Source organism: Nelumbo nucifera, chromosome 2 (genome assembly GCF_055504915.1).
Source record: "Nelumbo nucifera cultivar China Antique chromosome 2, China Antique-T2T, whole genome shotgun sequence".
In the NCBI taxonomy this organism is placed as follows: domain Eukaryota; kingdom Viridiplantae; phylum Streptophyta; class Magnoliopsida; order Proteales; family Nelumbonaceae; genus Nelumbo; species Nelumbo nucifera.
The window spans coordinates 38,779,767-38,851,855 of NC_142650.1; the positions used below are offsets into that span (position 1 = coordinate 38,779,767).

The window sequence follows — 72,089 nt, forward strand, 5'->3', positions numbered from 1 at the left end:
ATTACAGTAAATGTTTCATTAAATAATTATTAAGCTTATATTTTGTAGTTATAACCTGATTAGAGAATACCCTTATGTTCCTGTATGTTGATTATGATATATTTTTTCATAAAAATCACTAAATATATAGCTCATTTAGGCCTTATATTTAATGTTAATGATATATTTTTATAATTTATTGAAGTATATATAGTGTTTTCCATGTGTTTCCATGCGTATCTTAATTTTTCGTCTGTATCCATACGTATCTAAGGCATATCACGATATGTCTCTTAAATTTGTTTTTTCTGATAGATTAGCATTTCCAATACTTTGAATTGGTATTTATGAATAATTAATTACTAAAAATCTCAAAATAAATTAATATGTTAGTTATTTTAATTATCCTATACATTTAATGTTTGGGAAGTTTTTAACTTTGTTATGGCGGTGAAATGGGAAGCTAGGTGATGTGCCAGACACTAAGAGTTCAATGATGTGGCAAAATAAGGGGCCTAGGTACGGTAAAGATAAACCCATACTGAACCTGGCTTGTGTTTATTTTCATTATTTTAAAACTGAATTTAAATTGAGTTTAAATTAATAATTTTTACTTTTATTAAATTTTAATTTATTTATAAATTATTATTGATGCATAATTTAAGTTATGATATTATGCTAAGTTTATTACTATTTAAAATTTGGTCATTTATTAGAATACCCCCTATAGTTTCACAGATTTACTTAAACCTACCTAAAACACTACCTATAATTGCAACCTATTAACTTAACCTACCTTTCATTAAGAAGTATTTTTTTAGATATTTTAACTCATCTTATTTCAATGTTTAAGTTTTAATTTGAATAGTTTTTTAAAACATTAATATTTTAATACATTGATAAAAAAATGCATGTATTTAGAAGGTAGAGAGAGATAAAGATATATATATATATATATAGAGAGAGGGAGAGAGAGAGAGAGGGCTACACAACCCGGGGGTAGGGATGGCAATTTTCCCCATCCCCGTCAAGTACCCATTCTCCCCGACCAGGTGGGAATGGGAATGGGGACTACCTTAGTAGGGATAGGGTGGGGATGAGATTAATAGGAATACTCGATTGGGGTCGAGGAGTGAAGTCCACACCTCCGCCTTGACCCCGATTATATATATATATAATATATAATATTATTTATGTTATTTATAATATTATTAATATTATATATCAAAATATATTTAAAATATTATTAATTAAAAAAACCAGGGATTCAAGTCCCCAATGGGGAATTCGTCTCTGTCGGAGACCAGGGATGCAAGCTAATTTTTTTCCCAAAGGGGATTGGGTCAAAGACAGGGATTAATTAAAACTTAGGGTCGAGACCAGGAGTATGATCCCTGCCCATTGTCATTCCTACCCCAAGGATCATCCCCCCAAACCATACCACCCCCTAAACCCATAAATATAGTTCCAATAATTATGGTAATTATAAATGTAGTATCCAATACTTATGAAAACTATTAAAATTTTCTAATTACCATAATTTCCAAAACCACTAATTATTTCTCAAAAATTATAGTAAATATCAAAATTACTGAAAATATAAAAAAATAAATTTATATTTATTGAAAATATTTTTCCACTAAAAAAATTTAATTGTCATCTAATAATATCAGTGGAAAATTATTGATAATATCACTGAAAATAAATTACTGAAAATATAAATGACTATTTATTGCTAAAAAATTACTGATAATATTAAAATTGCTAAAATTAAAAAAAATGTATATTTATTCAAATCCAATGAAAAATTACTGATATTATTAATTATTAAATTTGTATTTATTAATATTTTAATTGATTATTAATTTTTAATAATTATTGATTTCAATAATTAATTTTCGAACACTTCTGAAATAAAATTACCAAAATCAGTAACTTTCAGCAAGTAATTTTTAGTAATTAAATTCTCTAATTTACCAAAATTATGAAAAAGTATAGTTTTAGGTATTGATATTTACTAAATAATATTCAATAATTATTAAAAATATAAAAAATATTTCACAAATTAAGGTGCATATAAGTATATATATATATATAACAACTCCTTTTGGCATCCAAAACACTCCATGGATGCAGAAGATTCCCGGAAGACATTTTCAACTTAAAACCCAACCAACCAAACAAAAACACATGGAAATATCTCAAATGACCAAATTAAAATGGCATATTTGGGAAATTTCTTTTGTTCAAAAACTTGTGTGGATCGTCACACCATTCCAGAACTTCTGTCTTCTGCAACTAAACTTCTATTAGTTGCAGCTTCTCGCTAGAACGTGATTGGTGATTTTAGGTAAGTGGAATGGGTTTTTGGAAGCAGGGAAGAAGGAGATAAGAAAGGAAACAATTTTGCAAAGTTTCTTACACATCTATGTAGCTGTTTTTGCGAAGTTTCTCGATATAATTACGTCACTCACGTGGCTTAATGGGTGGATTAGGTTAGGTAAGAAAAGGGGAGGAGAGAGAGAATGAGAGAGTTGTGAAGGGATAAAAGAGAAAAGAGAAAACATTAAAAAAATGAAAGAAGGAATGGAAGGAGATAACTGCTGACATAACCTTATGTCACTATGGTATGGATCCTTATTTATATTTTTCTCATCTCATTTATCTTTTTGTCTCTTCTTTGTATTTACTACATAAAATATAAAAATACAAAAGTGTATTAAAAGCCACTCTACTTATAAATTTATAATACAAATTAAACCATTGGATCTACTTTAGTCAATTCAGCCAATATTTATGGAATACGTCGTTAATTTATAACCAAAGAAGATGCGTCTCTCTCTCTCTCTCTCTCACTTTTAAGTCGAATGCACTAACTTGCCTATTTTAATTTTAATTTTTAACGGCTTGCCTCAGTTTGACCTCTCTAATCATGTGAATGTGATTAATTTATAATTTTATGTTAATAACCTTTTCAAGTCAAATGGATTTCTTACTTTGAATCTTTGATTTCAATAATACTGTGATTTAATTTGTGATGTATATATAGTTGTATTAAAAAGAAAAAAAAAAGTAAATATTTATTTATGATTTATTTCATCAGAAAAATAATTCTTTGTTTTTGACCGGATCCCTGTAAGGTTAGAGATAGATTGTGCATTGAAAATTGAAATTAAAACCAGTCAATATCACTTAAAGACAATTCACCGGTTTGTTCCTCTAAAACAATTCAGAAAAAACCGGTCCAACCGGCCTTCCCAGTCAAACATATAGATATAATCCCATTTTCTAATTAAATAAATCAAGGAATCAAATCTACTTGGGAGTTTGGAGGAGTGTAAAGACTAAAGATGGTAAGATCCTGCCTGAAGCGACCTCGTGCAATAAAAACCAAAAGATTGAGATTTGAGAGGGGGTCTTATATTATTTATACGAGGTTACAGCCGCACAAGTTGGCTAATAGCTAATTCTACCCTGCACGGCCCACCTAGGATTGTAAAACATCGCAATGTGGACGCATGGCCCGCCGGGTCAGACTGTCTCATAATCCACATGTTTCTCTTTGAAAATTTCGGGTCTACAACCCCATCATACCTTAGGCTGTCTTTTGTTTGAAGGAAAAAGTAGGAAAAGGAACCTAAGAACCTTTACAAATCTTATATAGATTTTCTTGTCTTTTCCTTCCTTTTCATACCTTTTCCTTCAAACCAAACATAACTTTATCGAAGCCTTTTTACTCAACATGTTTAAAAGAAGCTAATATATTATACAAGGGCCTCGGCTTTTGGCCCGGGAGTCTGGAACTGGCCCCAGCCTGGGGTATGCCCATGTCCCATGGTCGCCCCTCAAACTAAAGCAAGAAAGATCTCTGTAGGTAGTTTAAATTGGATAGACTATCGGGGTGTTTGGTAAGTAAGTCTTTTGATGTGGTCTTCTAAGCTTTTCAAAGTTTGGAAGATCAGAGTTGGTCTTCTTTTTATTTGGCAATGAAAAACAAGATGCAGGAAAGACCTATGCCCTAACAGCTTAATTAGTACACAATGGTAGATTAGGATATTTAACAAATCGTCTAAAATCTTTAAAGACAAGATCCCAAAAGTTTATTATATTTTTTGGCCATTTGGGCTGTTGGAAGATTTTCCTAAAAAGATTTGCCAAATGACACCTTTATAATGAAAAGTCTAACTGAGTAACTGACCATATTAGAAAACTGTGCTTAAGGTTGTTTACATGAAAACATGGCCAAGGCCAACCCAATAGTATGGAGAGTTTGAAGTGGCTATTTCTTTTTGACGTGGCAGTAATAAATGGGTTTATCTTATGATCCTTTTTTATAAAGGCTGGAACCTATATTATATGCTAAGGGTTTATTTGGTTCGTAGTCGGAATCGAAATAAGAATGGTCTATTCCCATAGTTTGTTTGGTTCAGACAGGAATTAGAATGAGATTTCATTCCCAAGGGAAGGGGAGGGAATGACCATTCCCTCAAATGGAGGAATACCATTCCACTAGGAATGGAAATAGGATTCCAATTCCACCCAACCAAACAGTTGGAATTAGAATAACACATTCCAATTCCGATTCCAGACCCCTATTCCTGTGAACCAAATGGAACCTAAAAAAAAATTTGGGCCATATCAACCTCATTCATATGTAAAAAAAACTTAGAAAATAAACATTTTGGTCAAAGCAACTACATGGGCATTTTAGATATTTTTATGTCTCTTTTTAGAGGATTCTAACAAAGCAGATCTACTTGTTATTATATCAAAAAGTTCAGGAGAGGTTTCAGCAACAACCAGAAACTTCAAGGGAGGTTGTTTTATCCCTCAAATTGAACATCAGAAATTCCTTTTGGCTCCTCTATCTCCATCGTCATTGCAGAGAAATCCGATAATGAATTAATAAAAGAGAAACAAAAAGTGATATAAATTACATTTCTCTCTATTTTAGCTCTCCCCATGATTTCAGTATCAAATCGGTCCAAATGGATCAAAATCAACAAAAAGAAATGAAGTATTCTAGATTGGAGATTCAGACACTTTCAACTTATTGAAGGAAAATTCCTCTCAGTTTTCCTAATATTCATAATCCAAGTTCCTAATTCTCTAGCCTGTTCACTTATCAAAAAAAAAAAAAAAAACTTCAACCATTAACTGATATAAGCTCGAACTCTAATGAGATTTTTGTTCCATCCAAATTCCAACTTCCAAGGTCAGTAGTGGCATTTAGCAGCTAAGAGATATGCCCAAACATGAGTTCTGCATTTGCCTTTGCTGCTTAGGCAATTACCATGCCTCAGGCTTGAGGCTATTATTGGTATCAAGTTTGGCACCTAAGATAGAGGAATGCATGGGTTATACGTCATAAAATGTAAGTAGAATAACATGAAAGAATTACTGGGTCGTCGTCTTCTTTTCAAAGATAGCTATTGTTGCTTTTGTTTTATGAATTTTACCCATCAACCTCAATAAGAATTTGATGGTAACTTTCACTCAATAATTTTATGACTATATAATATTAGGTGTGTAGAGAATACAATATATTTATCTAAGAAGAATTTTGACGAACACCTTTTGTGTAAAATAAGTTTTCTAATGCTGTGTTTGGTTGCAGTGCAATTTTATTTGCATTAATACAAATGTATAGAAGTGCAAATGAAAAAAATACAAATTCTTGTTTAATTTTATTTTGTGTTTCACTTTATTCTGTTTTATGCCATAATTTACTTCATTTGTACTGCATAGTTTTGTGCTGTCATAGTTTTGCACCAGTGCAAATTTATTTGCATTGCAACTAAACACAGCCTAAGGAGAAAAAGAGAGAAATCATGGAGAAACTTTGAAGGAAACCCCAGAAAAGAGCAAAGAACAATAGAAACTCACCACAAGCGAAGAAAATCAAGTCCTAACTGTGAAAAATACAAAGTTGAAGTGCAAAGATCCGCGAAGGTAAGTTTTCTTCTCCTTTAAAGGGGATTTTAGCCTTTGGAGGACGTTTTTGCACTCCAAGGGGCGAACCCCTCTTTTTAAAGCCCATTGAAGCTCAACTACACAATTCTATTTAAGGTCAAATTGTGCATTTTGTGACAACTATCTGTTGGGCCAAATTTTTTCTTTGAGCCCTATCTCTAACATTTAGGTCTGGTTTTCTCGTGTAAGCTTTATTTTCCTGTTGTGCCCTTGTTAGTAACCTTTTGAGACATTTAAAACCACCTTCAATTTTCCTGAAGCTAGTAAATCTAACCTCCAATGACAGGTACCCTTTCCCAAAGTTGATAAACCTGACCTTTGGTGATGGGCCTTCAGTATTTTTCCCAAGTTAGTAAATCTAGCCTCCAACAAACAATGGATCCCCTTTCCCTAAGCCAGTAAACCTGACTTCCACAGTAAGCTTTCAGTTTTTGTTAGACAGTATATGCCCTCAACTCCAATTGATGCATTATACATGACTTTATTATGAATAAAAGATTATTTATTTCTTGTGTCATGGGTGTGTTCTGGTAAATAACCCATTAATTCATATTAGCATTATGTATAAGGCCACATAGTTATTCCAAAATGAACTTGAACATTTATAGCCAATAGATAAATTTGAGGTATTTATTCTAACAAGTTTAACATTCTCACATGACCTAAGTAATGGAGCAATAGGTCTCAGTTGCTCGGGTTGTGACCTAAGGTGTGAGAGTGTATGTATGTAAGAACCATTGAAATAGACCAAATCTTTGTGATAGATGAAATAATTAGATGTTGTTATTGATCCCTACACTTGATATTGGTATCATGTTGAGTGTCAAACCTGTTTACCTTTGATATGTCAACTAATGAAATCCTTTTGTGGTCAAACACCTGAGTATATTCTAGTAGTCATGGATATCAAATGAAAATGTCATAGGATTTGCTACTATGTTAAGACATAGAAAATGATTTTTACAACTTTCCTATGATGGATGCCTGAATCTGCCAATAGTAGGGTTATATGAATCCTTTATAAGGGTTCGTCGAAGGTGGAATTTAGACACAATCATAAAGACTAAAGAGGGGAAAAGTCCTTCCCCATATGTAATGTCCAGTGTTACTAGTAAAGAGATAAATTGGAAGTGATGTATTGGATTGTTTTAACTTGACAATCACATAATGGGTTAAACCAATTAAACTTGGGCCTTTAAAATGGTAAGGCTCCTAGTAGTTCAGTGTTTAGAAACTTATTGGGCAGATTCACTAAAGCTAACAGCTATAAGTGAATTAGCGACATGGGTGAATTGTTTTAAGTAGCCAGTCGCACTAGTTTAAGTGTTAAACTTTTCGGGCTTAGGTTGGTTCAGCCTATTAGTAGTGGGTTCATGCCAAATAAGCTGTTGTCTCCCCCCTTTTATGAATTTTTCCAAGATTAAATGGATACTTTAATTTGGTTAAGTCTTTCCTAAGAAAGTCTAGTCAAACTAGTAACAAGAAAGTCCAAGTTAGCTATGTCTGATTAGAACTCTTAACTATAGAGGTGCAACTTGAGTAGGCCCAACCTAAGCCACAGTTTTACATGAGTTATGATTGGGGTTTCGGTCCTCAAGCTGGCCTGGGCCTAAAAGTTTGGGCTTTTTAATTTTTTGGACTAGGCTCCGGCCAAGTTGTTATGTAGCCCAAACTTTGCTCTAGCCCAATTTAACCTTATCCCAACTATAGCCAGCTTGATTATATACATGTATATATGCATATATAGACACTATTTGCATGCATACATGTATATCAATTTTTAGTGTGAATTGATTGATCAACTTGAGCTTAGCCTGGGCCTGGGTGCATCAAATTTTAGTGTGGACTAAGCTCAAGTTGGATAGTTCGGACATGACATGGGCTGGGTTAGGTCTTTAGGCCCAATTTCTAGGGTTGGACCTAGGTTGAGCTAAAATCTAACCCAACCCATCCAACTTGCTCCCCTACTTAACTAAAAAGGTTCTATTATTTGAGTTGAATTAGGAGAGCAAGATTCTCTTTGTATCTTTCCTAATTATGTTAGGAAGGATTATTGGATTAGGAAAGTACTCTTGGTAGTCCTTCCTAAGCAATAAAAGGAACCATACCAGAGGAGATCAAACTTGACAAGTTCACCTCCATCTAGTTGAATTCAGCCCAGCTATTCTTTGAGAGATTTCTAGAGTTTTTGAACCTCATGCAATTAAACCTTGTTTGGTTTATAATTCAGGTGGAGATGGTTAAGTTATTATCCACAATTCTAGAGGATAAATTGTGTTTCTTTGTAGGGTCTATGTGGAGACTCCTGTGGAAGCCACAAGTAATAGGAAATTGAGCAAGTAGCATTGCCTTCTTTTCAATTTCTAAAATATTCGATTCCACATTCTCAATTTTGTTTTTTCTTCTCATTTATATTCTTATTTACTAGACCAAATTGAGTAGGAGCTTAATGAGCTTGAAGAGTGTCTATGTAAAGTTTATATTGGTGATGTATTGTCTATAGATATCATGATTGATGAGCTTGCAAAGTCTCCAAGTAAAGATGTCAATGTTGTGTTGGTTGATTTGTAGAAGAGCAACAAGGTCATGGAGGAGGTTCTCAGCAAGGTTCCTACTCTACCTACTGCTGACATTGTGATGGTTCAAACCCCTTAAAAACTGTTATAGACTCTTTTTTATTAACTTTTCACGTTATAAGGAGGCTTTAAGTGGGGCTTGCAAGGCTTTTTGAATGAGTTAGCCTCGGGGGTTATTGTTGATATGGAAGTTGAGGATAGGAAAATTGTTTTTAGGGCTGGGTTGGTTTTAGCTAATCCTATTTGCCAGATGAGGTTGAGAGGATACATAGCTAGTTGTGAGTTAGGAGTGTATTTGCAAAGTATGGAGCTCGTTACTCATAGGGGAAAGGCATATGGATGTACTATTGGCTTGAGACATCCTTTAACTGATGAATCAAAGGGTGATTGGGGCATAGGGTAGAGTTCAATAAACATTACCATAGTATTTGAAGCGTTTCCCAAGGTTTGAACCATGAGACTAGTGTTTAGAAAATTGAACCGAATTAGCCAATCAGACCGGTTGAATCGTGACTTGGGACCCTGGCCGGTTCGCTCACACCCCAATAACTGTAGTTGCTAAAAAATGATGAAAACAAGCTAACCGATTGATTTAACGAGAAAATCGATGAACCGATCCTGATTTTACAAAACCACCCAAGTCTTTAAATAATTGAAATTTTAAATTGCTCTTAATAAGACTTGAACCCATAATCTCTTATTTTCATATATTGTTTAATTACCACCAATCCACCCTTTTACTTATGTTAATTAATGATTCTTTATTATATAAATCACTTTATTATGCATGAATTTTAAAGAAAATGTAAATTAAGAAACTTGAAACTAGTCATTTTCTTTAAAAATGAAGGAACCTACCAGCCCAGCCATCCACCATATTGAAGTATATTAAAAGTTATAAAATATTATATATATGTGTGTGTGTGTGTGTACGCACGTGCGCCACATCATCATGGTTCAACCCCGATTGAACCTCTAACCCGTGACCCGTGAACCTCTCCCTTCTCCGATTCTATGCCCAGTTTGGTACTCTAAGTATTGGTTGAGACTACGTGAGTATTTTGTATGTGTAGGTGAAGACAGGGTCAATGATACCAAGGGCAAGGTGATTGAAGGATGGAGGGTTTCGGCCATCACATTTTGATAATGTGCCAGAGATAGGCTTTGTTCAGTCTGAAATAAGGGATGAAGCTCCCATTAATATTGTATCGACTACTTAAACTGACTAGTTCACAAGCTTACTAGTCAATTAATAAGGGATAACAAGTCATTTGAAGAAAAAAAGGTTCCTCCCTTTGTGTGCCAACTATTAGAACAATGCAATCATCTACCACGAAGAAAATTGATTATTTGAAGAGTCTAATGGATAATATTAAATCTAGAAAGCCTTCTATACAAATTGGAAGAAATTTGAATCATTTCAAGATTAAAAGCCCTTCAATGGCTAGAAAATGGTCACTTGCTCTCAATCTTCTATAAATAGAGGTTCTCAGCTTGATTCAAAACAAGAAGAATCAAGAGCTAAGTTTGAATGAAGGCTTATGAAAAACAACTTGTGCATATCTTGTACATATTGTAAATAATTGTTTTTAAGAGAAAGCAAGCTTAAAGCTAAAGTCTTTTCAAGAAGATATCTGAGCTTCATCAATGTTAGAGGTGAGATTTGTTTGAGAATCCATTGAGCTTATTCTCCTCCATCCGTTAAGATCTCTCTCCTTAACCTAAACATCTATGAGATTACTCTAACAACTATTTAGTTTGAGTTGTAATTATTATATCTACCTATTGAGAGGCTACTATTGCATGTAAACCTGCTCATATGCTTATTAGTGGAAAATATTTGAGCAGGCTTGTTGAACACTATTAAAGTCTTGTTGGCATCTCTGTTGAGCCCAACAACAAGGTCTTGCAGGCACCTGGAAGCCTTGCTAATTTGGGTCTTTTTAGCACCTGTTTAAGCTAACTTGGAAAGGTATTGTATGCACCCGCGAAGTCCTGTTGGTTGTATAAACTTGGATGGCACCCAGGAAATCTAATTGGTTTGTTGAAATCCTTAGTGGTAGTTTGACAGAGAATGTAGGCAAGGTTAGCCGAACCTCTATGAAAATTTTGTGTGTTTCTTGTTTTTGTTTCTTTTCTTTCAAGTTTGTAGTTTACTTTTATATGTGCTAACTTACTCAACTACAATTCTTGAAATCTTGGATCTTGTAGATTTATATTTTATTTTTGTTTCTTTTCTTTTACATTTGCAAGATGTAAGGTAGGGAAGTGCAGCTTAAGCTCTAACTTACTCAACTACTAATTGCTCTACATTTACTATTATTGCTACTTAAATTTATTGTTCATTTACATTTCTGGAAGTATTTACATTCTTGCAGTTAGTTTCATTAATTTGATAATTGGTCCATATCTTAGCTCTTTTGTGTAGCATTTCCTTTATCTCTACTACTTAATTATCAGTGGCTGGTCCTGGCACACACTAGCAGGTGTAGGTACCATTTACTTTTGAGCTTATTTACATTCATTTGATCCTTTGCTTTGTACAATTATTCATATTTATTATTCTTACCATCAATGTTCATAGGACTGGAAAAAGGGAGAGGTTCATAGGTCATAGGTTCAATTGGGGTCAAGTCGGAGGTCAAACCATGATGGTGTGGCATATATGTATATATTATGGGTTATATAAATACTATATATAATATATTTTACAACTTTTAATATACTTAAATATGGTAGATGAATGTCAAATTCCTATTTTTAAGGCAAATGACCTAGGTTCAAATTTTTTAATTTACATTTTTTTTAAATATGTGTAATAAAGTAATATATACAATAAAGAGTCATTAAATAGCATAAGTAAAGAGGTGAATTAGTGGTAATTAAGTAATATATGAAAATCAAAGGTCATGGGTTCAAGTCTTGTTATACATTTTAGAATTTTAGTTACTTAGTAACCCGGGGGATTTCATAAAACTGGGACTGATTCACCAGTTTTTCAGTTAAACTAGATGATCACCTGGTTTGGTGTGGCCGAACCAGTTAACGCCCTGAGTCACGATTCAAACGGTCCATTCGGTCAATCCAGTCTTGTTTTCTAAACACTTCTTATTGTTTACTAACTGTAGAAATTCAATTATTTAGTGACCTAGGCGGTTTCATAAAACTAGGATTGGTTCACCGGTTTTTCAATTAAATGGGATGATCATCCGGTTTCATTGGTTTTTTAGACATTACAATTCTTAGGGTGTGACCAAACCAGTCAGGGCCCCAAGTCACAATTCAACCAATCTAATCCATCGATTCGGTCTAGTTTTCTAAACACTGCTTATTGTTTACTAACTGTAGAACCACTAACCAAGATAGTAGGTTATAGTTATTAATTGTTTAATTTACATTTCAACTGCTATCTTCTTATTAGCAATCATTATCATTATTATTGTGCTTAATTGTTGACTACTAACCCCTACAACTCCTGCTATATTATCTACTTATCTATTTTGTAGCTATAGGTTCATCAATTCAGTAGTTCAATTATGTCAAGTGTTTTATCTTGATCACCTGCCGAACCTAATTGACCAATCCTAACTTTTGTTGCAACTAATTGTCAAAAGGCTTTGGTTTAGTTTAAGGAGAATGGTGTTGAGCTTGATTGTCTAAGAGTTTATGAATTTGGATTGAATTCCAACATAGTTAGAGTTTTTAGAGCTCTACCTAATTCACCTGCTTTTAAGTAAGGCCATCGGTCCTAACAATTTAATGAAGAAAGAAATAGTGAAGAACTTAGAGCCAACCTAGACCTGTTAGAGGAGGTCAAAGAAGACTTAGGTTAGGATGACTACTTACTAGAAAAGGGTGGCCAAGTATTGCAATACTTGTGTAGATCTAGGATCTGGCAGTGAGGTGGTCAAGCTCTGAAGGTCCAAAGAGAACAATAATCTGAACCAAGGGGATGAGGAGAGGAAGGGAAAGAGTTGGTTGCATCCTCAGAGGGGATGTTTACATACCCTCTAGTGAGGAATTGGGTCAATCAGCCATTATACATGGTGTTTGGAAGTGTGGGCGCTTTTTGGGACCGATTTTCAAGAAAAAACACCCATGCTTCCAAGACCCATTTTTTACAAAAAAATGTTTCTACCATGTAGGCAGTGAGCAACCCTATGTTGTTTGGTAAGGTGATTTTCATCACCGTTTTTCATGTATGTACTGACAGCTAAGCATCACATAGGATACACATCAATCAACCGTTGGAGGAAATGGTTCACCGATGCATGAAACCTCAAATTTGGCATTTCATGCATCGGTGGGGTCCCAATTTTCGAGGCATGCCCAATATTTTAATAATCAGATGAACCAAACAATGAAATACATGGGTGTTTGTTGAAATGCCTATTTGGATTGATGTGACACTGTTTTTTTTAAAAACGGCCACGGTTCCAAACATCCCCATAGTTTGTCGATTCTAAGATTCTAGTGAGAGAGAGATGGAAGGGGGTTTCTACAAGTTAATGAATAAACAAAGATTCACACAAATGAGAAGGGCCAAAAAAGGTCCTAATCTCCTTCAGGAGACCTCTATTTATAGGTTCCTAAGTTGGGTTTTGGTTTCTAGAAAGTTCCCTTTTGAGTTTGTTATACAATTAACTAATTTGTGCCACTTGGATTTATGTGTTGGAAAGGTTGAGTTATGTGATGGAGAGATTGAGTGTAAGGCTATGATACAAGCTTGAGGTCGTAGGGTTTTGACAGTGAGGACAACCATAGGGCAAGGCCACGAACTTAAATCATGGAGTAAGGTTGCAAGGATGCCAAGAGGTTGCGACATGATTGCAGAGAGAGGTTACGAGGTTGTAACATGATCATGGAGTGAGGTTGCAATGTGAACGCAAAGCAAGGTCATGCAGTTGCAACGTGACCACAGGGCGATGCCGTGAAACAAGGCCATGAAGAGACCGTAAAGCGAGGCCACGAAATAAGACCGCAAAGAGATCATGGAGTGAGTTCATAGAGGAAGACTGCAAGGAGACCACAAAGCGATGATTTAGTTGCAATGCAACGGGAAGCTATGATATAGAGTTGTAAAACAAAGTTGGATATGGAGTCAAGTCATGAAGTTGTGATACATAGTTGTGAAATTGCGATATGAGGATGCAAAGTTGCAATACGAAATTTGTGAAGAGACAAGCTTTACTTGTGCTCAGGTGTTGTCTTGCCCATTGTACATCGCAAGAGGTGTGATGGCTTCTATGTACTTATATCTTGAGTTAAAGGGAGATAGTTTAGAGTTGGAGACCTCATCTTAAGAAAAGCCAAAGGCCTCAACTCAAGGAAGGCTCCAAGAAGCTAGCACCGAACTGAAAAGGACTATACAGAGTTACAAAGGTACTAGGACCGAGTACCTATCAATTTAAAACTTTGGAAGTAAAAGTTGTACCTCAAGCTTGGAATTTGGAATTTTGGAAATTTAAAATGTATTACCAATAAGATTACCAAGTTATAATCCTTCTATCATTGTTGATAAAATTTCCTTTTTTCCATCAGCTCTTGTTGTTTGTAAGTAAAATATGACAAACTACAAACTCAAACCTAAAACCCTGATTAGGGTATTGGGAATATCTCCCTTGTCATTCATGGGGAGAAGTTCCCAATACACAGAAGTGGTGTTATGTGGGTAAGGATGTGGGAACAACTTGTGGATGATAGATCCAGAGTGCATGTTGCGGTCTCTAACGTTTTCTTTACTTACAGGTTGCCAAAGCCTTAGTCTTTCTAGTCCACTCCTTTGTTGCAGATCTTAATAGCAACACCTATGTTTACCGTCGCAGAATTGGGGTAAAAGTAAAACCCCTAACTAAACAACTTGCCGTTGTGGTATAACCCTGTTTTCATCGCACAAACCACAATGGTTGTCACCATTTATTTTCCCTCTCCTATGAGATCCGGTGAGCCAATAATTTCACCGCTGTGGTATAACCTTGATCATTCCTTTGTTTCCCTCGCCCAATTACTTGCTTCTCTCTCGTCTTTTTTTTTTTTTTTTTCTTAGTTGTGTAGTCTAGCAAGCTAACGAGAATTGTGATAAGCATCTCATTGAACCTAGCTAGGAGCTGACTTCCCATCTTATCTCTCCACCTTCCATTTCATATTCACCATTGCAAAATTCAAATAAGATGTTCTTTTTTCCTTCGGTTATTATCATAAGGTTGGAGGATTTTCTTTATTCATCAAAGGAACAATGGGGTTTTGCCCGGCATTGTTTACTTGGACAAACGATGAATCAATGGTAACAATTTCAACGTTTAAGTCCGAAGACTCAATTTGCCAAAAACAATAAAAAAAAAGAAGACGACTTCAATTTTATGAATAAGGGAGGCAGATAAGTATTGTTTTAGTCAATAGATATTCTACTTTTGTTAATGCTAAACATGGGTAAATTGGGGATTTTGAAATTATTAAAAGCGAAAGTAGAACCTTTTCTATTAGGTAATTAACGGCATAATAACCGCAGGGGTGTATTTAATATAATATGACATAATATAAGTATAAATTATGTTACTATATATATATATATATATATATATATATATGTGTGTGTGTGTGTGCGCTTCTGATGTGCTTCAGAAGTACAGAAAATCTTTCAATCTCCATTTCTTATTGCCCTTGCAAAATCACAATGAAGAGTAAGAAGAGGATTTCAAATTCGAGGAAGTGGCTTTGGTGCTTTGCTATTGTTCTTCTTCCTAGGTAAACTTAAAAACCCTGAATGGCGAGATCGATCTGGTCTCTCTGTGTTGTCAGATTTTGAAGCAGGGACCTGGAGGTCCTTAACTCCATTAGGAAACTAACTGTGACTGAGGTTTTAGGGATTGGATGATGCAGCCATCAAAAAGCTCACCAATAGTGAGACAGTCCCTCCCTAACTGATCACTGAAATCAAAGGATTTGGGTTCACCGGGCTTCTCTTCCCAATCAAATGGGATGATGGTAGAAGAAGAAGAAGGCCCATGGTCAAGGTTGGAGTGTTGAAGTAGAACTCATAGTCATGGAAATGTTTAGGGCTGGAAGGTGTGCTACTGCAGGGAGAAGAGAAGGCGCTATGGAAGTTGAAATCCATATTCGGTGGTGCCAGTGCCATCACCTCCATGTTGAGTTTCAGTTTCGCTTGACTGTTTTATAAAAAGAAAAGAGTAGAGAGAGAGAGATTATGAGCAAGGTTCAAAGTATCGACACGTATTGGCCTGTATTGGCCAATATGTATCATATCAGGAGCACCCCGATATGCCTCTACAGAGGGTGTATCGGAATTCTAACCTGTTCAGGAGTGGAAGAACCATAAACCGCCCCCCAAACCAGTTTTGAAGAAAAAAAAGCACCGATACACCCCTACCGGCATATCAGGCATATTGATATTTAGAACCTTGATTACGACGAGCAAGAATACTTCTACATCAATTTTTTCGATGTATTTTTTACATCGATTATCGATGTAAAAGTCATTCAAAATAGAATTTTACACCAATTTTCGTTAATCTTTTACACTCCATCCAAACAGCCACAAAACCAGACCGAAATGTAATATTTACACCAGTCCAACATTTACACCACAAACAAACACAACCTTAATTTTACGGTTCATTTTTTCAACAAGGTACTTAGTTTTGGTCTTTTGGAAACCGTATATTTAAATAATTTAATGAAACCTTATGGTATATTTAAGTAATGAATCCTAATCCCTACTCTTACTGAAACCAACAAAAACATGCTTTAATCTCCACAAGGCTGACTCTGGCATGGTCTATTATTTGGTGTGCAGCAAACAGAAAAATATCCCATACACGCTCCTGGGAGTTCTCATCTAAACTTTAGATTACTAACCCACATTCAAATGGATTAAGGTCCGAAGTATGGAAGAATGAAAACGACAAATGAGCTAATATCCATTTGATGAAGAGACTAAATTAGATGACTTATTACTTCGTCATTTGAGGAATATAACAATCAAATAAAATATTGAAGTGTATAGTAATCAACCTAACTTTAGTTTCAGCGTTAAAGAGCTCAAAACCTCTTTAACAACTTAGTCACTAAAAGACAAACCATAAGCTATTCAGTTCATCCAGCTGTTATGAAATAGCCATTAAAAACGAAAAAATGTTTTCTGATTTTATTTTAAGAATCAATGTCAAAGCAGGTGCTCGACCTTTACTTGTTTGCAAACAATAACAAGAAAAAATAATTCACCCAACAAATCATTATCACTTTGTAAAATGAACGCTAGGTGGGCAATTGCCTCTACAAATATTTGCAACCAAGGCAACCAAGTTGCAATAACAAATGAAGTGTTAATAGAAGGGTAAATTGCAGATAGGTACCCGGTAATTTGGGGGTAGTCTTGCATTAGGGCCTAAACTTTGAAATATGCCACTTAGTACCTAAACTTTCAGAAATGTACATTCAAGTCCACTTCCATTAAACTAAGGTTATGATGATAGGTAAAATTCATAATTTTACTTCTCACCCTAACGTTAATTTAATGGAGTTGAACTTAAATGTATATCTTTGAAAATTCAAATACTAAAGTGGCACATTTGAATGTTCAGGCTGTAAAGTGAGACCACCCAACCTACATTTTTTGATGTCTAACAAATGAGGGAAATAAATAAAACAAGAAGAAAGGAATGATCAACACGATTCCCATGTTCAACATAATGAGCCACTTGCATTTTCTGATCTGGCTGCTTGCTTGGCTGTGTATTGCTTGCTATGTAACCAATCAAAAGTGAACATGCCAGTGTTCCATATGTTGGCATGTGGAACCCATGGGTATGGACCACTGATGTGTTCACTCACGATCAGTTACATAGCAAATAATATACAGCCAAGTGAGCAGCATATCCTGATTGATTTTAACATTTGTTTCCATTCAATTAGACTTTCAGCGGGTAAGACAGAATTGAGCTGCTTTGAGGGAGGCTCAACCTTTTGAAATGAGATGAAAACACACACACACGCATCTATTTTTCTATTATTTTTATTTATATATAAACAGTAAACAAGGAAAATAACATAAACAAAAATCAAATTTTCCAATTATTTGATTAGAAGATGTAAAAAACACAAACAGGTCAGGGAGGGTGGTCAGGTTTAGCCTAATACCTACCCTACCCATACCCATACAAGTTGTAAATTCCCAGAACCTGTCCCTTCCCCAAAATTTGTTTTTCAAGCCAAAAAGAACAACCTATCAGGGCGGGTACCCCACCAGGTAAGGTAGAAACTTCCATCCCTAAAAGAGAGAGAGAGAGAGAGAGAGAGAGGACGGAGGGAAATTTCACATCTGTTCAGTGGGCTATTTATACCTAATATATCCAGTACACAAGGTAGTTAGATCTTTTCAATAGACCCTATTGCAGCTACCCGCCTGAGGACGTCTATGGACTGTGCTAATTCCTTCCTGGGTTGCAATACTCTCACTGGACTGGGCCTTATCAGGGTTGTATCAAATAGACAATTTTAACATACATGTCGGGATATGCTTAGGTAACATGGACATGGTGGAATCATTAGGATATGCATGGATACACTAGAGAAACCTATACATCCCACTAATACATCAATAACACCATGTCTAAGGTTTAAATAACTATTAAGGTATAAAAAACATAAGAAACACATTTTAATAATTTATGTGAAATGTGAACCTTTGCTTTTGTTAAAACATCTTGTTGTAGAGTAGTATGGTGGTGAGACTTGTTTGTTAAGCATGCAATCTAAGTACACTCCTGGCAGTAGATGTTATCTTTACGCATTTCTATAAATATAAAGGAGTTCGTGTATTCGGAAATCCATGGCTCAATATGGCAGCCCTTGTGATCACAAATATAGTGTGAATTGTGAAAGATATTACATGAATGACTTGATGTTGCATTGTGCCTTTTCAAGATTCTGTACAAATTCTCCTTTTATCATCTACTAACCAACAATGACACCATAACGGATAGTAGGAATAAGAAACAATTCTATTAGTGCCACATACCTATCCTAAAAAGATAATACTGCTGCTTTATGCCAGAAAGTCATGCAGGCAATTTATTTCACCAAAACCCAAAATAAGCCCTTCAATTCCTCGTTATAAAACAGTTTGGGAGAGAGAGAGAGAGAGAGAGAGAGAGAGAGAGAATTCCATGTGAAAACCAGCTTATACAAACTATGCAAACTATGTAGATCATAGTTGGGAGTCTCAAACACTAAGTTGGTCAAAAATAAGAGAGCATGAGATCACACATGAAATATAATAACTAGCATGTGAAATGCCTGTACCTGCGTTTGAGCTTCATCGACTATTAAGATCAATATTGATTCTTGATGACTTAATCAATGGCAATGATCAGAAAACCAACAGATACATACATGAGGAAGACTGGGTAGAGTGCAAGGGCTTTTCTTCTTGGGTTAACGGCTGAACTCATGAAAGGATAAGCAGCCCAGGAGCTCCATGCCAATGTCACACACACCACAATAACCTTTATAATCACATTGTCTTTCAACATGCATATCAGCGCTCCAATATCAAGAGGGAAGAGGCAGTAACCAAGAAGACTGAGACTCTGAAAGAAGATTATCTGCCCACCCTATAACAATAAACCATGTAAAAGTCTTCAATACCAATTTTGTGTGCCACAGATAACACAAACCAGGAAAGAGGAAGCAGGGAGGGGAGAGAATTTACCAAGAGTAGGACATTCAACGTTAGAATTATAGCACCAGCTGCAAGAAGTGCAAATGCAACTGCAAAAACCTCAGACTGGAAAATGGACAATGAGCAAAACAAAAATGTTCAGTCATGAACTTGCTAAATAATCTTGTACTGCAAAATTTTCTCTGCTATTTATTTCATAAATCAAAAAATAACATGAAGAAAACAAGTCTTACATGGTTTTTTTTGTACAACACATGCACAAGTACAAGATACAATATGAGATGAGTCCAAACTTTCATTTTCATTGAAAGCTGGATTTTATTCATCATTTCTCAAAATAAAAATGCCATAGATGGACCAATCAGAAGATTCACATACCCTACGCCAAATGGGAAGTGGACCAGGAACAACAATCAGGGAGAAAATTAATGAACAGAAAAAAAAAATAGGAAAAAAAAATCTATCACAAGTTCTTAACATAAGAAATCAACATATTAGTTGCACTTACAATTCCAATGGATATGGCATTAAACAGAATAGAATGGCAAAACAGGTTTAATACAGCCAACCCATATAGTTTTGGATAAGGCTGATATGATATGATGATGAATTGCACTTAAAATTAAAAGAATCTAGAAATTTTCTTTTTTTTTTGTAAGATATCCTATTGAGATCAGTATTTTAAAAGCGAGGACAAAGCAAGATGTGCTCACCTGAAACAAAGCAAGGCACAAATTAAAAAAAAAAAAAAAAAAAAAAAGATAAATGAAAAACATTAATACATAAAATTTTTTGAAACTTGTATTTTAAAATAAATTAAAGGTTTTAAAAAAGCTTGTTTGCTCAAATCAAAATGCATAAACATGACATATAAAACAAATTCAAAGTAAAGAGAAAGCAAGCAAATTTAGATCATACCAAAGCACTTCAAGCACTCAACTATTCAAGCATGTGAAACTCTAAACATGACTGTCTATAGCCTTGTTGCATTACTTAAAGTAGCTAGTTGATGTTGCCTTGCATTTCTAGTTCTAGGAGTTAGGGCCTTTACACACGGTGTTTTCAACCAATTCTTGACCTATCTGGCCAAACCGTTCAACCCATCACTCATAATACCGGCTTGGGTTAACCCCTAACATGCCTTTGAGCAAAAACCTGTTACCTTGTGACCTGGGAATAAGGGGGTTGATTTTATGATTTTGGTTGTTCATTCTACTTTAAGGTTAGGGATCATAGGGCCGCAACTTAGGTGGGTTGGGCTGGGCTGAGGGTGCAACTCAGGTCAAAGATTCAAACTTTGGCCTCAGGCCTGGCTCAACCTGAGGACAAGCCCGAAATTACCAACCCAAGCTTAAGCCAACACAATTCATGTTGGGCTTGATTGGGCCTGGGTGGGTTGGTCAGGTTTGAAAGAATGTCATTAATATGAAGACTTTTTGAACATATTCTGTATAACCATCTTTTATTGGATTTTATGGCTCAATTTATGAGTGAACTGAAAATATGTACAAATGTCATTAATAAATGCATAAATACATATTTTATGCATATATGCATGCACAAATATAATTAGGAAAAGATGCTTTTCTATAAATAAAATGAATAATATGCATACATACATATATTCATTCAGGTGGGCTCAAGTTGGGTCAGGCCAGGCTCAGGATCCAAGACCTCAGCCCAAGCCTAACCTGAGTTTAGGTCAGGCCCAAGTTTTCTGGCCAACACCTAGACTAGAGCCTAAAAGCTCAGGCCCAACCTATGAAAAAGCTTGAGTTAGGCCCCACCCAAGTCGTGGCCCTAGGGGATTAGAGATCAATTGTTAATAGACCATTAATTTTTTTTTATCAGCAACACAAAAATGGTTTCATTAATAAGAAAGCACAGTTCCAACAAGAGGTGGTGAAAAAAATAGACAGCTTTAGAGAAGCTGACCCAACCCAAGAATTACAATTGAACCCAATACAGATGAATTCTTTGTACCCCTTGCTTAGTTAGACCATCTGCCAAGCTGTTGGCTGTTCTCCTCACCCATTTGACTCGGATTGTCATGTGCTTTGATAGCCATTTAAATCGCCTCAATTCATTCCTCAAATGCCATGTCACCCTCTCCCCTTCTTTAACCATTTCACAACAGTTTCCAAGCCTCCCTCAATGATCAGTCTATTAATGCCCAACTCTTTTGCCTTTTCGACCCCATATACTGCAGCCAAAAGTTCTGATCTTGCCACATCACCTTGTTCAGAAGGAACCAAGTATAAAGCAATGATGTTTCCTTCTTCATCCCTAATGCCACCCATGCCTGAGGAGCCTGGATTACCCAAACAACTCCCATCAAAATTCAGTTTCTTCCATCCACCTATTGGGGGTAACCACTTCTCAGCAGATTTCTGTCTTCTAGATGAAGGCAATAACATCCCAAGCCCTGAAAAAGCCTTCAACCTGAAAACAGTTTCAAGCTTTTTGCCCAGTGTGCCACTCTCAAAGTTTTGATTTCTACCAAGGCTTCCTTGCTTCTTTCTCTTTCTTCAAGTATTCTTGCATTTCTTTGCTTCTAATGAAATTTAATGAATTTTATTTATCAAAAAATTCAGATTCTTCCATACGCCTATTGGGGGTGACCACTTCTCAGCAGATTCCTGTCTTCTAGAGGAAGGCAATAACATCCCAAGCCCTGAAAAAGTCTTCAACCTTGAAATTTGAAAACAATTTCAGGCTTTTTGCCCAGTGTGCCACTCTCAAAGTTTTGATTCCTACCAAGGCTTCCTTGCTTCTTTCTCTTTCTTCAACTATTATTGTGTTTCTTTGCTTCTAATGAATTTTATTTATCAAAAAAAATTCTTGCATTTTTTTACTCCCAAACAGTCCAAAGCACCATTGCTGTAGTACACCTCCCCAAGATCCCATCCCTCCTTTTAGTGCAACTAAAGCAAATAGAGCTAAACAAACCTTCCAACCTGTTAGGAGAAGACCGTCTGCATGGAAGCGAACCACTTCCAAATAAAGCTAACAAAAGGACAAGAGACTAGAAGATGGAATGCAATATCACCATTTAACTTACACAGGACACACCAGTTGGGGGACAAACACCAAATTGGTCCTTTTCTTTGTAGCAAGTCAAAGGTATTAATACAACCATGAAACACTTCCCAACAGAAAGAACTGATTTTAGGGAAATGGGAAAGCACCAAACTTCCTTGATTGGGAAAGGAGAAGGGGAGGTGGCTACCAAGGAATTAAAGAAAGATATACAAGAAAATAACCCATCAGAATGAATGCCCCAAACCCTAGAATCCGAGCCACCTTCTCCCAAAAACACTAAATTCAGCAAGCCAAACAACTTCGACACACTAGGAATTTCAGATTCTCCAAGGTTCCTGTTAAAGCCAAGTTAATAGACCAGTACTGGTGCATAAACACCAATAAAAGGTAATTTTGAAATCAATAGACCATTACAAAGTTATGAAATACATAAGAATGCATAAAAAGGTGACCAAAAATTTCTATCAAAAAAAGTGACCAAAAAGCAAACTTACAAAAGGCACACACCAAAGTGCATGCCTTTGTGCATGCCTTTTGGGGCTGCACCTTGGGTTAAATGGTAAACCTGACTTGCCTTGACCCATAGTTGTCAAGGCAACACCTAGGCGATAAGGCATTCTTAGAGGCTAATGAATCAGCCAAACCATTAGCAGACCTTGGTGCCCAATGTATTCTTATTGTCATCTCCCATGTTAGCCATTTTCTTTTGTAATTGTAGTAATTGTAATTAAAATAGAATTTATTAAAAGAAAAAGAAGGGTACGAGGAAGGTGACAAGAAATCACCGCGAAGAAAAGAAAAACTAAGCATCTCAACAATCAGTGAAAACCCAACTTCAAGACCCCAATATCGCCACCTAAACAACTATACCAAAAGAACACACCAAACCAAAGAAAAAAGAGGACTAACAAAGACTCGAATCAAACCCCAAAACCAACCTAACACCAAAGACACAAAACCCCAAACAAGCAAACAAAAGGACCACCATGTAGCAACATAACTCCTCACCCATTCAGCATCTTCAGTGGCCTGATCAAGGATCTCTTTGCACCTCTTAAAGCCTTTCTTTACACCTATTCCAAATAACACCCCCCCCCCCTTCCATGCTAGCAAAATCTTTCGACACCTGACCGTAATATGTTAGTTCGATACTGCTTTCTTCTCATCTTTCACCCAACCAACCACCACTTGAGAGTGCCCTTTAATAACCACCCTCTCAAAGTTCACCGCTTTTGCCTTTTGTACTCAACATAGGACACCAAACAATTCAGCTCTTGTACATCCCCTAAACCAACAGAACCCAAGAACAAAACTAATATATTATGATCTTTGTCACTAAACACCCCTTCAACCCTCGAGGGGCCTAGCTTACCAAAACTGCCTCAATCAAAATTTAGTTTTATGAAACTATCTTCAGGTGGTTCCCATTCTTTTTGAATTTTACTCTTCCATTGACAATGCAGCCACTACCCCACATTTCCTTCTCAAATCATCATATGAATATGGCGAGAACAGGTCCATAGATTTTACCAATGAATCACTCTTGTCATGACACACTCCAAGTGTTTCCATGCTTCTTTCTTCTTCCTTGAATTTTCTTGCATTACTTTCTTCCTATACTGTTCATAACACAGCAGCCCTGGTACATCTCCACATTATTCTCTTTTCTCCTTGGTCATTTAAAGGTTCCAACCTCAAATATGTAGAAGCAATGAGGGATAGTTCTGTCTTTTCATATTTCTTGTACACATATTTCTTCTTTGTGCATTACTTGTCTTTTATTCTTTATGATAGGGCAGAATAACCTTTCATTTTATTAATATGAAGTCTCTTTTCTTGGGTGCTGCTCCCACTAGACATGCCCACACAGATTGTCTCCTCTTTCTTTCTCTCTTCCCTCTTCATAATCTAACTCTGACATGGTATCAGAGCAGGTCACGACCTGACTTACTTCCAAACATCAAAACAGACAATATTCTGATCTTCAACAGTTCAAACTGTTTTCCTACTCGTACAGTTGCCTAGGGCTGTTTTGATCAGCCCTAATCTGGCAGTTCCTAGAAACTGCAAACCAGATTCAGTTTTCTTTTTGTCTCCCTCTCAACAGCCGCTGGATCTGCACAATACTTTGTTTTTCTGGGTCGCACAGATCTGCTCTACATACTGTTAGTACTTGCCTGGCTTGAATGAACAAATGTCTTGTTTGATAAGTGGTTTTCTTGTGACTAGTTCATTTCTTTTACCTATTAGGCAAGGTTGGATCTCTCAGTTTATACCTCTGTACCCAGATTTTTTTAATAAATAAATTTCATCATTTTTCATTAAAATCAAAGGATAACATCTGTTACAAGCCATCTCAGTATAAAACAGATTTACATATGTGCCTAGTATATCTGATCCCTAGTTATCCCTTGCTTAGCTAGAGTATCAGCCAATGCATTGGCCTCCCTTCCCACCCATTGTATAGTTAAAATCATTTATTGTGTTAGCCAATTGAGTTTCTTCATTTCATTTCTGTAACACAAAATCACTGAATTTGAGTCTTTTAGCCAACCCACTACCACCTTGGAGTCCCCTTCTGCATTTAAAGTGTCACCATTTCTCATTGGTCCTGAAAAAATGTCTCTTAAATTTCCTTCTTTGTCTCTTACAGCCCCTCCTATGCCAGATGGACCTAGGTTTCCTTGACTGCTCCCATCAAAGTTTAGTTTCAGCCAATCTTCAATGGGAGGTGTCCAAACCATCCTTGTTTTAATTTTCTGTACTGCACTAAAAGCTACGAAGCTCCAATTCCTCCAGATACCATCAAAGGAGAAAGATTTGAAAAGGTCCAATGTTTGTAGCCAATGTATAACCCTAGTCACTACACACTCCATAATTTGTTGTTTATTTCTTTCCTTCTCTTGGAAGATTCTTGTGTTTCTTTCTTCCCATAATGTCCAGATCATTGTTGCTTTGGTGCACCTCCACATCATTCTTCCCCTTCTCTTCGGCAAACCAAAGGTTGATGGATCAAACAGCATTTTAATCTCTGTTGGCATATTCCACCTGCACCCAAACAAGGAGAAAAACCAACCCCAAATTTCTTTAGCAAATGAGCAGGAAATTAGTAAGTGAAAGCAAGATTCACCATCAGATTTACATAAAGAGCACCAACTCAGGGAAATAAACAAAGAAGGTCTTTTCTTTTGCAATGTATCCAGAGTGTTAATTTTCCCAAGAGCCACTTCCCAACAAAAAGCCTTAATTTTAGGGAAATTGGCTGAAACCAAATTTCTTTCCAAGGGCAAAGAGGAGGGGCATTGGCAAAGAGCTTTAAAAAAGGAAGCACAAGAAAAAAGACCTTTAGGACTTGGGCACCAAATTCTTCTATTAGGATTAGAAGCCTCTAAGCAAACTTTATCAAGGAGAATTAGAAGCTCTAACAAACAAATAGCCTCCTCATCCCTTAATCCCCGCCGGAACCCAAGATCCCAATTAAGACTCAAAGGTAAAGAAGGACAAGAAAATTGGAGATCACCTCATTTTTATACAAAGAGATAGAATACAAAGAGGGAAACTCCTTTAAAGGCCGGTTACCAAACCAAATGTCTTCCCATAAACGAATTAAATTCCCTAAGACTATGTTAGGTTTGAAGGAAAAGGTAGGGAAAGGTAGGAAAACCTATACAAATTGACTAGAGCCAAGCATTCTTTTCTTATAGACAAATTGATGCTTGTTCCTCGGCATCAATTTGAGGGAGAGTGTAGAAGTGATGAGGGATTGTCTTTTTACATTTCTTGTACACTTATTTCTTCTTTGTACATTACTTGTATTTTATTCTTTATGAGAGGGTAGAATAGTCCTTTCATTTATTAATATAAAGTCTCTTTTCTTGGATGTTGCTCTCACTAGACACACCCATCTCCTCTTTCTTTCTCTCTTCCCTCTTCACAATCTGACTCTAACAGAAAAATGACCAAGCTCATAGGAAAAGCCCACCTGCAACCAAAAAAGAGGAAAAGAAAACCATTCCCAGATAAAGGTAATAAATGAACAAGTAATGAGAAGGTGGTAACCAATTTCACCATTATCTTTACAAAGTATGCACTAATTTGGAAATAAACAAGCATCCCTACTTTTTGACAATATGTCCAAAGTATTAATCATTCCATGTTAAACCTCCCAACAAAACGCCTCAAGTTTTAGGGAGACAAGCTTACACCAAACTTCATGAATAGGGAAAGGGGGAAAGCTATTTGGAGAAGCAAGAACCCTAAAAAAGAAGCACAAGATAAGACTCCCTTAGGGGTGGGTGTCTAAATCCTCCCATCAGGCTTGGAGAGATCCAACACAACTTTATCAAGAATTTGCAATAACTCAACAACAAGAAAACATTCAGCCTCCCTCAAACCTCTTCTTAAGCTCAAATCCCATCAATCACAGTAGAATTTTGAAATAGGTTCTTTCTTGAAATGTGAAATAGAATAAAGAATCAGAGAAGCACATTTTAGAGGCAACTCACCCACTTAGTGGTCTTCCCAAAATGAGATTTTATTCCCCAAATAAACATCACACCTAGCTAAGGGATTGTGGAAGAATAGCAAGAATAGCTTTCCATGGGGAAGCCGTAGTCCAATGAGATATACCAACATCCCAGCCACTTGGCATCATCCCATGTACATTTGCTACCACCACCTTGTGCCATAATTTTTCCTTAGGCATTCTCCACAGCCATTTACCTAGCAAAGCTAAATTCTTAGACATAGTATTCTCTACCCCCCAAACCACCTTGATTCTTACTCCCACAAACTACTACCCACTTCACTAGATGATCTTTCTTTCCCTTCCCTGGCTCCCACAAGAAATTTCTCATTAATTTTCTAATTGATTAGCAACTTGTTTCCACACCCAAAACATTGAGGTTGGCCAACATGAACTTAATCAAAAGTTATTCTTCCACCTAAGGAGACATAGTGATTTTGTTTATCAGCAACACAGAAAATATTCATTAATTAAAAAATCATGTACAAAGAAGTTGTGGGCGGACAAGAAGTCCAAAGTATCCCACTAATTACATCACAGCCCCAATCATAGCCCAAAGGACAATTCCTTTAATTACAACACAGCCCCAAAGGTAAGCAAAAAGAAAATCCAACTAACCACAACATAGCCCAGAACATAGATTGTCTTTGAACTCCTTGCTTAGCTAGACCATCAGCCATGCTGTTAGCTGACCTTCTAATCCATCCTATTTGAATCACCATGTCTTTAGAAGCCTGCTTGAAGCGCCTGAGCTCATTCCTTAGCTGTCAAATTATTCCCTCCCTGAGTCCCCTTCAATAATCAACCTGTTAATCCCCATTTCATTAGCTTTTTCAACACCATTTACTGCTGCCTTCATTTCTGAGCTCACCACATCACCATGCTGACCTGAGAACATGGCTAACATATTTCCATTCTCTCCCCTTATTACTCCACCAATGCCTAATGGGCCCGGATTTCCCAAACAGCTGCCATCAAAATTTAGTTTCTTCCACCCAGCATCCAGAGGGGACCAGAATTCATTTACAACAGATCTTCTAGATGCAGTACTTGCAATTGTTCCCCATGATCTGAAAAGGTGCTAGTCTTTTCCCTTATCTTTCTAAGACAGGAGTCTAGAAACTACTATCCAAATTGCCTCCCAAAGGAAGACCTAATTAGTTCATAGGCCAAACACTGGTTGAGCACCCAAGGACATCAATAACCGCACCTAATTCGTTTGACAATTGACATCCTTTCAAACAGCTCAGCATCAATTCACTCTCCTCACCTATCTAGATTATTAGCATCACAAAAAAATTATTACACTGTCAACAAACTAAAGGTAACCACAACATTATTCCTCCAACTCCCCAATCCCTAATTTTTTATTATTAACTGAACATTTTGTTAATATATCAAAATATGACAAACCCCCCAACCCCTAATCAAAGCCTCCCTATCACTATCAGCTTTTGACATCAATCTACTAAGCACGTCTGCAATTAGAATGAAAACTCATAGTGAAAACCATTTTTTCCCAAAACCACACATAACCTCTATTAAAAAAGACCAATCCAGTAAATCGTAAGCTTTCTCAACATCCAGTTTAAACACTACCCTTTGCCTCCAGATCTTTTTTTCCTCCACATATTCATTTGCTACCGAAGTTCAATTACAATTTGTCTATCGTGAATAAAAGCCCCTTGGAACTGAATAGTGATGGAAGAAATCACAACCTTGACAATAAAAATATAAAAGAAAAAAGAAACTAATGGGGTAACTAGCTTAGCAGTTCAAGTTACAAGTTAGATGTAATACATGGGTAAATTGCCTATCGTGAATAAAAGCCCCTTGGAACTGAATAGTGATGGAAGAAATCACAACCTTGACAATAAAAATATAAAAGAAAAAAGAAACTAATGGGGTAACTAGCTTAGCAGTTCAAGTTACAAGTTAGATGTAATACATGGATAAAAAATTATATTACTAAATAACCAGAGTGAAATCCCAAGGAAATCCCAACTAAGAGGATGATTCATAGAGGTCTTAGAATCCTTTGGGAAAAAAAACAATTGATATGCCTACTGGAAGGAATGACGTTTGCTGGCTGAAGGGGGTTTGCAGACAAACTCCAAGACATCATTCTTCTAACTGAAACAAGGAGAAAAGTGGGGAGGCTTAAAGGTGGCGAAAGAGGAGAAAGAAAACATTGACTTGAAAAAGTGTATCAGTGTCAGAAAAGAAAGAAATTGATTCAAATGATGATAATCTGAGCCTGCCAGAGATAGCAATTAGCAACTCAGCAAAATTACATAGATTAGGATTTGAGGTGAAAAAAGAGGTGAACAGAGGCTCATATTATTAGCTGGAAAGAAGGTACAGGATTGGAACTCTGTAGTGAAAAAAAAAATAGTAGAAAAATTAAAAATAAACTCTGAAGTAATGGTGGCTTCTTTCAGTGAGATAAGGGTGGTTATGGATGTGGGTATTACAGAGGTTGAACTAGCTTCAGTAGAAACAGAGGAAGGACAGGTTGTCGCAATTGCAATGACGTTGAAATTGCAGAAAAAATATTGACGGTGAAAACGTTGGGGCTTCCTTTCAACTTGTGGAATGGAACGATGCTTACAAGGACCATTGGAACCATGGGTGGAATCCTTGAAAGTTTTGATACAAGTGATCTGCATGTGGTGAGAGTTAGGATCATCGGTGTGAAACAGGAGGATATTCCAAGATCTTTGGCTCTCTGTGTTGATGGATTGTGGAGGAAGATATGGCTGACAACAGACGTAGAGGTGGCTCTAGCACCATGTCGCAAGGAGGAAGATGATGCTGAGTTGGCCAAGGTGAGTCTACGTGGAGGAAGAAGAAAGGATGATGAGGTTAGAAGAGCACTCTCTGCACCCTTGGTGGAAGCCAAACAGTCAAGCCCCAAAATTCGAATGGATGCATTGGAAATTAAGGAAATTTTCAATTTTTTTTTGGAATTAAAAAGAACTTAATGGTTGGTCCCTCATTCGCTGAACTGGTTAGGAGGGAGCTCGGTCTGATCAGGGCTCAGGGGCAAGGTCAAAGTACAGATGTAAATGGAAGGCAAAAAATTTTCTTTGACCAACCAGGTTAAACCTGGGTCAAATAGGATTGAACCAAAAGGAGGGTCTATTAGCAAGATCCGATTCATGTGACTTTTTAAGTAGTCACATGAGCCGGGTCTCAAAGAGCATGACAGGAGACAATTGTTGTGGTCTATCATCTTCTCCAAAAGTGTTGCAACAGTCTGAAGGTCGAAAGAGGTTGAGGAAAAAGAAATTAATGAAGAACCGTACAAACACAGACAAGATTGACAAGGAAGAAAAGAGATCTGATGAAGAGAAAGGAAAAGACACAAGCAGACTTTGTAGGCAATGACTTTCAACAGGAAAAAGAGGGGAACGGAGAGGATTTTCAGGAAGGATCCAACAGAATGGATGAAGTGTTGGAAAAAACAGAGGTAGAAGATTTGGAGGAACAAAAAGAAGTGACAGAGGAAGAGAAGACTGAAAAGGCAATTAGGACTGTGCCGGAAAGAGATGAAGCTAGAGTTGAGGAAGAGAGGGAGATCGTTGATAAGTGGGGTTGAAGGGACGAAGGAAATAAAAGAGGAAGAGTTAGGAGGGAACAGAGGAGGAAAGGGGATAATGGCGTTGTAGACTTGTAGAGGAGAAAGAAGGGGAGAAAGAAGCAGGGAATGAGGGAGGGGGAAACGAGGGTGTAGGAAAGAAGAGTTGGGGTGGGGTTAATACTTATAAAAGGAAAATATATAGAACTTTTTTTTATCAGTAACAAGAAACTTTATTAATGATGTGAAACTATGTGAAACTTTAAGTACAAAAGGGGGGAGGTAAAATGTCTTAACTCCCCACCAACAGAATACATTGGAAGAAAGTAAAAAATTATCCCAAAATATAGATTCCCTATTCACCCCTTGCTTGGCTAACCCATCAGCAAGTGAGTTAGCAGTCCTCTTCACCCAGCTGTATTGCATTACAATATCCCTACTCAGCCATTTGAATTTTTTCTTCTCATTGTTATAACTCCACAAACCACTGTATTCTTCCTTTAGCCATCTTAATCACCACTTCTGAGTCACCTTCAAGGACCAAACATCTGATCTTCAAATCTCTTGCTCTTTGGATGACCTTCCAGGGCTGCAAGAATCTCATTCCTAAGAGAGCCTCCTCCAATTGGGCCTGAGAACATGGCAGTAATAACCCCATCCTCATTCCTGAACACTTCCCCAATCCCAGAAAGCCCTGGATTCCTTAAGTAACTACCATCAAAATTCAGTTTTATGAATCCAGAGGATGGATGAGACCAAGAGGGGCTAAGAGTCCTCTTACATAGGGCAGAGATAGCTATCTCTTTCCTATTTCTTACCAAATCAGCCACAGAATAACCTGAGAACAGCTCCATAGTTTTCAGCCAGTGGGCTACCCTTAATAGTATTAGATCTAATAAGTTTTCCAGGGTTCTTTCCTTGTCTGAAAAGATTCGTGAGTTTCTTTCTTCCCATAGGGACCAACACACTGCTGCCCTAATGCTTCTCCACATAATCTTCCCTCTCTTCTTCAGCCATCTAAAAAATGAAGAGAACAAGCTTTGGACGCTCACAGGGGGATTCCAAATACACCCAAAGAGGGAGAAAGCCCACTCCCATACTGTTTTAGCAATTGAAGAAGTAACCATAATGTGGTAACCAGTTTCCCCATCAGCTTTACAGAGAGAACACCTATTAGGAAGTAAACAAGAATTGGGTCTCTTTTTCTGAAGTAGGTGAGGTCATTTGTATTAATTCTTTCCAGGAAAGTTTCCCAACAAAAACTACCAACCCGAGGAGGAATGGGCTTACTCCAAATTTCTTTAACCGGGAAGGACAACCCAATAGGATCAGAAGCCAGAATTAATGTCTCAAAAAACAAAGCACAAGAGAAGGTACCTGAGGAGGAAGGGGTCCAAAGTCTGGTGTCCTCCTTATTAGGGTCCAAGAAGACATTTTCAAGGATGGCTAACAGAGACAAGATGCAGCCCAAGTCTGTATCACTAATTGCCCTTCTCAGGCCTAGGTTCCACCCAAAACCAGAAGAGATTCTGAAGGGCTTAAGAAGGATGAGATGGGTTCATTTTTCAAATCTGAAAGAGAATACAAAGAGGGAAATTGGTCCCATCAAAGGTGAGTCCCTAACCCAATGTCCCCAACCCATACCTAATCCAAGGGGAGAAAACTGGAAGCAAATCATGAATGGCTTTCCAAAGAGAGGCAACTGTAGCCCTTGCCATAATTCCAAGTTCCCAACCATTGCCTTCCAGCCCATGTATGCTAGCCACAGTCTTTGTCCACAATTTGTCTCTTTCCAATGGAAACCGCCATAACCATTTAACCAACAATGCCATGTTCCTTTTCCTAATATCCCAATCCCAAGACCTCCTAGCTTTTTACATCTAGTTACCACCTCCTAACTCACCCTATGGTCCCTCTTTTCCTCTCCTGGCTCCCATAAGAAATCCCTCATTAATTTTTCCAAAATGTTAGAAACCTTTGTGGGGATCTTAAACACTGGCACAAAATAAATAGGTAGGTTATCTAGGGTAGACCTAATCAAAGTGACTCTCCCCCCCTCCCCCCCCCCCCCCAAGAAAAGATAACTTTTCCTCCAAGAAGCAAACCTTTTCTCAAATCTCCCCAATGTCGGGTTCCAAAAGCTTTCCTTCTTAGGATTATCTCCTAAGGGGAGGCCTAAGTAAATCAAAGGTCAATCCGAGATTGCACAACTTAACACAGTTGCATATTCACTTAGCTCCCCCTCCTTCAAATTCACACCCACCATACTGCTCTTATCAAAGTTCACCTTGAGATTAGACACCTACTAAAAAGTTGTATTGCCAATTTTAAATTCCAGATCCAATTTATGTCCCCACCTTCACAAAACAATATTGTGTCATCTGCAAACTGCAGATGTGTAAGTGGTACATCCTCCCTTCCTACTCTCCCAAGGACATCTGCAATCAAAGTGAAAAGAAAAGGGGATAGTGGGTCTCCTTGTCTTATTCCTCTCGAGGCGGGGAAGAAGTCCACCACAGTTCCATTCACCGAGATAGAATAGTGGATTTAGGAGACAACTTTGGGGAGGAAACTAAGGATGACCCAATTATAGATTAAGTTCATAAGATAGAGAAGAATTGTAATATTGAAAAAGTGATAAATAAGGAAGTGGAAGTCAGCAGAATTCTGGTTTTGTTCTTAGGTGGGGAGGAGTTTGCGAAGGAAGCATTTAGGCCTATGGAATAAAGAAATGGGGAGAACAAAGAGGAGCTGGTGGTTGACTATAACTCAAGTAATTTGGTACTTCATGTGATGAAAGAGCCAATTGGAGGATGTGAGAATGGAATCAAAGAAAAGGAAGAAGAATTGGAAGGGGGGTTGGATAGAGGCCAGAAACTTGCTGGAAAATTGAAAGAAGCTATGGGAACTTTAAACACAGCCAGAAGATGTGGAACTCAGAAGAATAGAAAAAAGCCAATAGCAGATTGCAGCATCAAAGGTATTTGAAAGGATAAAAGGAGCTCCATTTGGCATTGGGCCTAACAAGATAGTAAGAAAACACAAAAATGTAATCGGAAGACAAAAAGAAGTTTGCATCCAAACTTCGAACAACAAGACGAATTGAGTCAGAGTCCATTAGGGATTGAGTTTGTGTTTTTGGGTCTTTTGTTGGGTGATAGATGTGGGTGCTTGGGATCTTGTAAGGGCGTCGACCTTTGTGCTTTGTCAATCAGGGTTGTTTTCAGCCTTCTTTTTGTATTGTTTATGTGTATTTTTTGTAAGGGTTTTGGTTTTAAGGGGTTGGCCATGTTGGGTTGGTTTGGACTGACTGGTTTTGTTTCACCTTTGATGGATGTTTCTTGGTTGTTTTCTTTCCCCCTCAAGTGAATGCTTATCACCTTTCCTTGTATCTCTCTTTTTGTTTAGTAAAATTTTTCTTTATCTTTAAAAAAAAATAATGGACAAGTTTTGGGAGCAAAGGACAGATGTCCACTTGGAATTTATTGACTTAAAAAAAAGCAAATAATAGGGTCCCTAGAGAAGTCATTTGATTGGTTTTGGGAAAGAAAGAGACTTCAAGTAGGTGTACACTTTTGGTTGATAAGGAATTGAATGCAATGCTAGAACAATGGGAAGATGCTTCAGAATCAAAAGTTTTAAAGATAAGTAGGATTAAGATTTTTTTTTTTGATAAGTAAAAAGAAAATTTAAATTAAAAAGAGAACAAGGAACAATGCCATGATGGCACCACAAAAACAACTACAACTCAACCACATGACCAAACAGCTCAAAACGCAAAGAAAACAGCCACACAAACATCTCAATGAGAACAATTAAAAACATCAGAAGCGGCATTGCTGCCTAAACACCAACAAGAAGATTTATTCCTCAACAAGAATTGATTCTTCCTCCCCTACTTCCTCATTCCAAATTTCTCTCCAATCCCCTCTAAATGCTTTTGAAAGACTCTCATCCTTCCTCCTCCTTTCTAATTCCTCAAGAGCCCTTCCTCCTCTTTTCACCTCTTCCTTTGACACCACCTCCCCTTCCACCTTCTCACCTTCCTTTCTAATTTCCTCAGCCCCTTTACTATATTAATTGGTTCCTACTCCAAAGGGATCACCGAGAGATTTAGTTTACTTTCAACGACCTAGCTTTCCTTACCAAGGAACACAGCTCTCTGAGCTTTTGAATTAAGACTTCGTCTCTTTTAAACCTTTTTAAGTTGATTAGTTGGACCTGCCCCAATTAAACCGTCTTTAAGGCATGAAAAAACCTTGATGACATGCACAATGTGGGTCTTGTTTGAAATTCTTATCTTCATTGTAGCCAACACTTCAGCAACTAGGACTCTCCAACTCCTTCCTCCTACAACCCAAATTGACACCCATCTTTCCAACAAACACTTCAGCAATTGAAGATTCATCCCATTTTTCAGGTGACTCGGACTTATCCAAATCCATGTTGTCACTCCCAGGCTCCAGAGCACCACCACAGGCCACAATCTACCCCCCACCACTCCCTACCACCTTCTCTTCTTTTCCCTCCAAAACTATCTCTCTCCATCCCATCCTCAAGACCAGCCACCTCCCCCTCCACCTCCATAACTTGAGAAACATCTCCCTCTACCTCAACACCTCCATCCCAACTCACAACCAGCAACCTGGTATTTGAAGGCTAAGCAAAAATATACTCATTAGCCTCTGCAATTTTCCAACCCATTTTTCGGTTGATTAGAGCTTGCAAATCTGGTGATCACCAGATCAAGTTCGACCCTAACCCTTTCCGAACAGCACTCACACCTCTTCTCCTTCTCGCTTTTCCAAACTTCTTAAAACCAGATGAGAACAAAGGTCCCAGGTTTTTTACCAAAGCCTCTAACTTTATCTGCTCGATTTAGAAAAAGGAGCTACCCCACTTTTTCTCAATAATGTGGACCCCACATAGCATATTAATCCCTCCAATATCTAGAAAGGAACTAAAGTATTCCTCCATTGAGCAACCCCCAAACTCTTACTCTTCCTCTCTCCTTCATTAGGTCATCTATGTGGCCTTCATTAAATAAAATAATTCCATCCCCTAAATTCAAATTTACTTATTTACCCCCCACCCTTTGAGTTCCATCATCTTCAACCTCATGACGACCTTTCATCTTCTCAACAGGGATCTCACCGTAGGAGAAGGTCTCCAGTTATCCTGTTGTCTTTGCCACCTTCCTGGATCTTGATCCAAACTCAGGTGGGGTAGAGAATTTCTTCACCCTCTAGAACGTTAGTTCTTCTCCTTCTAGGAACATACACAAGTTGTAAGTTTTCCTTGGAAATAACAACTCCATAGAACTTGGAAATTTTTCCAGGTCTTCGATTTCCACTAATAGTCTTGCAAAATCAATCTTCTCCCAATTTCCATTCCTTCCATCAATGTTTAGGAATTTTCCAAACGTGTCTCCGATGATTTTGAAAGCCATCTAACCCCAGGCATGCAACGGAGTTCCCACCACACCTATCCATACTATTAAGGTTTTAGACATTGTGTAGTCTATAGTGGTAGTTTTTTATTATTTATCATTTAGATTGGAATTGGGGACCATAGCACTCTTGTTGGGTCCTTTTTGAGAAGTTATTTTAATTGTTTTATGTGTTAGAAGCCCTATAAGGGCATATTGGTCTTTGTACTCTTTATTATTTTAGACTATAAATAATAGTGAAGAGGCGGCCAGCACTATTGCTCTCTTCTCTCTCAAATCTCTTCTCTTCCTTTTCTCCTTTCTTCTCTTCTTCTACAAGAAATATTCTTTTCATTTACAATTTTTTTATTTCAGCACTTTTCTACTTGGTATCAAAGCTCGGCTAGGGTTTCTTGGAGTTTTTTCCATGCAGTCCTAGATCAGCCGATTGCATGAGGAGATAAAGGGCTGATCGATCTACTTCAGATTGCCCAATTCTTGGATTTTTTGGTGTGATCTAGTCATCAGGGGGTGATCTATGTTTTGGCATCAAAATCAGAAAGAACTAGAGTGCGGGGAAGAGTCCTAGTCAAGTTGGACTCTTCAATTTTGTTATGATCTTGGGCGCTTAGGTATTGTTGAACTTCTCTAGGTATTCTATAGAGGGCGGTTAGGTTTCTGGAATTTTTTGGGCCTTCTAGAGTGGTTGATTCACTTTTCTCTCCAATGAGAGACAGTGGAAGGAGATAGATTTCTCTTCGGATAGGATTTTCTTCTTTCAGAAAGGTTTGTTACCTTTGTGTGTGAGATTGATTTGATCTTGGAGGCTCTCTACCTAATTTTCTTTTTTCTTTGGAAAAGGTAAAATAATTTTATTCAACTCAAAAAAAAAAAAAAACATACAAGTTGGGTTCAGGCCCAGAAGGGCAGCTTGAAAACCACAGCAGTTACACTCTCCACCAGGAATTAGAGAAAGAGAAAGAAGACAAGTTCAGACTGTTGAATTCCTCAGATACAAATATCCAAAAAATCTGTTTGCTCACAGCTCTCTGAATGATATCTTCAGGACTTTTAGCTTTTATTACAAAAAATTCTACTATTGTGTGTGAGATTGATTTGATCTTGGAGGCTCTCTACCTAATTATTTTTTGTTTTTGAATTGTTTGAAGTAAAATGGAGAGTTGGAGTACCGAGAAGAAGTCCACCAATAACATGGATCTAGGTGTTGGAGGTAGTAGTGATATTTTTGGGTCTGGAATTATTACTACAATGAAGTTTGATGGTACAAATTATCTAGAATGGGCACAATCAGCCAAGAAGGCCATTGGTGCTCATGGGAAACTAGGTACATCACTGGGAGGAGAAGAAACCTTATACAAATCCCTCCTGGTGGGTACAAGAGAATTACATGGTGATGGCATGGTTGTGTAACTCTATGTTACCTCACATTGGTAAAAAATTTTTGTGGGCTAATACTGCAAGGGAGATTTGGGATGGTGTGACTGAAACCTATTCCCAGAAACAAAATGTACCAAACACAACCTAAATTGGGGCTTTTTCCTATTTTTTATTTATGTTTTCCTTTTCATGTTAATCTTTGTTCTCCTACTTATCTCTCATCTAGTTACCCACATGTCACTCCACATGTGTGTAGTAAAAATAAAACAATAAAAAGATGTAAAGACATTTAAGTTTTGATTTTCTTTTTTTGTTTTTTTGGGGGCTTCTATTTCTTGCCACCTATTTCTCTATGCTAAAAACTCTTTGGCAGGAGATCGACCACTTAAAAACTATGGTTTGGGAGAGTATGAAGGATGCAGCAATCTATCAGGGGTTGGTAGAAAAGAATAGGGTTTTTGAGTTCTTGGCTAGGATGAACCCTGAATTCAACATTGCCAGGCAACATCTCCTTTCTAGAGAAAGTGTGACTCTTTCTTAAGCTTATGCCTTTGCCTCTGGGGAGGAGAGCAGGAGGAATGTTATGTTGAGACAACTTGGGATTGATCAGTCAGCTATGGTTAGTACAATTAAATCTAAGCCAAAATGAGACAAGGGGAGTAGTGAGGCTAGGAAAGAGGACAAGAAGGACTTGGTGTGTGACTATTGCAAGACTAAGCATACCAGAGACACCTGTTGGAAGGTTTACCCTCATCTCATACCAGCTCGGATCAAGAAAAATAAGAGAAATGCAAATGTGGCAAATACAAGAGACCCTTAAGGACAAGGGGAGTAGTGAGGCTAGGAAAGAGGACAAGAAGGACTTGGTGTGTGACTATTGCAAGAAGACTAAGCATACCTGAGACACCTGTTGGAAGGTTTACCCTCATCTTGTACAAGCTCGGATCAAGAACAATAAGGGAAATGCAAATGTGGCAATTACAAGAGACCCTTCAGGACCCCTCTCCCAGGTTGATTTGGAGTCCATTGTAGTAGCAACAGTGAGAACTGAATTTGAAAAGTATGGACAGCTTATGAATAAAAAGGATTTAGCTAGTTCTAGTTCTTTAAATGGACAGAACAGCGCAGGAGCCAACAATACTTCCTTTGCTCATACAGGTAGTTCATATGCAGTTGCAAATCATGTATCCACCTCGGGTAAGGAGGGACCTCCCTGGATTATAGAATCAGGAGCATCTGAGAACATGACCAATATATCTACCCTCTTTAGTTTTTACTAGTTGTGCTCTGGTAGAGATAGTCTCTACAGTAAATGGTTCACATATTCCCATTGCTGAGAAAGGGATAGTTAGAGTGACTAATGACATTACTTTATCCTCTGTCTTACATGTCCCTAAACTCCACACTAATCTTCTTTCAATAAACTCTCTAATAAAAAATTTGAACTGTTAAGTGACCTTTCTTCCTATTAATTGTGTTTTGCAGGATCTGGAATCAAAGAGGATGATTGGGAGTAGTCTTGAGGTGAATGGAGTCTACCTTCTGGATGAGATTCCGAGACATCAAAGTCATCATGTTAGTAGCAGTAGTAGTGAATCAGAGTTAGTGAGTCAGATTATGCTCAGACAATCATTTGGGTCCTCTTTCTTTCATTTCATTGAGGTTTTTGTTTCCAAAGTTGTTTGAGTCTATTCGGTTGTCTAGTTTGGAAAGTGAAAGTTGTCAATTAGGAAAGCATTGTAGACATTCTTTTAAACCAAGTAATAAAAGAAGTTCCTTTGCTTTTGATATTGTTCATACTGATGTATGGGGTCCTTGCCACATTTCTTCCATGGGTGGTTATCATTGTTTTCTCTTGTTTGTGGGATGATCATACACGGTATTCCTGCATATATCTAATAAGATCACGTGATGAAGTACCCATTTTGGTGCGACAGTTCTATGAAATGGTTCTCACACAATATGGAGTGAAAACTAAAGTCTTCAAATCAGATAATGCTAGAGAATACTTTGATAAGGACTTGTCATCATACTTTTTGGAGCATGGTGTGATTCATCAGAGTAATTGTGCATACACACCGCAACAGAATGGGGTAACAGAGAGGAAGAATAGGCATATTGTGGGGGTGGCAAGGTGCCTTATGGTGTGTGCCTCAATTCCTATCCGTTTTGGGGGAGATGTAGTTCTCATAGCCGTGTATTTGATTAATCATGTTCCTTCATGCACTTTGAGGTTTAAGGCACCTATCAGCTTGCTTTTTCTAGATGGGGAGATATTTCATATACCTTTGAAAGTCTTTGGGTGTGTCTCCTTTGTTCACATTCTTAGTCCTCATCACAAGAAATTGGATCCTAAGGCCAAGAAATGTGTTTTCCTTGTCCTTGGGTATACTCAAAACCAAAATGGGTATTGTTGTTATGATCCAGTGTCAGGGAGCAAGTTTGTCACTATGGATGTTACCCTTTTTGAGTCTATTTTATTTTTCTTGGGTGGTTCTCCTCAAGGGGAATGTTTTGGGGAGGAGAACTCACAACTTGTCCCTCTTCCGGTCTCACAGCCGTGTATTTGATTAATCGTGTCCCTTCATGCAATTTGAGGTTTAAGGCACCTATCAGCTTGCTTTTTCTAGATGGGGAGATATTTCATATACCTTTGAAAGTCTTTGGGTGTGTCTCCTTTGTTCAAATTCTTGGTCCTCATCACAAGAAATTGGATCCTAAGGCCAAGAAATGTGTTTTCCTTGTCCTTGGGTATACTCAAAACCAAAATGGGTATTGTTGTTATGATCCAGTGTCAGGGAGCAGGTTTGTCACTATGGATGTTACCTTTTATGAGTCTACTTTCTTTTTCTTGGGTGGTTCTCCTCAAGGGGAACGTTTTGGGGAGGAGAACTCACAACTTGTCCCTCTTCCGGTGTCATTTATTCCTTCATCTAAACCACCTATTCCACCATCAACAACTACAATCCCACTACTTGACCATTACAGCTAGTCTCACAGGTTTATCAACGCCACCAAAAGAGGGTTGACTCCACACATGCTCAGATAGAAGAACCTGCACCACTCTCTGTCAGTCCATCTAAGATCCTAGGTTCGACTAATACAACTCAGGTATTTCCCTTGAGCCTGAGCCTATTATTTCCCCTGATAGTGATGTTTCTATACCTAACATTGTTGTGCCAGCATTATTGCTCTCTTTTCTCTCCCAAATCTCTTCTCTTCCTTTTCTCCTTTCTTCTCTTCTTCTACAAGAAATATTCTTTTCTTTTACAGATTTTTTATTTCAGCACTTTTCTACTCATACCACCCTTCTCTTCCTACCATCACAAACTGCCCCTACCACTAGAAACCACTAGCATAACCTCAACTCAATCTCTCTTGTTTTTCATTTTCTGAATCCATCACCCACTTTGCATCTTCCTTGCTCTGAAACATAAATAGGAACAAACCCCCAGCCAAATTGCTAACACCTACAAATCTTTCTTCCCCCCATTCCAACTTTGCCCAAGCTTCAATCACTTCTTCACATCGCACCCAATGGACCTACCAATAAGGCAAGCATTCAAGATCTTCAGGTTATCATTTAACTCTTCCACTTGTTTCGCTCCAATCTGAACCCTTGCTAACTTGCCACTGTTTCCACATGTTTGCATCATGTCATGCTAGAACCTTCAGCAAGATCTTATGGGTCGGCAAAAGCCCCCATCTTTCTCCCCTAACCACTTAATAGGAATATATGTATTACAATTCTAGCAAAAAAACTCAAAACAGCGATGGTGCAATTAAGATTGATGATCTTGAGATACCCCAAGCCAACCACTTTCAATACCCTAGTCAATCATCCATAATAAGGGAGCCGGAGAAATTAAAGAGGATATTGCTCATAGAATTAAAATAGGATGGTTGAAGTCAAGAAGTGCATTCGATGTGTTGTATGATCAGCATATACCAATAAGACCAAAAAGAAAATTCTATATGAAAGATCAGCATTGCTACACAAGGTTTGTACAGGTTTCCCTACCCTCCCCTTCCTTTCCCTACCTTTCCCTTCAAACCAAACACAGCTTAAAAGTCAATTAATAAGTTAACCCACATAGAATGGTTCTTTAACCAACACATGATAGAAAATAACTCAATAAGTTTGCTAAATGGTTCTTAAATAATTTGTAAACCTTATTCTAGCAAGGGTTTTAAAACAAGTGTCCCATGAAAAAAAAAGGAACTAAAAAAACCAAAGAATGGAAAGTAGATAACTTAACTGTAATTGAATTTATTTGATAGATTGAAATGTATAAATCATAAAATTCATGAATTAAACAGTAATTGTAAGATTTTTTAAGAAAAATATCAGACATAAGATTTGAACCAAAATACTTGGGGTTCTGATATGAATTATCAATTATGGCATAAATCGTAAGATTTTGACAACTAAAAGCCAACCCCAAATAGTTAGAATTAAGACTGAATTGAGTTCAGTTGTGTACATGGAACTCTTGAAAGACCATGACAATGAGAAAATGCACTAAAGCCCTACAATATGAAAGTTGACTTTCATTCCCCACTTTCATGCTACATCATAAAGCTCATTTACATTTTTCCTTCGATAAGATTCTTTATATATTCAGTGTCATTATGATGAAAAAAAAAAAAGAAAAGACAATTTAGAGAAGGTTCCTCAATGAAACATTAAAATTATTTAATCGCAGTGATCTTCATGGAATTTAGCTTGTATTTGTATGTCTGATTTGTGGGGACGTGCTACCCCCCGTCTTGTGTAGCCCCTTTCGGTTTCTATCAAAAAAAAAATTAAAATCATTTAATGTCTAACCACTTGATCTGGCAATAAGATGAAACAAATCTAATCGTGTAAATGTATCCTATAGAAATCAAGGGCAAAATATAAATTACAGGAATAGGTTTCAATCAGATGCAATAATATTCTCCTCAATTCTCCTCAATTATCTATCAAATAAATAAATAAATAATAATATGCTCCTCAATTAAGTAAAGTTCGTCAATCACTTAGGTTAAAATGGACAGAACTTTTCATGCTGAAATATTTGAGCCCATCTTCACCTCTTTTGCGTTGAAGACTTTGTTTTCCTTGTTATTTACATCAAATCAAATTAAAAGGGGTAAAAACAAAGTTCTCACTATATAGGAGGCAGAACTGAAACCTGAATTGTTTAAGTCTGGAAAATTTTCCGTCCATTTAACGAAGAAACAAAACATACCTAAGAAGCAACTTTCTCTGACAAATACTAACGAAACAAATTTGAAAAGCTCAATAATACCACCTTACCTACAGAAATAGTGTAAGAAGATTAAGATGTAACAATCAGTCACTCACCTTCTTAACAGATGCCGACCACGATAGCGTAAGGCCAAGAAAGACGATGAAGAAAAAAGGCCCCCATAGATCCCAATCCCTCAAAGCCTTCCCGGGGTCCTCACGGTACGGATTCGGAAACACCACAAGTTTCAGATTGCTGACAATGCGAGACAAATCCCTCTTCACAGTGTCCCACACCGGCTCCGTAAGCGTATTAGGGAGCGACCCAAACCCATTGGAAATACTCGCGCGGGAACTCGAATCGGACGTCGGCAAAGCTGGCGGAACAGGAATAGGAGCAGCAGGTGGCTTTTGATACGTCGGTTGGATATTGGATGTTATAAACGGAGATGAAGATACAGGAATGGAAGCTCTGGGAGGGCTCGGAGGTCTCGCCGGAAGCACTGTGGTGGGCCCGGACTGAACGCTGGCGTTAATGAGGTTCTCGATCTCATCGATGTCTGACTGCGAAGACGGGTGAAGAGGTACAGTATCGTTGTGCGACATGGTCACCCACAAAAATCTCCAAAACTAAAACCCCAAAGTCTCCAAGTACAACCACAATCCAAATAAATTTAGTGAAACCTGTAGAGAGAGAGAAAGAGATCTAACATAAATAAGCAATAAAGATATCTTGGACAAAGCACGATCAGACTCATAAAAATCAGATCCAGGTACATAATGTGAAAAGGCATGAATAGATGAGAAAATTTGAAAGGTTGAAATAAATAGATGAGAAAGGCATGAATAGAGAAATACAGTTTTTGAGGAGATTTGAAATAAACAACCAGTCAAGAACCCTACAAAGAGAGATTAGAGAAAGGTTGAATTACCAGGAAGAGGAGGAGGAGATGGACAAATTCCTTGTTCGAAGAAGGACTACTCTACCATGGATATCTCGTACTTTGTTCTTGTTTTCGCTCTTTTAACCGAAGACAATGACGTAAACAGGAATTAGAAACAGGAGTGACGAAGAAGACGCGAACATAAAATGGATCGGGTAAGTTGCATAGAGGTACCTGTACTTCGGGCATAGTGTCACTTGACGGGTGAACTTTCAAATGTGCCATTTACTACCTAAACTTCTACAATATACATTTAACTACATTGAGGGGAAGTTCGTTTTGAGGATTTTCAGAGGGGAGAAAGTTGGGAATTCGATCGACCCAAAACCCATATTCTTTTTTTCTGATTTATATGGAGTTCAGGGAATAGGTGAATAAATTAACTTTGTCAATACTTGGATGGGACAAAAATGCCCCTTTTGATCATGAAATTTTTATGGCTATAATGATTATTATATTTTTTATCTGAAAAAGAATATGGGCAAATGCACTTATTCGGATCAAATCGATAAAATTACGAAAACACCTATGTTTTGATATGGGTGCAAACAGATCAAATCGGATTCGGGAAAGGGTATATCCAATCGGATGAGAAATCGAACCAATCCGAATCCGATAAAAATCTGTTGAATTTTCATGATTCAAATTTGAATATGAATATCTTATTGGATATTGGATTTGAATCAGATTCAATTAGAATTGTAATAAAATTTTATGATGTGATATAAATAATATAAATAATATAAATAATATACAATACATAATATTTCATAACTAATGAATCGGATAGGATCAAGGTATATCTAAATTCGATTCATTAACCAAATGGATCGACTTTACCAATCTAGTTCAATTTGTTAGGATCAAGGGAGGTATTCGAATCTAACTCTTGTTAGACCAAATTCGGATTTGAATCGAATCTGATATGACTTATTTGAAGCCATATGTTTTGACTATCTTTATTATTATTCATCTTCTTCTATTTGTAGATTTTAGATGCAAAGAAACAATAAGGGGTCATTTGGCAAGTCTTTTTCAATGGCTTATTGGGCCACCGAAAGCACAATAGACCATTTTGTCATCTTTTTTTTTCATTTGGCAACAACTAATATGCTAGACAAAAAGACAATGCCCAAAAAAGATCAAACAAGCTCAAATTTGAGAAGCTTTAAATGAAAGCTTTTTTATCTTATTAGCCATCAAAGCTTCTACTTCCTCTTTTTTTCATCTTATATTTCTCATGTTCTTCTCTTTCTCGCCTTTCTTCTCCAATGCATCTCTTTTATTTATTTTTCTCATCTGCCATTTTTCATTTTGGTTTGTTTAGTAGTATTTTTTTTTTGTAAATCCTTAATCTTCTTCAGTTTTTCCATTTGTTCTTGACGATTGGGGTTTAAAGGTTTAGGGTTTAATGCTTTAAAGTTACTACATTACCGATTTCTTACGATTTTACTAAGAATGCATGCTTCAACCAAATGCCATGGAACATGTTAGCTTTTCTTTTGATTGTCTGTCAGAAAAAAAAAAAAAAAAAGCTAGTTGTTATAAATGAAGGTTGTTGTTTGTGTTTGATCAAACCTTCAACAACATCTGAAATTCCCTAATTTTATTATTTTACCACTAAAACAAACAATTTGGTAATTTTGAGTGTTCGGAGAACCAAAAACCTCAGCATGTCAAATTTCATGACCAAACACCTCCGTTTGACCATTGAAAAAGTAAGATTCCATTTCGGTTTCTTTCATTAATTGGAAAACCATAAGTTAAGACCATGATCTCAACTAAATCAATCAATCAATACATCTAATCAAAGATCCACCACTTCCATTAGATTCAGGGCATTCAAAAATGCCAACCTACCAAATTTTATCCCAAAATTCCCCCATTTGACCATTTATCAAATAAAGATTCTATTTCAGTAAATCTCATTGGTTCAAACTTGTCAGCCATAGATCTTAATCATCCCGAGCCTATTTTATCAATCAAACATCACCACTATGTTTAGAGACTCAAAAAACCTTAGCACATCCTAATTCACCCATTTAACCATTAAACTAGAAAGATACAATCTTGATGCACCAAATTAAATTGCCACCTGAAGCCTCAAAAGGGTGATGGCCGATGTCAGACCCATTCTTTACCCATTAGAACACCTGGACTAATGAATTTAAGCCTAATAGGCTTAAAAAGCTCAAAATACCAAACAAACCCCTACTTAAAACTAGGAAAAGATAAAGCCATAATTAAAAGTTCATCAAATTTACATTTTCTGACACTAACAACCCCAAATACAAGACTGCTATGACAAGGCACGCCTCAAACTCCCATTGGACACGCAAAACCCATGAAAACCATCCCCCTTCCAAATAAAAAAAAAATGTTTCACCAAATAGGAAAACTTGACTAGACATTTTTTTCTTTAAATAATCTTTGCTTATTTGTATGAAAAACCTTTATTGAATCCCAGCCATTGTAGTTGAATGAATTTAGACCTGACCCCCTCCCTTTCTCTATAAATATTGATTTAATTTGAGCTCAAAAGAGGGGAGAGACTAGGAGAATAAGGAGGGAGAGAAGAAGGAGAAGGGAGGAAACCTGAGGGAGTCCCCTAAAGAGATAGAGGGTGAGAGAAGAGTTTTTCTCCTAGCCCATATACTACCTCCTATTCACCCGAAATTCGAAAGTACTCTGAACCTCAAATTCCAAACTTGTTTCCTCCATTTTTAAGCGAAAATTGTTGCAACCATAAGCATTCCCTAGCTCAATAACCCATTTGAACTTCATTGTATCTTATCCTAGTTGTTGAAAAACTTTTGACAAGATACATAAGACCCGATAACTTTTGACATACGAAAAGGTATGTCCATTTTTTTAGTTTTTTTTTTTGTTGCTTGAGGTTCTGAAATGTTGGAGAACCATCGTTTTCAATTTCTTCTTGACTAAGAATAGAGGCAGAGAGGTGAGGGTCTTAAGGAAATCAATACCTAAGACTCGATAACATCACCTCAAAATTGGTCTTAGGCAAGGTTCAAAATATCGATACGCTCGATACGCCGGCAGGGGCATATTGGGCGTTTCGATACTTATTTTTTTTCAAAACTGGTTCAGGGGAGCCAGTCTAGGACCCCTCCATCCCCCGAACTGGCCAGACCCTCGATACACCCACTATAGGGGCATATCGGAAGGGTCCCAGAACGATACGTATCGACCCGTATCGGGCCAATACGTAATGATACTTTGAACATTGGTCTTAGGAGAAGTTGAAAGCATGTTCTGCCAAATTTAGGAAATTTCTGTAACCATTTCTGTTTTTCTCCAAAAGAAATTAAGCCTAAACAACTCCCATATTGGGCTACTATAGCAGTTTGGAGAAAGGGGTGCCTAATACCTTCCCTCTCCCAATATTTGGGACCCGAAATCTTTCAATTATGTGCCTTTTCCATGGAAAACGGAGTCACTATCAAAGACTTAAATCGAGTTTTTCAAATATAAAATAAGGGCCCATTTTCTTTAAAAAATGGGTGGCGATTCCATTTCTTTGAATCGGCCATGAGCTTTCCGAAGCTCACAGTAATAAATACTTTTCCTTTGATTGAACCCTTTGGCTAACAATCTAACCTTAAATGTTTGTACGATTCCATCACTGTTGTATTTCCTTCTAAAAGCCCATCTACACTTAATTGGTCTTGATCCTGAAAGCAAGTCTATTAATACCCATGTGTTATTAGACATTATTAAATCAATTTCATCATTTACAGCTTCCTTCCCAAAGGCATCATTACTAGAGGTTATGTCCTCATTATAAGTTTTAGAATCACTTTCAGTGTTTAATACAATAGATATTTTGTTTAGCACATTTTTCTTTATTAGCCTTAACTAGGGACCCAATTGATATGTGTTTAGAAAACCAAACCAGATCGGCTGGTCGGACAGGTTGAACTAAGATCGGCCCTCGGCTAACTCAATCATACCCCCAAAACTGCATTATATAAAAAAACAACTAAAACTTGTGACCTTGAAGGTCAAACCGAAAAACCAGTAACCCAGTCCCATTTTAGAAAATCAGCCGGTTTTTTGATATTTTTTAATACATAAATACAAACTTCTAAAGGACATAACTTTGTGCTTGTATGTCCGATTAAAGTGATTTTTTTTTTTTAATTTTGGGCAACTTTTCGAGATCTACATTTCCAAGGTGCAAGGGGCACTTTGCCCCACTATTTTTTGCTAAAACACCTCTTTTGCTTCAAATATTAATTTGTAATATAAAAAATGAAACTAAAATAAAAATATATGTTATAGAAGAATATAATTATATATTTTGAATATATGGATATAATTAATAATATTATCATATACAATTATATATCATATAATTGTGCATATTATATAATATATAATATATAATATATATTGTATAAATTATATTAAATTATATTATAATATTATATATATGTATTATATATAATATATTGAATATATCTAATATATAATTTATAATATTATATATATAAATTATACATACACATGCACATACATATTACGTCATCACGGTTCGACCTCTAGTTGGACCCGACTGAACCTCTGACTACTAAACCTCTCCTTTTTCCAGGTCAACGCTCGGTCTAGTTTTTTGAACATTGTAATTGATTGGGTAAAAATAAAATTAGAACCTAAATGTTTCTCTTTCCTTTGTCTTTGACTTCTCTTGGGTTCTACTATAACTGTTGCAACAACTCCATTTGCCCTTTTAGTTTCACTATTACAAGTAAGTTCTATAATTTGAGTTTCTCTTTCAAGTTCCCTATCATTCTTTGTAGATTCAAAACATAGTGTATTTTCAAAGAATTCAACAACTCTTATTTCAATGGTTATATTGACTTCTAGATCCAAGAGCCTATAGCATTGCTATGCTCTGCATATCTAACAAACATATTTTTCTTAGCTCTAAGTTCCAACTTAGTTCTTTTAAGGTTTGAAATTCTATAGCATGTTAAACACCCCTACACTTCTATGTATATTAAGTTTGATTTTCTCCTTTTCTATAATTCATATGGACATTTATTATTAGTTATAAAAACAATATTGTTATTTAAATGATAGGAAGTTAGAAATGCTTATCCCCACATATTCAAAGGTGCATTAGTATTCATTAACATACAGTTTATCATTTCTATGAGCGTCCTATTTTTCTTTTTGGGTTAGGTCATTTTGTTGATGAATGGAAGAAAAGAACACTAATATATTATTTCAAATTCTTCACAAAAGGAATTAAACTCATTTTTGAAATACTCAACATCTATATCACTTATGAGAATCTTGATTTTCTTTTTTAATTGATTTTCAACTTCAGTTTCATACTGTTTAAATATGTTAAAGGCTTCGTCCTTAGTTTTCATAAGGTAGACATAGGTGTATCTCAAGAAATAATCAGTAAAAATTTTGAAGTATCTTTTACACAATTAAATTCACAGATGTCAAAATTAATTAATTCTAAAAGTTGACAATTTCTCTCAATACTAAGAAAATGTTTTTTAGCCATTTTATATTTTGCACACTTCACATTTATCATTTATTTCATTGATATATTTGATCAAACTAAGTTTACTCATGTTTTTTGTGGATTTAAACAACCCATTACAATTGTATCCCTTTCTAATGAATACCCCATTCTTGGATAAGATCAATTTGTTGGATTCAAAGACTACCTTGAATCCCCTATTGTAGACAAGATTCACTAAGAGTCTAAGACTAAGTTTTTATATCAAGAATATATAGAACATTCAAGAGAGTCAATGTCTTCATAAATGTAAAGTTCAATTCTACACTGCCTTTTTTCCAGCAACTTTGGCATATGTTTAATTCCCCATTTGTAGTTCTTGGCCATCATTCACTTACTCAAATGTTTTGAACAAGGGCTTATATCCTTGCAAATATGGGTTGTGGTGCCTGAATCAAACCACCATCCAAAAGATAATTTTGCCATGTTTATTTTAGTAATCATGTCCACTAATTGGTCTTCTACCATATTTATGGACTTATTTCCACCTTCTTAATGTTGGTAAAGTTGGGCATAGTGCTCATTCTTTCCACAAACATAACAAGATCCCTTTTCCTTATTATTACTCTTTTTGAACTTTTCGTCATTCTTCTTTACTTATAGTGCAAGGATAGTCTTCTTCGATCAATTTTCTACAAAGTTTACTTTGGAGTTCAATATGCCAACCAATGTTTTATTTGTGTTGTTTTTAATTTCAGACTCTTCTTCAATATGAAGTTGTTGTTAAATTTGCTCAAAGAGAAATTCTTCTGCCTTGTGCAGAAGCTTCTTCCTATAATCCTTCTTAGAGAACAGAAATTTGGAAATAATTGCTATCACTTAAAAAAAAAAACTCAAGAAGGGTTATGTTGAGAGACCAAATTTTGTTAAATATCACATGCAATTCATGAAGTTACTTCAATATGGTCATATGGTTGTTCATGGTGAAGTCAAAGTATTCTGTAATGAGATACCTATTCATACATGCTTCTTGTATATTGTATTTAAACTCTAAAGCCTTCCATATTTCCTTAGGAGAAGTGTGTTATTTGTAAAAGTTGTATAATTAGTTAGACAAGTCATCAGAATATGTCCCTAGCACAAAAGTGAATGCTCTTCTTGTTTTGCTCTTTCATTCTTCAGTTTTTTTTTGTGTCTTTGTTAGTGGCTTCAGAAAGACGTTGCAGTTTCAGATCCAGTACATAGTAAAGTTTCAATGTAGTTAAGAAGAAGATCATCTTGTCTTGTTATCGATTGAAATTAGTTATACCGAACTGATCAAGTCAGATGAGATCTTGGTTCATCATCTTGATTGAAGTATTACTTGCTTTCACCTCCATTGCAAACAAATAACGTTTTAAAATTGTTGAAGTATAGTTACTAAAAACTTGAGGAAAAGTTCTAACATTTTAAAATTTCCCTCACTTAGTTGACTGAGTTTGTTGTTGAGTTGTAGGCAAATCCATTCCTACGATATAAGAAAGGCTTAGGCAAGAAAATGCAACCAAAAAAGTTGAAAAAAATATCCAAAGAAACCTTTTATGAGATGGTAGCAGTTTAGACCAAGAGAGATAATAGTGCATTGTGCTATGAATTTGAATGAAAAAACTTTGTATGTAAAATGGCTCGACTTACACCCTTTATAGATTCTAGAGAGTCACCATGAAAAAGAGTGTGTCAGTTTAAAGAGGCTCTTTGTCGAATCACAAATTCAAATTTTGCAATTGTTCAAAGTTAATTATAAAGTGAATGACTGTTAATATTTGAACAGTGTTCCTTGATCACACCTGATCAAGTTATGACTGTTGGATTTAACTCAAAATATCAATGGTCATGATACAGTCTCCTAAGTGTTTGAATGCATCCTTATGTGTAGTTCAAATCAGGTGTGGCTTTTTCAAATCGTTATTTGCAAAACGCAAACGATTTTCAAAATTGTTTGTGATTTTCACCATGAAAAAGAGTGTGTCAGTTTAAAGATGCTCTTTGTACAGTCACAAATTTAAAATTTGTGATTGTTTAGAGTTAATTAAAGTTAACGATTATTAACATTTGAACAGTGTCCCTTGATCACACTTGATCAAGCTATGACTCTCTTTGTACAATCACAAATTTAAATTTTGTGATTGTTTAGAGTTAATTAAAGTTAATGACTATTAACATTTGAACAGTGTCCCTTGATCACACTTGATCAAGTTATGAGTGTTGGATTTAACTCAAAATATCAACTGTTATGATATGGCCTCCCAAGTGTTTGAATGCATCCTTATGTGCAGTTCAAATCAGGTGTGTGTTTTTTTCAAATCGTTATTTGTGAATTGCAAATGATTTTGAAAATCACAATTTTTTACTTGAAATTGTGATATGCGATTTGCAAATGGCTTACAACTTACAATTTGTGATTTGTAAATCACAGTCTGTGCTTTTTGTTCTGTGCATCTCATCGCATCAGGCCTCATCTCAATGTCTCATCGCATATCACCTTTGACTTTGGTGCACCTTTATGTTATTAAAAATATAGTTCCCTCAGGCACTATAATTCCCTTACATCACCTATGCAAGCAAAACACGCCTCTAAAATGCCTCATTGTGCCACAGATACATGCATATGATGTTGCACAATAACAAGTCATTATTCTCTCCTTTCATATTTCCAAGGAGTAAGTAATTTGCCTCTTAAAAGCCCAAAACATGTTTGTAATTTTCCAATATGGGACAAAGCTTTATAGAGAAAAAATAAGACAAAACAAAGGTTTAGGTGTGTTCTATTATATAATTAACCAATTAAACACCCATTAAATTTAATCTCTAATAAAATTAAAATCCAACATGTTATAAGATTGGAAGATCGAAATTAAATACCGCTTGAATTTAATCTCTAATAAAATTAAAATCCAACATGTTATAGGATTGGAAGATCGAAGGGGACAGAGAAGTTTTTTCACAACGAGCAAATTTCCTAGTTGTTGTTAAGAGTTATGCGAATGTTCAGCTTGATGGGAAATTATTGAAAATAGAGGTTGTAGGGACAAATATTATGATTCCTATTCCTGTTCCACTAGCTACAAATGGCGTCTTTTGAAAATGCAAATAATGTTCCCAAAAGTTGACAAGGGGTAGTGCTAATGAGACCATCTCGAGGTGGTTGTGTTTGTGGATTTGGAAGGGGCCGTGGATGGAGCAAATGTCCAGGTTTGAAAATATGAAACATCTTTGTAATTAACCTTATCTCTAGCCTTTTTGTCCTCCTCTTCTTCAATTGCTCTGACAATGCAGAGAGAAAGCCAAACACTTTGAAGCACACAAACCTCGGCCATGACCACTTAATCGGATTTTCCGACCTGATCTTTCAACTGAAGGGAAAGTTAATTTGTGGGAGGGTTCCTCATGTGGGTTCATGGAGTGGCAGGAAGGAAGGTATGTTTGAGGTCGCAATTCTCAGAGAGAGAGAGAGAGAGGTAGCTGTGATAAGGTATTTAAGTAGTTTTAGAAATTGGGTATATTTAAGTAATTTAATGAAATCAAAATGTATATTTAAGTAATTAAGCCATAAAATAACGAATTTCTAACAACCACCCTGATTCTAAAATTAATCCCGTTCTCGTCTCTAATTTTGAAATTAACCCACATCCTCATCCCCGATCTCTACCCTAATCCTTGATCCCCGACGGGAATGGGTCCCTGTAGGGACCCAAATCCCCCAAAATTTTTTTAGATAATAGTTTCTTTGAAAAATAAATTTATTTAAAATAAATATTTTTAATTATAAATAATGTTTTAATATAAATAACATTTAAATATATATATATATATATATAATCGGGGAAGGAATCCCCATCCCCGACCCATCGGGTTGGGGAAGTCGGGTCCCCGTAGGGGATGGAGAAAATTTCCATCATGGTTTTCAAAACCAGACTGGACCAGACAATCAAACTGGAAAAACCGATAACCGGTCAGCCCCCCCAGGTTCGGTTTTATTAAAAACCGAAAATTTCTAAAACCCGTTGAAAAAGTCTGAAAACCGCTGACCTAGGTGGTCGGACCACTAAACCGTTCGACCCGGGCAGCAGTTCACAGGTTACTTTTTTTATTTTCAATGTTTTAAATTAAAAAAAAAAACAAAAAATAAAATACCTTCTCCCCAACCCAGTAACCTAGTTCGAATGTTTAGTCACTTTAGCTTTAGGGTTTCCCGAGTTCCCTCCTCTCAACCCTCACACCCAACTGACCACCTACGGTGGCCAGCACCTCCGGCATCCGACGGCGAACTTGCAAGCAGTAGTAAGAGTTGCGGGCCTTGCGACAGACAACAAACTTGCTTGCGACCAAGTTTGCAGTTGCGGACGACGAGTTTGCAGTGGCGGGTGAGGGTTTCTAGCGGCAGTAACAGTTGCAGCCACTTGTAGCGGCAATCACTTGTGACAATCAACAGGGATCTTGGGTCCTCTAAGCAGCATTCTAGAGATGTATATGGAAGAGTTCAACAACACCATGCTCATCAATGTGCGAGAGGTGGCATCGATGATTAATTGCGTAGGTCAGGCTATGGTGGAGAGAAAGATATGCGGCTTGATCGTCTGCACTTAAACTGTGGCAACGGCCTTGGGTGGCTCTGCTCCTCGTACATACACCACTTCTAAGGGCTCTGTTTCTTGCTTCAGACAAAGTAGATGGAGGATTCATAGCTACTCCACCATCCAATGAGAGAGAGAAAGAGATTTACTAATGAAGTTTTATGGTTTTATTTTTCTGTATTTTTTATTTTTTATGTTTTTTCTGTATATATATATTTTTAATTTTCTGCATTTTATTTTTATATTTTTATGCATTTTGTACTGTATTATTTTTTATTTAGATAGTTTTGCTTTTTTGTATTTTACTGTATTTTTTTCTGTTTTTATTTAATTTTATACTATTTATAAATATTTGTTTATTTTAAATTTATTTTATGATGTCACGGGTTGAACCATTTAACCAGAAACTGGTCCCCTGACCGGTTCTGTTTTCGGTTCGTTTTTAAAAACCTTGATTGCCATCCCTATAAATGAGAACCAATATTTGAAAACATGGACCGACGGTAATAGAGGTTGGATTAGGTAAATTGGATCCTCCTCCAACACCCGTTTGTAAGGTGTGTGACCTGCTTTGCTCCTCAAAGTGCAGAGGAGCAGAGTTGCTATTCAGCTTTCCCTCTAGGCACTGTGGTTACTGCAGGGTGTAATTTGCAAGAGGCAAAGATGGGAGCACTCCTTTGTTGGCCAATCTATTATATGCAGGGGTGATCATAAGCCGGGCTGGGCCTGGCCCAGGCTGGGTTTAAAACCAATGATAAGGGCTTCTGCCTATGCTTAGGCCCAGCCCAATAGGGTCTAGGTCGATCTTACAGGCTTTCCAAGCCTAATGAAAAATTTTAATTATTTAGAGAATTTTGAATTAAATAATGTATAATACATGAAAAAAATATTGAACAAGCCCAAGCTAGGGCTGAGCTTGACTGGAACCTATTGCACAAAAAATGAACATTGAACTTCATTTGATTCTTAGACTTTGTTTGGCTTTGCTTATTTATCCTTTTATAGATTTAAAGCAAGACCTACATTCCAATTATTGAGAAATGTGGGACTTGTAACAACACTCAATTGTGAGTATTACCATTGAATTTTGTCCCAACTCCCGAATCCTACATTGCTCATAAATGGAAATGTGATGCACAAGGATTCCTACCCCGCTGTAAGTGTTGTTGTTTCAAGAGACGACAAAGTTTGGTTAATCTGATCATAAGAAAGGGTTTTAAATATCAAGGCCCCATTTGGCATCATCCCTACTTAAAACTTATTTCTGTTCCTAAGGCTGTGTTTGGTTGCAGTGTAAATTTATTTGCACCAATACAAATGCATGGGAGTGCAAATGCAAAAAATGCAAATTCTTGTTTAATTTTGTTTTGGATTTTACTTTATTCTATTTTATGTCTTAATTTATTTCATTTGTACTACAATCAAACAAAATAAGCTAAAATTTGAAACAAAAATAGGTCAAAATTTACACTCATCATTTGTAGTGACATGGTTTTGCATCAATACAAATTTATTTGCATTGCAACCAAACACAGCCTAAGAAAATTCCTGCTTCAGAACGTTTCTCTTGTTTTCAATTTTTGAGAAATAAAAGATGCAATTGGTAAAATATCCCTAAGAAATGTGTTTTGACTATACAAAAACAAAAAATGGTGTTTGGATTTCCCTACTCCTTAGAACCATCTCTTTAAATCAGACCACATCAAATCAAGATTTTAAAGATTCCGCATAGTCTCTTGAATGAAAAATGCCACTTACCCTAATGTCTTGATATTTTTAAACTACCATTTGTAGCTTTTAACTCCTGTCTAACAATTTTCTACCAAACCCATTTGTCTCAACAAAAATAATAATTCATAAATAGAACAGAGTGACAATAGAAAATGGAAAAAGCAAAGAAGAAATCTTCTTCGGTCTAAATTCTAGCCTGCATTCGACTCCACCTATAAGATACAACACTCAAACTCAGTCAAGAAAGATTATGTTTCAATGGTTTTGACTAAAGAAAACAATTAAAGATGATGTAATATTTAAAATAGAGGCCAACCCCATCGAGATTGTAAGCAAACATATTGTTCATCCTTGTACGAATAACATGTTTGGATTGATTGATTTCCATTTCAAGTTTGGGGCCTTTGACCATTACATAGTAAACGATAAGTCTATATTTCCATGGTAGTGGATGAGGGGTGATTTGACCCTCAAGTGACATTGTGCCACATGGCAGCCTTGAACTGTTGTTTAACACATCGTCTTGTAGGCACCTTGGCCCAAGATCAAGTTGGCAATCTCAGGACCAGGTCACCCATTACAGGACCAAGTGGCCTATCATAGGATCAGGTCATCCATCACGGGACTACGTTGCCCATTACAGGACCAGGTCGGCAATTTCAAGAGCAGGTTGGTCATCTCAGGACCAAGTCGCCTATTAGCTATCATAGGACCAGGTTGCCTATTGCAAGACCAGGTTGGCCATCATAAGATCAGGTTGCTCATCGCAAGACCAGGTCACCTATCGCAAGACTAGGTCGGCCATCGTAGGATCAGGTTGCCCATCATAGGACCAGGTCAGTCATCTTAGGACTAGGTCGCCTATCACAGGACCAGGTCGCCTATCGTAGGACCAGGCCGATCATCATAAGGTTAGGTTGCCTATTGCTGGACCAGATTGACCATCTCAAGACCAAGTCAGACTAGTAAGTCATGAGTGGGTTATCGTCTTTGAATCCTCCAATATCATGTCGCCCCATCGACGGAGCTAACTCCCGCCTCTCTCACTTCAGAAGCAACCGGATGAGCTCTATCGCTTTACGGGAAAACTGCCTCCAAGCGGGGCAAACTAGTAAGTCACATCTCCTCAGAGATCTCTTAGGCATGCAACGTGAAACCCACGACAACCTATGCCTATATAAAGGCATCCCAATGCTTAGAGAAGGTACGCACGATTTAGCATTCACGGCTCTTACCTTTCTCACTTTTTAGTTCTCTCAAAACTCTTCACTGACTTAAGCATCAGAGTACCCACCACAAGCAACCCGAGTACTCTTCTACTATTCTTTTGTAACTCGACTTGGCGAACTCACTAGCCCAACATTCAAGTTGTCCTCCAATTGAAAGCATCAGATTGCACATCATCAGTAGTAATAGCCAACAATTGCGATGGTGTTGATGCAAGAGCAAAAGGACCCAATTGGAAGGTTTTTGTCTAATTGCATTCATCTTTAGTTTAAGGAATCATGAGGGGAGTGTTATGAATGATGCTCATCTTGACTTTCATTTTACATCTACACTAATATATTAGTCAAACTATGAATTTTACCAATCCTAAACTTGAATAACAACTATCATTGTTGTTCTAATGTAAAGAGCTCAAGTTCCGTATCTTGACCTATTTTCTTTTTACTAAAACTACAATTTTTTTATTAGGTGTGAGGGTGCTGGGGTTTGCAAGGATCTCTTACCATTTGAAACATCTTCAATTCGTCGCAAGTATTCAACATGTTCTTAATGGCATCGACTTCTCCACCTATGTGTCGTCCTTCGTACCTCCAATCCAACCCAAATCTTATCAAGGTTAATATTCTTATTGGTCTAAATTAGACTTAAACCAAATTTCCAATAATCCGATCACGAGGCCCAAATTTTTTCCAATTTGAAACTGATCAAAATTGAAGTCGGCATAAAATCACTTTTATGAAAGTACTTTTACAAAAACACTTTTGTAAAAGTAATTTTATGAAAAATACTTTTACAAAAGCACTTTCACAAAAGTGCTTTTATGAAAGCACTTTCACAAAAATGCTTTTATGAAAGCACTTCCACAAAAGTGCTTTTATGAAAGCACTTCCACAAAAGTGCTTTTATGAAAGCACTTCCACAAAAGTGCTTTTACATGAATGCGCTTTTACAAAAGTACTTTTACGAAAGCACTTCTGTAAAAGTATTATAAAAGCATTTTTACAAAAACACTTTTATGAAAGTACTTTTTATAAAAGCACTTATACGAAAATACTTTAAGTACTTTCACAAAAGCACTTGTATGAAAGTACTTTTATAAAAACACTTATATGAAAGTATTTTTATAAAAAGCACTTTATGAAAGTACTTTTATCAAAGTACTTTTATGAAAGTACTTTTATCAAAGTACTTTTATGAAAGCAGTTTTACAAATTTGCTTTTTCAATGCCAAAAGGGTATATTTTTGTAATTTTTAGATTTTTTTATTTTAATATATTTTTCTAATTTTTTTATATATAATTTTTGATATTTCATTCAGTTTGGATTGGATTCAAACCAGTCCATTTACATTTTAATGGATTAGATTAGATTTGGTTTATATTGGATTGGATCCAGTCCATTTGTAAGTGGACCCGCATTGGACTGGATCAGGCTGGACCAAATCCAGTCCAATTGACACCTCTATTTGTTCTTGTCCAAGCATCAGACACATCGACCCACTTTTCGCGCAACAGTACCTAAGGAACTCGAACAAAGAATTCCTTCAACTCCAAACGCAAACACTCTAGTCGGAAATCCAACATGAATGTTTTTTGGTTTTCTTGGTTTTAAATTATGCCAGGTCAAAAATTAACGAAAACCCATAGACCGAGTTAGATCACAGTACAAATCTTGACCAGGTATAAAATTTGTACCTGGGTCAATTTTACATTCATTTGTTTATAATTATGATTTACATTCCTACCTGATTGCACAAGAGCAGACTAGCTGAACTTCGATAGCTGTAATTGATACAAAATTTGCTCCACCTTTCTACTACCTCTGTTAGTTCTCATTTAAAGTGCCACACCGAAATTTACCATACATACTATGTACAGGAAATCATCCTAGGCCATACGAATCCACAGTTAAATAGATTTTGGTTTACAAAATATAAATAGAAAATTGAATAAAAAATATGCTAAGATCTATTAAGAATATCTATCTGATTATCGTAAGATTTATAAAACATAATATCAAAACAGCAGAGGAAAGCATATTTTGAAAACCAAAATAACCAAGAACCCATCTTATGTTTTCGTACTTCAGTTCTACAAAACAAGAAATGCACACTGCACACAAACATACACACATTGGAGAACCACCCCACGAACTATCCTGACCCTCCAACGCTAGGTTTGCTCTTATTGGACAACATTTCCCCAGCCATCCAGGTTGCTCCAATTTCAATAGCTAGGAGATAAATGTAATTATCAAATGAATACAAATTGAAAGACAACAAGACACGGTCTCTGCTCAGATCATATAGGCCTAAAGACACGGTTCTTACTGAGCAAACAATAAAAGAACTCAAATATTTCTACAATAACATGATTCTTGGAATGACAATAGTGTCATAAACAAAGATATCTCGTGATATGCATCGCACATCATGTAAACGTAGCAATTTTTCAGTTTCGGATGCAAAAAAATAATAAACAATCACTATATGAATTTCATCCAAAATTGGGTTCAACTTCTCCCACCATTTTTCTTCAGGGAAAAAAAAATCATAAACCAACTTTGTTTCTCGAAGCAACTGAGTGAAAACCCACCTCGGGTTTAAAAAATTATAATAAAAGTTCATTAAACATAAAAAGAGTATCCCTAATTTTAAGGTTTGAGTGCTAAGGCGAGACCAAACCTGGAGGCCGAACTGACTGCCTTGGGATCATACTCAGCTGAAAAAGTTACCAACGATTTGGGCCTCCATTCCCGCTGGCAAAGAACTGCTAGTTTTCCATTGTCAGAGAATCGTGTCTTCACCATGGTAAAGGGGTCAAGGGAATGAGAACTTCCAAAGGTAAAACTGTTTTGATAGGTGGAGAATCTGTGAGTCAATTCAGCAGCAACAGCAGTTCCATTGATGGGATTCACCAAGTGAACATAAGACGCCTTCAATGTTTCCCCCTTGTCCTCCCTAAATAGATAATAATCAATGTTGCAGAAAACACGTCAGAATTAATAAATGGAAAGTCTAAAAGAATCTTGACTTGATAAAAGCAGAACTTGAGATTCATTCCGAAAATCTATCACATGAACCTTACAGATAAAACAATCACGCATCTGAAGCATTGTCTAGATTTTGCTTCTAGGACAGTTCTAAAGCACATAAAGAGGTCCATCCCTTAAATATCAAGAACTATTACTGACATAATTTGGGGCCAAGAATCCCCTCCTCTCCTACATAATTTGGGTCTTCCACCTCCCACATAAACCATCATCACATGAACCCCCTCCTCTCTTCATGGATAAGGAAATAGGAAAGCTGAACTTCCCCAATGCATGGCATAACAGGATATTCATCCAGAAGACGAGGCAACCACAACCAATACCATGAAATATTCATGGCAGTTCAAAGACCAAATCCATGGTAACTAGGGTATGATACTACAAATAAAATAAACTGGTTAAACGCCCACTTACAATATGAGTGCAGCAGAAAAATCAGGTTTGAATAGGCCAATTCCAGCATTATATTTAGTCAAAGACGAAGAAGCAGTATCAAAAGCAATTTCACCACCAAAACCAAGCTCCTTGCTGCCAATTGTTGCAGCCAGCTCCAGAAGTGGCGTTGGAGTCAATCCAATGCTAGAATTGATAGAAGCATGAGGATGAATATACCGCACATCTAGCTGACAAATCAAATATGAATGGATTGTTAAGAAAATTCATTGAGCTCAATTTTATATTCAAAGATGGAAGAAATAGAAAAAAACATAATAGTTGCAACATTAATTAGGTATCATTAGACTCTGGTTCTTTCATCACCTTGATACTGTGGACTCTACAATCTTCTTTCCCTTCCTCTTCCACATAGAATGTTAAAGAGCAGAAAAGCTACCCAACAAAAGTAGCTTCTACCATATACGGCTTATTAGTATTGCTATAGGACTATGGTTAGGGATGAACTCCAGACAACTCAAGTATAACTTGCTAAAGACAAACCCTGAGTCAGGTAATTTTGGGCTTGAATAGATATAGAGAAGTATTTTTAAAGTAGGCATTCAAAGTGGTGACCTCTCTCCCAATTTTACCTAATGATGGTCCAGCTATCCAAAGTATTGGGATTACAATGATGTAGGCCTAACTTTTGGTTTTTTTATCATTGCACCAAGCAATGTCTCCCATGCTACTTGCATTAAATTTCTTTTATATGATGAACCAATTCATACAAGAAGCCTCCTTAATCAATCTAACAGAGGTTTAAAGCTACAAAGCACCCATGGACACACACTATTTATCTCTTTCTAACACCATTTTAGAAGTTTACATACTACCTAGATTAAAGAAACATAGTGCTTGTTCTATACAGCTATTACCCTATCCATTATTCAGATAATATTTTTTATTGGTTCAATATTGAGATTATATCAAACCCTATAATAATTCAAAACCAAAGACGCATGGAAACATTAACACATATGGTGAATTGCTTTATAGGTTTCTGAAGTACCAACCTTGCCTGATTTGTGATCAGGTATTTTGAAACTAAGTACTGCTTTGGTGCATGGGAATATTCCAGTGACCGTTACAGTAGTTGAGGCCTATGCAAAATATTTCACATAGAATATAGATATGTCATGGTTTTCAGAAGTTTACATACTAGACTACAGTAGATTATAGAAACATTACCCTGTGTCTTTGTCCATTATTCAGATAATATTTTTTATTGGTTCAATATTGAGATTATATCAAACCCTATAATAATTCAAAACCAAAGACACGCAGAAACATAGACACATGATGAATTGCTTCATAAGTTTGTAAAGTACCAACCTTGCCTGATTTGTGATCAGGTATTTTGAAACTAAGTGCTGCTTTGGTGCATGGGAAGATTTCATTGACCGTCACAGTAGTTGAGACCTACAAAGTATCAAAGTTTTTGGTTTACAAAAGAATTTACATAATTGAGTAAATGCTCACCAATGAATGTGATGAGAATGAAAAGAAGCACAAGTAGCCATCAAAACTCTAGTTCAAACAGCTAGTTAGCTTAATGGATGTCCCCTCCTTACATTAGAACCAGAATCAACTTTTACATCCACAGTAGTACATCCACTCTTGTACTGTGTACTTATGTCACCAACAAAATGTTGATCCCGCTTCACACCAGTAGCTGTTAATGCCTGCAACATAAAAGTATCATATGGCTCAGCTGAAAGAGAACATGAAAGAAAGAGGTATTGTAATAGAATGTAGATGTCTTACAGTATTGTTCATTAGGAACTCTGTTCAGGGAGACTCGTAGTCTCTTTAATTAAGAAGTTATATTAATATGAATTTGTATGTCATAATGCAGCATTCTTCAAGAATTTTGTGTTCAGGTAGAAATAACTGATCTCTTTAGGCATGATTTGTTTGAGTACAATTTCATTTAGGGTCCATTTGGCTCTTAGTAGGAATGGGAATCAAAATCCATCAGAATTGGAATCAGAATGGTCTATTCCTCCCGCGTGTTTGGTTCAGACAGGAATCGAAATCGGAAGCAGCTGAAATGAATTCTCATTCCAGTATGGTTCTCATGAATATGATGATTATCTACAATGGGTCTTAATTGTAACATAATTTAAAACACTTTGGGGGATGGAAAAAGAGCACAAGTACCACTTTGGGGTGATTGGGGTGCTTGGCACTTCATCATTCTTGTAAATACATCCAATTCTTTTTCAAATCAATATAGTTAACAATTACCAATCAAAAAATACGTTCATTTTCTATGCTTATTGTGAAGCTAATTGATAATTAAGTGGCAGAAGATTGCTAGCTGCTATGGAACCTAGGGAATTACCCTAGGATTCATGCTTTTTATTAAAAATAACATTAAAAAGTCGTCTAGGCAACAAAGTGCCCCTGTCACCTAGCCTCGTCATGGTGTCTTGAAATCCATGATTACCACCACCTTGCAAAGTATACAAATGAGAACATACCATTCCAGCATCACTCAACATTGTCAATGTGAATTTGTGGTCAAAGTTATAGCCCTTGTTTAAAAGGTCTGCAAAGAAGAAAACAATTGTTTCAATAATACGAATAAATAAGACAAAAACTAGAGATAAGAAAAATGCAATACAGGAACATTTTGCTTCATTAGTTTATTTATCAAAAAAACAAAACATTTTAGGTTAATCATCAGATGCAGCTGAATAGGAGAGATTACTTTGATGAGGCTAATCATCCCCTAACAAGGCACTCTCCACATGCCAAAAAGCTCCCTAAAAGTTCTTGAGATCTTACTTTTCAAGTGTGTAATAGAGGAAACTTGGCAGTTGTTTGTTTTCCCTTTGGCCACAAAGGCCTTAGTTGTTTGTTTTTAAGATTTTTTTATAAATATAAGTTTATTTTATTTTATTATGAAAAAAAATACAATTTAGACTTTGAACCCCTTCTTTTATAAATCACTTTAATACCTAGGGGACCCATCACTCTACTGATTGCTAGGTTGTGTTAACTTGACTTACCACACCAAACAGAGTGGAAAGATGGAACAGGATTCATATAGCCAATATCATATAGGTGGGACAAGAATTACATTAATTGAGTTTTCCTTGAAGTACCACCCTGGTTCATTTTTTTTTTCCTTTGCATGCTAAAACTTCTTTCAAACAAGCAATCTGAATAGACTTCCTCAATGAAAAGTTGATTTGCTATTGTTGCTCCAAAAGAAAAACACCTTTAATATTGATCACATTGAAACAAAATTAATGAATAAAATGTGCTCCATGGATCAAGTCAACCTCTGCTGACATGTACAATGTGCATTATAACTGGGCAATTCATCAATCAAATCACTTTTTGGTCTGAATGAAAATTCATCTTACCTTTTGCTTTCTTGCCAATATCAGAAAATGGTGCTGGACTGTTGGCCATCTTTAGTCCAAATGAAAAGGTATTCCACAACCTTGTAAAGCAAGAGAGTTAATTAGAAGTAATAGCCTGAACAAGAAACAAACTAATTTGCAAAAAAATGAATAAAAATGAGAAATGGCAAAACTTCAAGTAGTACAAACAATTTAATAAATTTAGCAAGTATCAACAACTAATGCCTAAGAGAAACAAAAATGATAATATCAAAAAGAAGGTTGAACTCTTATGCCATATGAAATATTACAGTTACAAATAATAACAATAAAATAATAATAATAATAATAATGGTGATGATGATGATGATGATGTATAAATGGAATAGGATTCTGTAATCAGGTCAAGTAGGAAGCTTCCATAGTTTTCCAAGGCACCAAAGAGGCTAGGTAACAAGGGTGGTGGATTTTTATAAAATATATAACATGAATCTAGGGTAGTTTCCTAGGTTTAGCAACCAGCAACCATCTTTCACTAATAAGTATCTATAATCTTCATAAAAAAGTATAAACTTCACATTAAAACATGGAAAATCAACATATACGTGAAAAGAAAAAGAAAGAAAAGAAAATTTAGAAAAACATAGGGGCTGAGCCCCCTTTTTCCATAAGGAAAGATGAAAAGAAAGGTAGCGATGTAACTTGGGCATGCTAACCTGAGCCTTACAAACCCACCCTGAGTTTTTACATGAGTTGGGCCTGCATTTTCAATGACTGAACCCTAACAAGCAATAAGATAATAAAAAGAAATCTGTATATAAACCCATAAAATAAATATTTTAGTTTAGTATGTATATTATTATTAGAATCTCAAAAACTAAAGAATATACAAATATTTCATATGGCCATGAAGAAAATAGGTAGGCAATTAAGCAAGGCAACCCACCATGGCACCTTGTCACCTAGGTGTTGCCTGTGACCAATCCAGATCTGATTCACTCTTCAGGTACAAATTAACCCCACCGAACCTCAAAATTGGAGTTTTGCTCCATAACTAATAGCCCATTAACTTTTCAAAATTTTATTTTAAAAGACATCAGAAAAAAAGAGAGGAACATGGAAGTCTTTTTAGGCCCCAAACTCAACGGTCAGATGGAAGGCTCCAGGGTCATGTAGACTCCTTTGCCACCAACCCAGACAGTCCATCGAATAGAGAAACCACTAGATTGACCAAGTGTTCATTTCCATCAATATGAGCCCAACACCCCTGCTCTCACCTATTTGTGCCATGGAGAGGATCCAGGAGCAGATCCAGATGGTCCATCAGAAAAAGGAACCCCACTGAGTTGTCCAAGTGTTCAATCACATAGCCCATACAAGCCTAATAGGACCATACCCAACCCTGTATTTGAATTTTGTCCAATTGATAATAGTTGTTCATAGTTTTAATTTTCTTTAACAAAAGAAGATCTATTTTGAACACATGGCAAAGTATTTTAGGGTAAAAGCTTTTTCCATTAACAAAAATGAAGGGAAGGGAATAAAGTGGCTTTTTCTGAGCCCCAAATTAAGTTCCCATGAGGAGGATTCCTACATGATTTAGTCAATCTCAGTTACCAAACCAGATAGCAAACCTTTCCCTGCATACGCACTTCATTACCATTTACCAGAGAAAAAATAGCCTGTTAAACACTAAAACCTAGGCATTTTAAACCACAAAAATCCTAAGTCAATCAAATCTCAAACAGCTAACTCAATTTGAGTAGACTCATACATCAAATCAGTAATCTAGTCACAAACTTCAAAAAAACAAAAATAAAATAAAATTATAAAATAAAGCAGGATATTTTGAAAAAAAAAGTTTTAAATGGGAAAACAAAATTATAATACCTTGCTTCATTAAAATTAAATAACTTATACATTCATTTTTTTTTATGAATGTATAACTTATACATTCATTGAATGACAGCGCCAAGTTGCTAAAAGATAGTGGCGATGATTTATTTTAGTCATGAAATCAGAAACTTAATACTACTGATGAAAAAACAGAAACTTAATAGAAGTAGAGGAAACATCCAACTAGAAAGTAAAAAGATCAATTCTCCCTCAAAATCCAGAACTTTCTTTTCAATTTTCGAAGTACAAGAAATACGCATACCTTGTAACAGATAGAAGATGAGTTCATTATGTTTTAAATTGAACTTGACAATCAATATCTCTAAGCAAAATATTAGAAACGAATATGATTATTTTCATAATTTCAGGTTCAACCAGCAGACTAAAGTCATTTTATGAGGCATGCACACCCAGACAAAAGTTGCAACATGGTTTGGGTCGATTAGGTACCTAGAGCTTGATACGTGATCTGACACAGAAAAAGACACATGCTATAGTTCCAATTGTTTGACTATGAAACCATTAAAACTAGAATTGAGACCAAAAAACAAATCTTCAAACAAGTATCTACAGTTCTTCCTTGTTTGAATCGCTATTTAGACCAAATTTCACCATCCGAATTAGCATTAAAGGGCATCGAATCAACATTTGAAGCCCCAAAAAGAAAATCAAAAGAAGCACGCGACAACCAGATGTCGTCTCTCTTCTCCCACTACTTCAACCGAATTAGACCTCCAAACACCATTAATAAATCCCAGCCAAACTTCAAAGATAAACAAAACGTCAAAACCTAATACAGAAAACTCAAAATTGAGTCACACAAACAATTGTGCTCTTCAACTCAACTCACAAACCCTAGAATACACAAACAACCATTGTAAGAATCACAAAGACCTAAAAAACCAAAATGAAGATGAATGTATTATCAAAGAAACAGTTCTTACAGAAACAGCAAAGAACAGCACTGCTGCTGCTGCTGAGGTAATAATAATACAGCCGAGCGAGAAAGCAAGCAACCAATGGAGCGAAAAAAATGAAAACTTGGAGAGAGAAATAGAGCGGAAGGTAGAAAGACGGCAGTCAGCGAAAGAATGCTAATATCGAACTAACTTACGATAAAACCCACCGTATTTTAGGTAATGACATTAATGTCCTTACCACAATACCACCTGTTCGTTTTCCTTCCCTCCGTCACTCTGTGTGTGTCACCCATGACCATGTTATACTTGCGTAAATTTCTTATAGTTTGAAAATTGGCTAATGCTACCCTTATTTCTAACAATTACCTAAAATTTTTCCTACGTTAACATTCCATCTAAACCGTTCACATGTGATATCACATGAGCGTTATATTTTTTGAAAATCTCTAATATATCCTTGTATGGTAAAAATGTCCTTCTCAGTTTGGGTAGATTGGACATAGACTAGTTCTAATATTGTTGGAAATCTCCAGAGGTTACTACCGCTAGTTCGCACTTGCTTCCAATGGAGAAGATGAAGTGGTTTTGGTAAAGGGGTTTCTACCTATATCTCAGATATGAGATATCTCTTAGATCCCAAAGGGTTTTTGCATATCTCTTAGATAAGGAACTCAGATATGAGGGTCTGGTATTTGGTGTAGAGGCAAACCCTCTATTCCTCCTCCATCGTCGCCCAGGACCCTCTATTCTTCTTCTTCTTCCTCTTCTCTTTTTTTTTCTCAAGAATTCACTATTCACCATTGTCTTGCTCGAAACCAAGGAGGAAGAGGTGGCGATCTCCTCACTCCCTCTTCTCTTTTCTACTAAGTGATCAATGAAGAAACAGAGATATTTGCACCCCCTAAAAGAGAATACTCTACTTTGAATTGTCCACCATATCTACCATCGATACCTTGGTCGTCCTTCAACCTCAAGGTCTAAAGCTTCATCCTAGTTTCACCATTCTCCATTTTCAGCCCAAAGGATCTTTCCCGAATCCAATATGGCATATAGTAGAATCAATTTATTTAAAAGAGTTGAAGCACACTCAGCCCCCTCCTACACTAGATTTTAATGAGTTGTGCATATACTCGATGTTAGAATTGCCAAAAGGTGTTAAAATTCTAGAGTTTGTGAAATATAACGGAAAAAGGTGTTCGAGAGTGCATCAAAGTACATACTATTGAGAGATGTTTCAGCTTGGAGTAGATGAGAAGATCCTTATTCACCTTTTCTAGCGAAGTTTGGAGGGTGAAGTACTAGCATGGTTCACATCACTTGAAGTAGATAAGAAGAAGACTTGGAATCAGGTGGCCACAGCTTTTTTGGAACGATTTAATTATGGCATAGATTTGGCTCCAACAAGAGAGGCAATAGAAGGCATATAAAAAGCGCCTAAAGAAAGTTTTGTTGAATATGCATACTGATGGAGATCTATTGCTGCTCAGTTGAAGACTCCCATCCTTTTGAAAGAAATGATTGAGTTGTTTTTAAGCACCCTAGAGCTGCCCTTTCTCAACGTTCATGAAATATCAGGATTTCAAGGGCATAGTCATTATTGGTAAGAGAACTGAGCATGACTTTCAATCGGGAAGCCGCGGCCCGACTATAATCCCTCCACCGTTTAGTGAAGTAAATGAAGTACAAGCTACTTATCAAAAAGTTAGACCTTCGAGTCGAGTTATAAGCATCCTACTACTCCCTCCCAATCAAATAGAAGGGTTAAGAGAAATCTTACTCCTCTCTCGATGCCACTTTCTCAGTTACTTCCTTGCCTGATACAAGAAAGACATTTGGTTCAACTTTAGCCAAGATCAGTTCCAAATCCGCTCCCTCGAGGGTTCAAATTGAATGTGTCCTGTGATTATCATCAGATGCCAGGTCATCCTGTTGACCAGTGTGTTCCTCTCTAGCTTGCAGTACAAAATCCTATCAACGGTGGAACCCTTTAGCTTTAGCAGCATATCACATGTTTTGATTCTTTTAATTTTGTATTCCTTGCTTTGTGTTAAACATTGTAAATAACCCAAACTACACTCGGTCTAATCCCTCGTGAGGGGTACATAGGCAGCCTAAGTAGTGGCACTTGGGTTCAACCTGAATAGTAAAATAAAAATGAAAGTTTTATAATCATTTGAAATTTCATAATCTAATCTTTTAGGTCTAAGATTCTTCATACTTGTTAAGCAACCCTAGGTTGCCTCCTTGATAGGTCCTACCCTACCTTAGCCATGTCATTTATAGCATGTTTTCTTATATTTCATTCACTTCACCAATGACACACACACACACATACACACACACATACATACATACATGGGTTTTCCCTTCATATTGTTTCATGCATGTGATATTCATTCTTCGAGGTTCAATGCTCCTTAGGATGAAAATAAAAAAGAGGAATGTAAGAAAGGAAAGAACATAATGAGATTAAGTCAAAGGTTTTAGACATGTTGCCAATGCTCTTTAGTGAAAATAGCAGAAGTGGCATAATTCTTGAATTACTCAGTTTTGCTTAATGAAGGCTTCGTTATGAAATCATCTATTAGTGTTCTTATTTTCATCCATTTTGCATTTTGCATAATAAGTTCAACTGTTTTGGTTTGGTGTCTTATTAAAAAAAATGTCTTCTCCTGCTAATGATCGGTTTGTAACCCACCAAGAGTTTGAGGAGTTCAAGCAAAGAATGGTTTCCTTGGATTATAAGATGGATTGGCTAATATCTCAATTCAGAGCAAACTCACTTCACATACCCTCATTAGGTGCACCTGTCCCTACCGGCCCTTGCGACATCTACACCCACTCCCGCTGTCTTTAGATCACCACCTCAACTGGTATCCCCATTCCACCAACCACCAATTCATGGATGTTCATCTGGTGCACTTGCTAAGAAACCTCTTGTCATTTCGATCCCATCCCAGATAATTCCAATCTACCCATCATCTTCCCAACCGGTATCATATGCATTATCCTCTGCTCCAGCCCAAATACCTCAAAATGGTTAACCATCACAAGAAAAGAAGAAAAAGGGTCATCACCCATTTACCATGCTCTCATGCTCAATTGTTACCATTCCTTATTTCAAAGGGATATCTTCGACCATTAAAATGGAAACCACCTTAGTACCAAAGCCGAAGAAGTACAATGAAGATTATTTTATGCTTATCACGGGGGCCTAGGCATAGAACCGATCATTGTTGGGCGTTGAAATTTTCTATTTAAGGTCTCATTGACAGAGATTTATTTGATCCCACTAGGGAAATTCCAAACATGGCACCACCGATGCCTAAGAAGCTGATGCGCTAAAAGATCTCATTGCCTTTGTTTTTGTTGTATTAGTACTTCTTTTCAGTTATTCCTTTATGTCTTGCTTTTACCTTTTTATAGTTTAGAAACGAATATGGTCATTAGAGGACTCATATTTTGAATTAATGAAAACTTTACTTAGCTATTTCATTTTATTGTTTTGCCTTTTGTGCTTCCAAAAAAGCAATGTGTTTTAAAGAAGGGGACTTCCCAAACTAGGAAAGAGATAAAACCGCCATTTCCCTTGAGAAGAATGCATGAGTAGGCCTCAAGGCATAACTTTGTAAAAAATGATTGTTAATTGATGGCCCATTGATAGAAATGTCTAAGGAGATGGGGGTAATTCTATCATTTCAAAATAATAATATCCATTCCCAACTATGTCCACAAATAAATCCATCATTGATAGCTCAAACTAGGGTAGTCATAAGGTTGAAATCATTGCAAGGGGGTATGCACTCTTTTTTTGATATGTTTCTTGAACTAGCATAGAATGTAAGCGTCGTATTTACCTAGTGCTTTGCTGATGAATCTAGGAAAGGATTGGACGACATATCGACCGCTTATTCCCTAGATGTCACGATCATTGATAACATCGCTAGTTAGCCTATTGAGCTGATTTCATTGGACCTTTTTCTTTGTTAAACCAAGCAAAGTTCCAAGATGCTTCTTTCCAAAGGGCTATAAAAATTTTAAAAGAAAAGAGAGAAAAGAGAAAAATGAAAAAGAAAAGGAGGGGGGGAGAATCACTTTCATTCAGATAACCTCAAAATTTCTAAGTGTGGAAATTGTAAAATGACATAAATACCCTTGAGTTGGTTAAACTCAAATTGTGCTCGACATGTAGTTCTTTCCTATGGGTTATGCATTTAATGAAGAAATGATGGGAGGCCATCTTTTGGCCGATTGCTTTATCCCTTTTTGTCAAATCTTCTTTATTATTCATTTTGCTAGTTATCTCTTTCAGCCTTTATAGGAACTAATCCTTCAAATAAACCCTCCTAAAAGGCAAATGTCATATGTTTAATGGTGTGTAAATCTCAACAAGTTTTTCTTTTTTTTTTTGCAAAAAAAGGAGAAAAAAAGGAAGTCTCAAAGAAAAGCTAGAATAATCAATTGCTACAAAGAATAAAGAGAAGAATAAGTAAGAAAAAAAAACTAGGGCAGATGTGATGATCAAATCGATGAGATATTGTTTTATAGTGACATCCGTTCTTGGTTTTTATTTTAGCATTACTCATTTACATTTCATTCTATAATAAAGTCCTCATTGATCACCTGGGTGCTCAACTCATAGTATTAAAAGACATGAAGAGCACTTTGTTTCATTTATGATTACGAGAATGTTTGATTGAGGAAAAATAAGAGTACACGAGCATAATTTTGAATAAAGCTTTAAATATGGATTCAAGCATCCAATACCTATTATAGTTTAAGTTTCTTAAGCCTTTTATCCCTTGTTTTAGAATTGTTGGCACTAGACAGACCTGAATGGGTTGGCAAAAAATGAAGAAGAAAAGAGAAAAAAGGGAAAGAAGAAATCAAGCCTGATTATTCTTTAAATCTAGGGAAAATGGTAAAATAAAAAAAGAGAAAGAGAGTCTTCTTGTTAGAAGTGTGATGCATCAGGAAATTCGATATCAAAGACAATGAAGTTGTCAATTATTGGGAGCATGACAAAATTATCTCTTAATTTAGTTTGAGCAAATCTAGCTTCTTCCCTCATTTGAGTGCACCATCGACACCAATTTCATTAAACCATCAGTTTTTTAGTGCAAAATTGAGCGGTTATCCTCTTCGTGAGTGATCATTCTTAATTCATCCAAACTGGGGCAACCCCTTCCAATGGGTGTTTCTCGATATGAATCTTTGATCAACAATCATTGCATATCCAATGTTTATGTTTTTGAGATTTGAAATATGTTGATCATTACTTTCTGAAAAAGAAATAACTATTTGTATTTCTTTTTCGAGTTTGGCAAAAATCCCCAATGGAACTTTATCTTTGAACATCCATTACTTTGAATCATCTGAATATGACATTTTGCATTGTGTTTTTCTTAATCAATTGATTAATTAAAAGTTTTTTTAAAAATCATTCATTATATAATGAATTATGTTTTTTTAGTTAATCATATCATGCTTTTTAAAATCATTTAGCTTATAGATAGCCACATCATTTCCCACCCTATGACATAGAAATTATTGTTTGATCATAATAATCAATATTTGTTTCAAAGTCCGTTACGGCATTAAAGTCCTTCATGGCACCAAAATTACTCGTGGTAGAATATCAATGTTTTGCGGATAATTGCATCATAGCATAATACATCCTAGATATAGAAATCATCACTATTTTAGTTTAAGATCATTACCTTATCAAGTTTTAGTTGAAACAAGTCATGTGAGTCAAATATGTTTCGAAGTCCCTTGCGGCATATAAGTCCCTTATGACATCAAAGCCCGTTACGACAGTAAAGTTACTCGCGACATCAAAGTCCCTTGTAGTAGCAAAGTCCATTACAACACCAAAGTCTTTCGTGGCAAAATATCAATGTTTCATTGGTAATTTCATCATGGCGTAACATTTGCTTTGTGGCATAACACATTATAAATGTAGAAATCATTGTTTCAGCTAAAG

At 36.4% G+C, this 72,089-nt stretch overlaps 2 protein-coding genes across 3 annotated transcripts; both read right to left on the reverse strand.

The window, feature by feature from the left end:
- Positions 1-18,526: 18,526 nt before the first annotated feature.
- Positions 18,527-43,504, reverse strand: LOC104599137 (protein YIP4b). Its single transcript, XM_010261529.2, has 4 exons — positions 43,366-43,504; positions 42,551-43,117; positions 19,258-19,332; positions 18,527-19,159 (listed from the first exon to the last, which is right to left on the reverse strand). The coding sequence occupies exons 2-4, from the start codon at positions 43,037-43,039 to the stop codon at positions 18,899-18,901; spliced, it is 825 nt and encodes a 274-aa protein (XP_010259831.1). The 5' UTR covers positions 43,040-43,117; positions 43,366-43,504; the 3' UTR covers positions 18,527-18,898.
- A 15,300-nt stretch (positions 43,505-58,804) lies between these two features.
- On the reverse strand, positions 58,805-66,283 carry VDAC4 (voltage dependent anion channel 4). Of its 2 annotated transcripts, XM_010261530.2 has the most exons (8): positions 66,128-66,283; positions 63,309-63,388; positions 62,418-62,485; positions 61,506-61,616; positions 61,267-61,353; positions 60,948-61,034; positions 59,914-60,122; positions 58,805-59,407 (listed from the first exon to the last, which is right to left on the reverse strand). In XM_010261530.2, exons 2-8 carry the CDS (start codon positions 63,355-63,357, stop codon positions 59,101-59,103), a joined length of 918 nt encoding a protein of 305 aa, XP_010259832.1. In that variant the 5' UTR covers positions 63,358-63,388; positions 66,128-66,283; the 3' UTR covers positions 58,805-59,100. The 2 variants fall into 2 exon arrangements, with proteins under 2 accessions (XP_010259832.1, XP_010259833.1); XM_010261531.2 differs by lacking the exon at positions 60,948-61,034 and having other exon boundaries at positions 66,128-66,269.
- Between the last annotated feature and the right edge of the window lie 5,806 nt (positions 66,284-72,089).

Excerpts from the sequence above, each read along its gene's own strand:
- VDAC4 (XM_010261530.2), bottom strand. The coding sequence starts at position 63,357 with ATGGCCAACAGTCCAGCACCATTTTCTGATATTGGCAAGAAAGCAAAA. Across the intron at positions 62,486-63,308 it reads TATTGGCAAGAAAGCAAAAG|ACCTTTTAAACAAGGGCTAT; the intron begins GTAAGATGAATT and ends TCTTCTTTGCAG. Across the intron at positions 59,408-59,913 it reads TTTTCTGCTGCACTCATATT|GGAGGACAAGGGGGAAACAT; the intron begins GTAAGTGGGCGT and ends TTATCTATTTAG.
- LOC104599137 (XM_010261529.2), bottom strand. The coding sequence starts at position 43,039 with ATGTCGCACAACGATACTGTACCTCTTCACCCGTCTTCGCAGTCAGAC. Across the intron at positions 19,333-42,550 it reads GGTCGGCATCTGTTAAGAAG|TCTGAGGTTTTTGCAGTTGC; the intron begins GTGAGTGACTGA and ends TCCATTTTCCAG. Across the intron at positions 19,160-19,257 it reads CGTTGAATGTCCTACTCTTG|GGTGGGCAGATAATCTTCTT; the intron begins GTAAATTCTCTC and ends TTATTGTTATAG.